Raw genomic sequence first — 72,089 nt, 5'->3', positions numbered from 1 at the left:
TGAGTAAAGCAAAATTGCAGTAACTCAAATGAAATGTGAGATGCACAAATTTAGACTCCAAATGTACATATGAACTATTTGTGCCCGACCTGCGTTTGAGACTTCTGAGTTCATATTGATCTGATCAGCCCCAGCAGAACACACTGTACCTTGATCCTGACATAATGATGTTATTTTGGTTCTCTTCGAGCATGGACAACATACCCCATTTACCATTTATTACTAAGTATATGCTTTATATTTATATGTCTACAATGTTGCTTATTATGATAGAATGTGTCTTGAGGGCAGGAATTATATCCTTAATGCCCAAAACAGACCCCAGCACATAGTAGGCATTTAATCAACTTCAGATTTATGAACTCATTATTTCATAGGCAGGGTTTTTTATTTAGGGATAGCTAGAATAAAATGTCTAAATTGAGAGACCTATTTTAATAAACTTTATAGGTGAGAAAACTGTGGCACATGAAGTATATTGATTTATCCAAATTTACTCAGTTAATATGAGCAAAAATTAAATCCTAGATCCTGGATATCTAACTTAAGGGAAGGGAACAAATATTTATATGTGTACAAAGCACTGTGGACATAATTGTATAAATGTACATAAATATTATCCTATTTGGTCCTCATAACTACCTTGTAAGGTATTAATTCTATTTTATCACTGAAGAAACAGAGGCAGACAGTGGTTAAGTAATTTGCCCAATGGTCACACAGCTAATAAGTTCCTGAGGTCAAATCTCCAACCCCAAGCCCAGAGCTCTATAGCTGTCTTAGTATCTTCCTGAGTTCACATTCAATTTCAGACACTTATAAGTAATGTGACCCTGGGTAAGTCACTTAATTCTGCTTACCTCAGTTTCCTCATCTGTAAAATGAGCTGGAGAAGGAAATGGCAAACCATTCTAGTATCTTTGCCAAGAAAATCACACGTAGCTTTACAAAGAGTCAGACACAACCAAAAAGACTAAACAACAAAGAACTAAACAAAGAACAATTATAGTCACCCATTTATGGAGTGTCTGAACTGAAATACAATTCAAACCTTTTCTGACTTGGATACAGTGCTTCCATATTCCAATCATGCTACTCCTAGGCTATATACATACCAACCACTTGATTCCAAGACATCATCAATTGAGGTTTATAGATGTGAAAACTTTTTTTAATCTAATGAATTAGCCAGAAGGTCTAATCATCTGCTTGTGATAAATCTTTTTAATTTCTGTGTGCTACCAAACCATCATGCTAGTATTCTCAGATAAATAATATAGGAAGCACAGGAAAGAACATTGGCTCTCATGTCAGAGGAACTGGATTCAAATTTAGATTCTATATTTTTTGTTCTGGTATATTCCTCTTCTCTCTTCCCAGTCTTAAACTCATTAAGATATAATAGGGACAGCTAGGTAGTGCAGTGGATAGAGCACCAGTCCTGAAGTCAAGAGGACCTGAGTTCAAATTTGATCTCAGACACTTAACACTTCTTAGTTGTGTGACCCTGGGCAAGTCACTTAATCTCAATTGCCTCAGGGGGGAAAAAAGACATAACTGAACCATTCCCAGGCCTTTTCTAATTGGATTCCCTCTAAGGATTCCCCCTGATAATATTAAAGGGACATGCAGTATTTCTCCATATTTGAATATATTTAGTCCTTTATAATCATTATGTTTCTCTTTACTTCTGTGTTTAAACATCATTGTTTCTATGTAGCTCTAGTCTTTTTATCAGGGAATGCTAAAAATTTTCTATTTCATTAAAGATCCATTTTCCCCTTATAGTATTATAATCTGTTTTGTAAGTGAGTTTTTCTTGACTATAATACAATATTTTTTGCCTTCTGGAATATCATATTTCAAGCTCTCGGCTTCTTTTTGGTGGTGTGTAATAAATCATGTATGATTCCAACTGTGGCTTCTTGGTACTTGAATTCTTTCTTTGGCTGCTTACACTATTTTTTTTCTTTGACCTGAAAACTTGAAATTTGTCTATGATGTTTCTGTTTTCATTTAGGGTTTTCTTTTAGGAAATTACTTTTGAATTTTTCCTAGTTCTATTTTGCTCTCTGAGTCTGAGAATATCAGGCAATATTCTCTTAAGATTTTTAAAAATAGAGGATGTATAGATTAATGTTATTTTTTGGTCAATGTTCAGATAGTCCAATATGTCTTATTTTTTCCTCTTTTGATCAATTTTCCAGATCTGTTTTTGCTGTGAGATACATTAGACTTTCTTCTGTTTTTTCAGTCTTTTGATTATGTTTTAATATTTCTTCTTATTTTATAGAGTCATTGACTTCTATTTGGTCCATTCTACTTTTGAGTGTTGGTTGTTTGGGCAAGATTTTATTTGTCTTGTGCTAACCTATTAATTTCCTTACCAATTCTTTCTTCCATAGCTCTCATTTCCTTTCCAATTTCTTTTTCAAATGCTTTCATTCTATTTACAAAATTGTATGCTTTTTAAAAACACTTAAAAAAAAAAAAAACCTCTTGCTTCTCTTCCAAAAATTCTCTTTGAGTTTGTGCCCAACCTATGTTTTCTTCTGAGGTTTTGGTTGTGGCTGTTTTGTCATTCTCTTCTCTTGGGTTTACATCTTGAATTTCCTTGCCCCCATAATAGTTCTTTATGGTGAAATCCTGTTTTTGTTTGCTCATTCTTCTTTCCTCCTTCCTGATATAAAACTTGGGGTTAGGGTTAGATTCTGTGGAATTTTTGGAAAGAGTCTGGGTTGATCCTGTAAGCTTTTAATGCTCCCAAAATAATCTGATGCAGGCCAAAGTCTGACTGCTGACCCCCTGGTCTGAGCTTTGTAAATTTCCAATTAAGATTTGGGTCTGTGTAAAAGTATACTGCTATTGGACTCCATCTCTGTCAACTAACTGGAAAACTATTGATCCACAATAGCACAAGTGGAGGCTTCTTTTTGGTCTTCAATTTCTACCCTGATAATTCCTTTGTAGGCTGGAGTGGATGCTAGAAATGATGTATTATAATATGCTTATGTTCTGGGTCACATGGCTGCTGTTATTGCTTCGGAATTTCTTCCTTTCTCTATATCCAACCTAGGACCCCCCCAATCCAGAAATGCTATTTCTGTGCACAGATCCCCTTCACATTCTACTCTAAATTGGTGACCCAGACCTGGGTAGTGAGTGACAGAGCTGACAAAGTTGCCAAGGATGACAAAGCACTTGTCCTCTTCTCTGCATATTAGTTTGAGTCTGGTACTTCAGCAAAGGTCTTTCCCTGGACATAGCTTCTTCCTTGTGTGTTCCAGTATTTATCATACAGCAAACTCCTGTTTGACCTATCTCTAAAGCTTGTGGACCTTCCTCCCTATCTGTCTCTTTGTGATAAAATGGGATGGATAGTATGACTTTTTCTAAATTTCCCCATTAGAAATCAACTTGACTTATTTTCTAGATCTGCTTAAGAGTAGCACTGCTTTTTATTACTCTGACAACTTGATTCTGCTTTCCTTTTCAAATCTAATGCTTACTATCTTTGATTCTAGAAAAATCATTTAATCTTCCTGGACCTGAATTTCCTGGTCTGTAAAATGAGGGAACTGGCTATCAAATTGGCAAAGATGACAGCAAAGGAAAATGACAATTTTTGGAGGGTTTGTGGGGAGAAATACATTGAAGTTCTGTTGGTGGAGTTAGGAATTAATCCAGTCATTCTAAAGCAATTTGGAACTTTGCCCCAAAAGTCACTAAACTATATATATTCTTTGGACCCAGTAATATTACTATTAGGCCTAAACCCTAAAGATATCAAATAAAGGTGAATCAGCTTCCATCAATAAATCAACAGGCATTTATTAAGTGCCTATGTATAAGGCATGCCAGTCTTGAGGGACTTAAGTGCAAAGAACTAAATAATCTCTCCTTGCAAAGAGCTTATATTCTAGTGATGAAGACAACAAATACATATATAAATGTGTATTTCATAGATATAAATAAATACAAATATATTCAAATTAAAAGTCCTAAATCTACATAGTTAAGGAACCTTTTTTTGTTGTTGTTGTAGCAAAGAATACACAAAGGGAAGTATTCATCAATTGAACAAATTATAATATCTGAATGCATTATTAAGTTGTTAAAATTGCTAAAAAGGAGGGTTTTAGAGAAACCTGAAAAGATTTGTATCAACTGATGCAGATGGATGTGAGAACCAAGAAAAACATTTATATAGTAATGACATTATAAAGAAAAACAAGTTTGAAAGACTTAAGAATTTTATCAATAAAATGATCAATCATAAGTTCAGATATAGGACAAATGGATTCTTAATGTAAAACATATATTTTCACATGGATTATCTAATCCCAGCTTTTGATTGGTATAGATAGATATCTTTGAAATTTGGTCCAATTCTTTCTAAAGAAAGTTAATCTTGAGAGGAACAGAAGGATGGTGGCCGGGTGTTTGCTCCTTCCTTTATCTGTATTCAAAAGTAACATCAGACTAGAATTATTTGTATCTGCTTCCTAAAATATTTCTGGTTCAAGAGTACAAGTCTAATTAGAAACAAAAGCTGTCTCATAGATTTTAAGGCAAAAGATAGTCCTAAATTTGTGCACTTTGGTCTGTTCCTTTTCACCAAAAGCTGGTTATATAGATGGTCGTCCAAATAGTAAATTAACAAGTAAATCCATTTACCTTTTTTTTAATTTATTTTTTTAACAAACAGAAAATTTTTTATTTCATTGACAATTCCACTGAAAAAGAAAATCTTTGTTACAAATATGTATAACCAAGGAAAACAAATTCCTTTATTAGCCATGTCCCAAAACTCTAAAGCTTATTCTATACTCTGAGTCTGTTCCCTCACTGTCAGGCATCATCCCGTTTCTAGATTCATAGTATTTATCTTTATTTCATTTATCTTAGGGCTTTCAAAACTGTTATTGTTTTTTACAGTATATTAATAAATAAATCTGTGGCTCTACTCACTTTACTCTTTATTATTTTATACAAGTCTTCCCAGGTTTTATTGAAATATCTCATTTCTTATGGCACAACAGTATTCTATTACATGAATAAACCCAATTGATAGTATTGGCTTAGTTTCTACTTCTTTTCTATTAATAAATTTCTTTAAAATAATTTCTATTAATAATTTTATTATTAATGTTTTAAACAATATTATTCTATAATATTTACATTATAATGTAATGTAATATTTATAGCAAAATATTTAATATGACTATTAATTTAATAAAATTCATTTATCTAATAAAAATATAAACAGAAATCTGAGAAGTCAAGATATAAGAATCAAATGACTTAACACATATAAAGTACTTTGAAAGCTTTAAAGTGTTATGTAAATGCTAGTTATCATTAATATTATTAGACTATACCAGAAAATACACAAGAGCAAATACTCTTGTATTCAGCTTTCAGCTGAAATCAAGCAAAAAGTCCTGATCTCACTCAAGAAGTTTTCCCTCTAAAGTCCCTGAGAGGCAAGCTGGAAATTAGGGATATACTGGCGAGTTGGCTTCTATTAAATGCCTATATCTTCCAAAGTCTTTCTTTTTCTCCATGTAGTTTTTCCAAAGTATCTTTTCCCTCAATCTGCTCTGGCATCAACCCCTCCTCCCCTCCCCTACACAGGTATGCAGCATCACTTTCACATTCTCCCTACTAATTAATTAGGAGTCACATTTCCCTCCATAAACATCATGCAGCATAAGGCTTCCCCTCTTCCACCCTCTTGAATGTGACTGGATTACAAAATGAAATGTGTTTTTAGACATGACAGAAGTATGGCTTTATTTTGCTTGTTAATTTGTTACAAGAATTCTGTTTTTCTTTTTCAATAGACGGGGGAGATGGGAGCTGTTAAATGTTACCAGGAAAGAAAAAAATAAGAGGATCACTGAAGCATTTTTTTAAAATTCACATATATGATCAGAAGGAAATGAAAATAAGGTCAGCTTTAAAGTAATAGTCTGAATTTAGCACATCCTCTTCCTTTTAAAAAAGCAAGCAATACATAAAATAAAATAAAATGAGAGATTTAGGTCAAATAGCCTGAAGTCCAATTCTAGATTTGACACCATAAATTAGTTATTGAAGCTGAATTTAATTCATTACAGAATAAAATTCAGTTCCTCTTCACACAGATTTTTAATCAGAGGGTTGGCTATTGGGAAATTTGGATGAATGTGTGTGCCCAGTCTTGATTTAAAGCAGGGTTCCACGAACCTGGTACATATGTGTGCATGTGTATATGGATATATTTAGATAGACAGACAGATATAAACTCAACTGTATATCAATATAATTGATTTCCACTGTCATATTATATTTTATTATACATATTTAAAAATATTATTCTGAGAAGAGATATTATAGGCTTCACCAGACTGCTAAAGAGGTTTATAACACACACACACAAAATTTTAACCCCTGGGTTTAGACAAGTCATAAATCCTAATCTTGATTTCCAGCTTTGTTCTCTACCACCTATAACAAAGTCAAATTCTTTCTGGGCCTCAGTTTCCTTCCCCTGAAAAATAATTTGTTTAGATTAGCAATAAGTTATTTGAGCCTTGTTTTTTTTTTTTTTTTAAATCTTTACTGAGCAAGATTTTTAAAAATTTATATATACACATATATATAGGAATGAAAAGGTTTAATTATCCAGTTTTTATTACAAAACTAAAACTCTGAAGATGTCTCCGGAGTTATGTCTTCTATTTTTCTCTCTCTTTTTAAAAAAATTTTCTCTTTAAATCTGTAATCTAACACGGATTATTTAAGGCCACAGTCCAGTATTTCTTACAAAGCAGAAAAATTAAAAACAGTAATGCAGTTTTAATTCTGCGAAATATGTTACAGTGCTTTCTGCCACGTGAGGTCATTTCTAGCTCTAAATCTCTGGATCTCGTGCTCTAAGGACCGAAATCTCAAATCCCTTGCAGTTTAAAATCCTATTACGCTGGAGAAGCTATTTCATCACTAGGGACCATGCACCTTCCCTTCTCTAAGACGAATTTCTTTCCTTTGCCCCTTTCTCCCCCCCTTTTTGGTTTTTCTTAGAGCAGCCTCCAACGCTATTCCCCGAAAGGGGCCCGAGAGTCCCCTCCCCACAAATGGGGGGAGGGGGTGATGCTGGCGGCTAACGTACCCAGCCCCTCCCCTAGAGACCTCAAATCCCGCGGACTCGGGAACTGAGGGAAGAAGGAGGGGTCGGTAATGGAGCGAGCCGGAAGGAGGCCAACGGCATGATGGAACGTTCCATTATGCCCGCATGTGGGGGGAATTCTGCCTTCCTTCCAAAATCATTCCGAAAGGATTCTATTTCTATCCCCAGTCGCTGAAAGCAGAAATTATAGGCTAAGTCTAGCACTAAATAGCTAAAAGAACCGAGGTGACTTTTTAAATTGCGGTTCGGTCTCTCTCTCTCTCTCTCTCTCCCCCCTCGCCTCGGGCCTATGGTTCAACCCGAGTCCTCGCCTGTTCCCTGCCTCTCTTCTCCGCCCCCACTCCTGCTCAGGGTGGAGATTTCGTCTCGGACCCAGAGCTTCTGAAGCAAGTAATTAGACCCCTGGCTTGGGCATAAAGCCCTCCATTCACTCAGGGCTTTTTGAGGAGACGCTAAATATGAGTCGGTGACTGGGACATTCGGTGATTCACAGCTCCCGGGCATCCTGGGGCCCAGAGAGGCCAAATAAAACATCATTTACTAAGAGCCTAAAATGATAGGTGGGTTTGGGGGAAGGTCCGTGTAGCCTAAACAACCCCGACGAGACAGGCGGGCAGGTTGGCACTGTCCGACCAGGGACAGACTGTTCCCTTTTCTCTACCCCTCCCCCACCCGCTGACGGGCTCCTAGGTTTATTTAAAGTTGTTTTTGAAATAGGAATCACTAGGGAGTGGAATAGAACAACCAAACAACATGTTTCTTAAGGCTGGCAAATAAAGAAGGCCATTAAAAAGAGGGCGGCAGGAAAGGCCCTTTTGGGGAGGCTGACTATATCCTCTTGCCAACCGTAAATTGGAACTAAAGCTAATTGAATTTTTAATTAAAAGCCATCTAGTTTGGATTCCCCATAAGTAAATAAACAAAACAAAAAATAGGACCCCCAAAAAGGTTAAATAACTTCCACCAGGGTGACTTAAGTCTTCAGTTTTTACAATGCCTCTCTGGCAAATACAGAGCTTCAAACATTACTTTATTCATACCATCCTACTCTTTTTTTTGTGGGGGGGAAGGGAACAAAAATATTAATCTATACCCCTAATTTATGTTTTGTTGCTCAGTGTTTGAATTTACTAATTGATTTGTAATGGAAAATAATAGGTGTTAATAGCTTCCTATCCAATTAATTTTTTGACTACCTCTAAAAATCCATCACTATTCTTCTCAGTAAAGAAAATTAAGAAATGTTGATGAAAATAACTTGTGTAATACCAAATAATACCAAATGATGTAACCCCATCAGGGCAATAACTTCTCTTGCCTAATTTATACTTAATACTTATTCTAACGTACTTATTAGTTATGTGACCCTGGGCAAGTCCCTTAACCTGTTTACCTCAGTTTTCTCATCTGTAAAATGAGATGAAGAAAGAAATGGCAAAACATTCCATTATTAACAGGGTTACCAAGAGTCGAATAGGACTAAAACAACTGAACGGTGTTCTCTCTCCTTAAATATGCTACTCTGAGCTATACTTTCTATTCTGGTTGCTTAATTTAATTCTCACCTCCAGTCACAATTACTAACTTGAAAATCTATTTTAAATTTTACAACATTCCTCTTGTCCTTTAAGTTTTTGTAAATAGCTGCAGTGGCACCTACAATGCTGAATGACATCTGGAAGCTAATTTCCAATTTTTCCATTTTGACAATAAATCCCCATAAACAGGCCTATTGCCCTTCTATTTTCTGAATCATTTACTGCTTTGCAGTAATCTTAATTCCAAATATTTTAATAGTTTGCATGCCCTCTCTACATAATGTCAATCCTTCTTTTGATTCCCTCAACATAATGGGGCATAATGTTGAAAGTGTTAGATTTGGAGTCAAACTTGTGCTCTGCCACTTTCAAGCTGTGAGACCCTGGATAAGATACTTAAGACATTTTGGCCTCAGTTTGGACTAGGTGGTCTCTAAGGTCCCTTCTAGCTCTATGTTCATGACTTTTAGAGTGCAATTAGTAATATTGTGGGGACGAGGTTTGGGGGGATTGTGAGGCATTTGGGATTAAGTGAGTTGTCCAGGATCACACAGCTAAGAAATGTCAAGTGTCTGAGCCCATATTTGAAATCAGGTCTTCCTGACTCCAGGGCCAGTGCTCCAACTACTTCAACATCTAGTTGCCCCCAGTTAGTAATATTGTTGTTACAAAAAGCCTCTCAAGACGACTGTCCAAAATATATATGTTAATTTTGGAATAAAAATGTTATTTTAGAAACAAAAAATCTAAACCTTGAATAAAAAATATGGTACTATGGACCACTTACATTTTCAACCAGGTTTACCATGATGTGAAATTTGGCTAACCTTTATTGCTTGAGGTGAATTCTTGTAAATCTATAAAACAAAACCACACACACACACACACACACACATACACACATCAAGATTAAAAATCTATCTGTAGCTGGAAACAGACTTTTCTGTTAACAGTACACTCCATGTTAATATGTGTAGTGTTTTTTTTTTTTGTTTTTTTTTTTTGGCTGTTAATATTTTTTGCTGAAGTAATTTTAGGAAGACCCCAAAGTACTTGGTCCAACTAGTAAATAGATAGACTAAAAAAACTAAAACTATATCTATAAAGAAGGTATGATATTAATTGAGGGAAAAGGAAAAAAGAACATGTCTTTCCAGCAGTGTTGAGTTTGAGGCAGTTTCCAAGATAGAAAAGATAGAGTTTCTTCCATGACAGGAATAATATAAAAAAAGACTGGAAAGCTAGAATAGTGTCAGGCTGTGGAGAGCCTTGGATGGTTAACTAAGGAATTTTAATTAGGAAACAAAATAAATCATTAATTTTGAACAATGTGAAATCGATTTATGAATTATTAAAATAAGTGTAGTATAGAATTGGAAAGGGAATGAAGTAGAAATGAGCCAAGCTATTAAAAGACTTACAAAAATATAAGTAGCTGGTAATGATGGGCCTCTGTTAATTTTAGATGTCAGTAACTACTTTAGAGCCTTTTAATTTAAGAAGAATGTCACCAGGTTATGTTTAGTAAAGTTCTAAGAAGAGACTGAGGGAACTGAAGAACTTTCTCTTGTTTTCTGTCTGGGACTCTGGGGTGTAGTGTTCTCGCTGCGCCAACTATTTATTTCCACTATTCCCAAGATAAATTTCACTTTTGTTTGGTAAGATTCACCCTTGTTTGGGATTAATTGTTGTGTGCACATTGAGAAAGTTTGGGTTTTAGCAGGTTGAGGGCATGACAACTCCTTAATCCTAACAAGAATAATTGATGATTTAGTAGATAAAGTGCTCATTTTCCCCAGTTCAGATCTGACTTCAATCACTCAACTGTGTTACCTTGGGTAACTGACTTAATTCTGTTTGCCTCAGTTTTCTCATCTGTAAAATGAATTGAAGAAGGAAATGGCAAACCCCTCCTTTGTCAAGAAAACCCCAAATGGGATCATGAAGAGTTGGACACCACTGAACACTATGTAATTTCTAACTAATCATGAAAAGGAACTTAGAGCTCATTGAGTCCTACTCCTACCTCTCATTTTATAGATGGAGAAATTGAAGCACTGAAATTAAATGACTTCCTCAGAGCCACACATCTAGTAAGTGTCTGAGGCATTATTTGAACCTAGGTCTTCCAAAATCCAAGTTTGGTGTTTTTCCCACTACACAAGACTGCCTCTTGAGAAGCTTGATTTAAAAAAAAAGTCCATTAAAAAGACATTCTTAAATATTTGTAGCCTGAAATTAGAATCCAGTTGAAAACCAGAACAATATTTTTGAGAAAAAATTAATGTAGGACATTGGTATCTCCCTAACTGAAGTTTCCTTTTTAAAAAGAAGCCTTTGGGAGTGCTGTTATTTTAAGTTCAGAATTTCTGACTACTAAGAATCCAGTAGTGGTTTCTAGTGACATTTCTGCTTTTGTTCATGCTTGTTTGTTTCAGGTAGTTATTGAGTGAGCAGGTAAAGTACCCCTTAGATTATGAGCTCCTTGAAAGTGAGGATTGTCTCTTGCCTTCTTTGTATCACAGTGCCCAGCATGTAGTTAAGTGTTTAATAAATGCTTATTGACTGAGATCACTTAAGGACATGTGATCTTGATTAAATTCTCCCAGGTAACATGTACTATTTCACCCCAATAGATTTAGTTTCAGGATTCTCTTTGGCTACAGAGAATAGGGTAGGGTGGATTCATAAAACCAAATTTTATCATGGTTTCTCAGTCTCAAAAGACATCCCAGTATTCTTAAATTGTGAAGTTATTCCAGGCAAACAGGATCAGCCAATAATCTTTTATATTCAACTGTGATCATTTATTCCAGGTTAATCAGAATTAAGACTAGTACTAAAATTAACTTTCATTTATCTACACTTATAGATAAGTGATACAATTAATCCCAAATAGTTAAGCATCCTAAAATAAGCTGTTTCTGTCTAGGAAAAGGATTATGATATTTCTTTATTTGTTTGCTGATTTACCTTTCTAATTATGTATTGCTGGGGCTAAAATAAAGATAAATTCATATGCCCTAAGCATTTAGCAACTAATAGTTAAGAGTAGTCATCTAAGACCCTATGCTATATGACAAAGAAAAGCTTAAAAACTAAAATTTTGCTGCTGAAAATTTGTAACATATATATGTGTGTGTATGTGTGTATGTTATATATGTGTTCTATACATAATATTTGATTATTAGCAATACTTTTTATTTAGTTTTGAGGTATATTTTTAAAATTACATGTATATTATTTATATGCATATGTATGTACAAAAATATAGTATGATAGAACTGAGTTTAGGATCAGGAAAAACTGGGTTCAAGTCCTGCCTGTACCGTATACTATGTGATCTTGGCAAAGTCATTTAATGTCTCAAAGGTACAAAGAGTTTCAGTTTCCTCACTTGTAAAGGGAAAATAAAAATCTCTGTCCTGGCTATCTCATAGAGTTTTGATGAGGAAAACAGGACAGAAGAAGTATAGTTTAATTAATAACCAAACCCCTTCTACAAAGATTTAGAAAATATACTGGATTAAATTCTGATTGAGAAATACAGGAAAAAGTCACAGTGAGTCATTTTCCCAGTCTACATAGGCTTGGAGAAACAAAGAGGTCTACTGAGTGAGGGTTGCAGAAATGCTCTGCACGTTCCATTGTCCAAGGACTGAAAGACAGGATACTAGAACAGTAAGTAGCAGAGCAGGAAGAGATCCCAGGAGGCCCCTGAATAGTACAGGGTGGAAGAAGGGTGCCATCTGGCAGTTCTGGGATGCTCTTCCCAGTTCCAGATCACAAATCCAGAGTGGACTGAGGAAGGAACCTGCAAGCAGGGGTGATGGAGAGGATAGATTGAAAAGGAATGGTGCTGTACTAGACCCCAGCTCTGTACTGAGTGAGGAACAAGTCCAAAAGCAAATAGTAGCAATGTGGCTCTGATCTTTGGAGCAAAACAAATACTAGCTTCCAGCTAGTCTGAAGTAGAATAATTACGGCAAGAGTTTCAGATCAAAATGGAGCCTTAAGTTCAGAATGTCTTAGCAGAGTAATAGTGACTGAGTTCAGCAGCAGTCTACTGAAATCCCCAACTAAGGTCAAGCTGACAAACACAGACCTAGGTCAGAAGCTTGCAGAACTCATATCAGGAGGGCACTGGGCAAAATTTATCATAGATCATGTTTCTTTGAGAACATTGAAAGCTTACACATTTCAGAGTAAGCTGTGAAAGCTACAGGACACAAGAGAACAGAAACTTAGACCAAAAGTTCTCTACAGAAGTGTGCAAACTCCACCACTAACATACAGCCCAAAGTCAAGTTAGTAGACAGGAAGAATGAACAAACAACAAAAGTGTCACCATAAAAAACTATTACAGCAATAGGGAAGCTCAAGACAGAAACAGAAGAAAATGACTTAAAAGTGTCTATGAATAGTGCCTCACAGAAAAGCTTGGCTTAGACACAAGTCTAAGCAGAATTTCTGGAAGAAATAAAACAAGAACTAAAAAACAAAATGAAACTAAAAATGATTTTTAAGGCCAAATGAGAATTATAGAAGAAAACATGGAAAAAAGAAAAAAAATTATAGAAGAAAAATATAAAAAATAATATACAGCTTGGAATAAGATACAAAACCTTATCTTAAAAATAGTATTCATGTCATAGAAGCTAATAATTCCATGAAACAAAAACCCCACTAAAACAAAGACAAAATTGAAAAAAATTGATTCAATCATAAGATAAAAAAGTGACCTGGAAAACCAATCAAGGGAAAATTTAAGAATCACTGAAATACTCTAAAGTCATGACAGAGAGAAAGAGAGAGAGAGAGAGCCTAGACATTATATGTCAAGAAATCATAAAAGAAAACTACCCAAATCTGTTAAGGCCAGAAAACAAAGTAGAAATTGGAAGAAACCCTAAAATGAAAATATTGCCAAAATCCAGAGCTCCTAGTCAAAGAAAAAAATACTTCAAGGAACCAGAAAGAATTTCAATACTAAAAAGACATATCAAAATCATACAAAATTTGCAAGCTGCTATCATAAACAGAGAATTTAGAATATGATACTCTGGAAATCAAAAGAGCTAGGTTTACAATAAAAAATAACACCCAGAAAAACTGAGTATAATTCTACAGGGAGGAAAATGGATCTTTAATGAAATAGAAGATTACTCATAATTTTTAGTTAAAAAAAACTAGAGCTGACATACAAATAATAGGAATCAAGAGAAGCATAAAAATGTAAACAGGCATGAGCAATTATAGAGGATTAGGCAAGATTAAAATGTTCACATTTTATATGGAAGTATATGTCCTCAGAATTCTATCATTGTCAGGAACTATGGAACCTAATTAGAAAGCCTGGGAATGATTGTTATATTTTAATGCTCTTAAAAAAATGGAAAGGGAGAGGAAGAAGAAAACTGGGGGAGAAAAGGAGAGGAATAATAGGAAAAAATTATCCCTTTAATTGACTGTACAAGGAGATATTTATATAGCAAGGATGAGGGAATTTGGGGAGGGGGGAGAGTGGGTGACATTTGAATTTCACTCTTCTCTAAACTAGCCTAAGAAGGGAACAATACACACACAAACTACAAAAATACATTTTAGTCAGTAGGCAAATAGGAGGGAAAGAGCTTAAGGAAAAAAGAATAATTGGGATGATAGAATAAAAGAGGTATTAGTCACAAGCAAAGCAAACTCCTAAAGATATGATAGACTTCCTGGAGAATACTGAATGGGAATAGAAAGAAGGATACTTTTTTCTCAGTAGTACATGGCACCTTCACAAAAATTGATCATTTTCTTAGGGCATAAAAAACCTCACAAATGCAGAAAAACAGAAATATGAAAGGTATCCTTTTCAGATCATAATGCAATAAAAATTACATTTAATAAAGAACCATGGAAGCATAGATTAAACATTAATTGGAAACCAAATCTAATTTTTCAAAATGAGAGAACCAGAGAAACAGCAATGCGACAGGATTCCAAAATGTGTGTTGCATCAAAAGCAACATTTAGGGGAAATTCTATATCTCCAAATGCATATATATCAATAGAGTAGATCAATGAATTGGGCAGGCAACCAAAAAGCTAGAAAAAGAAAAAAAAATCCCCAATTTAAATACAAAATGGAAATCCTGAAAATCAAAGTACAGGTGAATAAAACTTAAAAGTTTTTTAAAAATTAAAAATTTAAAAATTAAACTAACAAAAGGCTTTTTGAAAAACAAAAAACAAAATGAATAAGCCATTGGCTAATTTTTTTAAAAGAAGAAAACCAAATTACTAATATCAAAAATGAAAAGGAATGTGCCACCAATGAATATGAAATTAAAGTAATTACTAGGAGTTATTTTGACTAATTATACCCCAGTAAAACTGACAATCTAAGTGAAGAAAATGGATATCGACAAAAATATTAATCTTCCAGTTTAACAGAAGAGAAAGTAGAATACTTAAATAACCTTATCTGAGGAAAAGAAATTGAAGAAGCCATCAGTGAGATATCTAAAAAAAATCCCCATGGAAGATTGTGGGAAGATGGCAGAATAAATTAGAAAACTTTTAGCTGTCTAAATTTCCTCCACAAAAAAGAACTTTACTTCAGAGCAGCAAAAATAAACACCAGATAAAGAAATTGTCCTAAAACAATTTGGAAAGAACCCAGAAAAGACTGGATCTCTAGGAGGTGGTATGGTCTGAGTAAAGTGCAAACACCTCCAAGCCAGTTTTGCAGAATCAACAAACAGCTGAATTAAGCGGCAGCCTCGGCCTTAAAAACTTTCATTGGACAGTGCAGGGAGTTTGACATCTAAATTGTTGTTTGTCCTTCATTCTCTAAGACAATCATGACTTGGGGAGGTGATGCAGAGACTTAAATCCAAATGAGTTGGATTTAAGTGAGAGAGGGCTAGGCAAAGTTATCAGCCTCATTTATTCTCCAGAGTCACCTGGGTCTCAGTGAGAAGAAACAGAACAGGATGCTAGAGATGATGGCCTTGGATGCAGGACAGCTGAGGAAAAAAAAGTTCCTCCATTGTTGATGGATGTAAGCACAATTGTGCTGACCAGACATATTATGGCTACAGGAAAAGGGATCTAGAATATAATGGGTTGAGTGCAATGATGAGGGGCAAAGGGTCCTGTTGGCTGTGGGCACTTGCTGGAGAGCAGAGTCCCTGTTTTCAGTTCTGGAGCAGAGGGGACATTTGTCCTTTGCAGCCACTGGAGGGACCAAATGGAGCAAGATTATTTGTAGGACAATGTAGTTGGGGACTCCAGCTGTGGTTTACGAGTGGAGAGGAGAGAACAAGGTTGGGCTCAAAGACAGACATCAGAAAATAACAGAAAGAAGGACCTGAAGCTTGGGGCACCATTTCCCATATCTCAGAATTAACTGATAAAAACAAAATAAAAATGAGTAAGCAAAGGAGAAAAGAACCTCACCATAGATAGTTATGTGGTGAGAGAAAATCTGATTCATATTCAGAGGAAGCTTTTTAAAAAAACCCACTCCTTAAAAAAGAAGTGTTAAATAAATGTTAGCTATCTTTATTTAATGACTAAACAACTTGTATTAAAAGAAACTAGGTGGCATAAAGTGCTGGGTCTGGAGTCAGGAAGATCTGAGTTCAGATCTGGATTCAGATACTGGTTGTGTGACTCTAGGAAAGTTACTTAATCTCTGTTTGCCTCAATTCCTCATCTGTAAAATGGAGCAATAATAGCACTTACCTTCCAGGGTTGTTGAAGCCACTCCTTTTTCAATGCCTGTCAAATCGTCCCAAGCACAAAAAGAATTCTTTTTTCCCCCTAAAAGTATTTTATTTTTCTAAATACATACAAAGATTCGTTTTTGTAAGATTTTGCGTGCCAATTTTTTTCTCCCCTCTTCTCTTACCATCCCCTCCCCAGGTAGCAGGCAACTTGATAAAGGTTATATATGTACAATCCTTTTAAACATATATTAGTATTTGTCATATTGTGCAAGAAAAATCAGATCAAAAAGGAAAAGACTGTAAGAAAGAAAAAGCAAATGAACAAACAAAAAAATGAAATTACTTTTCTTTGATCCACTTTCAGTCTCCATAGTTGTCTCTCCATATACAAATGGCAATTTCCATCTGTTGCAATTGTCTTGGATTACCACTTTGCTTGAAAGAGTTAAATCTGTCATAGTTGATGGTCACATAATCTTGCTATTACTATGTACCATTTTCTCCTGGTTCTGCTCACTTTACTCAGCCTCCATTCATGTAAATTTTCCCAGGCTTTTCTGAAATCAGCCTACTCATCATTATTTATAGAACAATAATATTCCATTACCTTCATATACCATGTTATTCAGCTATTCCCCAATTGATGGGCAGCCACTCAATTTTCAGTTCCTTGCCACTACAAAAAAGAGATGCTATAAATATATGTAGAAAGAGTTCTTAGAAGAACTTTAAAAGTCAAATAAGAGAAATTGGGTGAAAATATAAGAGCAATCCAAGAAAATCAAGAAGATTATGAGAAGATAGTCAATCAACTGGATGTAGAGAATCAGAAATATAAGGAAGAAAATAATTCCTTGAAAAATAGATTCAGTCATGTGGAAGTTAATGTAGTTCTAAGACACAAAAAAACCCATAAATTTTTGAAAAATGGAGAAGAGAAAGTGAAACATCTCATCAGAAAATATTGGAAGCAACAAGAAAAAAAATTAAATATCATGGAGCTACAATAAGGATACCACAAGAACTAGCAGCTACTATTCTGAAAGACTTAGGTCTAAATACTATATTACATACAGTGAAAGAACTGGGGTTACAATCAAGGATATCTAACCCAGCAAAGTATAATCCTGCATGGAAAAAAATGGATATATATATAGATATATATATGTCACACAGCTAGGAAGTGTTAAGTGTGTGAGGTCACATTTGAACTCAGATCCTCCTGACTTCAGGCCTGGTGCTCTATCCACAGCGCCACCTAGCTGCCCCCAAAATGAATATTTAACTAACTCAAAAGACTTTCAGATTTTTGTGACAAAACCCCAGAATTTACAGGAAAAATCTTCTATCCAGGATTATAAGGGATTCAACAAGGTCAAATTATTTACTTCATATACATGAAAATATTAGCAGAATTCTTATGAGTGCCATCATTATTTGGATAGTTTGAAAGTAAGGCATGGGCTGAGCTGAGAATGATGGGGTGATTCTAAAAAAACCAAACAAAGCAAAAGTGTGTAGGAAAAAATAAAAAGAAGTATCTCATACAAATGAGTCATAAAAGGAAAAATTATACAGAAGAACTTAGTGAGGGGAGAGCAGGTAGTGCTGAAACTTTATTGTTATGGTAATGAATCTTCTAAATTCAGAAAGAAATAAAAGGGATAAAGTAGGAGACGAGGATAAGGGAGGGACTTAGAATGGTGGGTATATTAGGGAATGAAAGGGTAAGGTATGGAGTAAAAGTAAAGCAGAAGAATGAGGAGAGGTAAGGTAAAAAGAGGATGATAAGGAAAAATAGGAAGGAGGAAGACATATAAATAATTGTTAGTTAGAATGTGAATGGGATGGATTTACCCATGAAACAGAAATGGATAGGAGATTAAAATTCTGAATTAAACAATGTATTGCTTTCAGGAAACATAAAAATGAGAGATATACACACAAAGATAAAGAGCAGGAATAGAATTTATTATGTAGAAAAAACAGGAATAGTAATCATGATCTCAAAGTTAAACTTAAAATAGATTTAATTAAGAGTGAAAAATAAACTACACTGTGATAGCAATATTATTCAGGATTGTATTAGACTATTTAAAATACTTAGATGTATAAAATACTTGAGTTTATACAGAATCTATATGAATATAAGCACAAAACACTTTCTATACAAATAATCGTCTAAATAACTGAAGTAATATTCATTATTCATAGGTAGCTAAAGCCCCCATAATTTTAAAAATGACAATTTTTAGCTATTAATCTATTTATTCAAGGGAATCCCAACTAAATTATTAAAAAATATTGAGTTAGAAAAAAATAACAAAATTGTTAAACTTTATAGATTTTCATAGATAATCTCTCAAGTAGAGTGTGATTAGATTTGGAATATTGCTGTGGTATAGGAAATTATGAACTAATTAATTTAGAAAATCATGGGGAAAATTAGACGGTATAGTGGATAGAACACCTGGCCCTGGAGTCAGAAGGACCTGAGTTCAAATGTAACCTCAGTCATATAACACTTCCTAGCTGTGTGACCCTGGGCAAGTAAATTGCTTTGGGGCAAAACCCCAATTGTCTTGGGGGGAAAAAAGAAAAACATGGAAAGACTTGGACTTATGAAGGAAGATGCTATACACCTTTGGAGAATCAGATGAAATAAAGAAGAAATAAGCATAGGATGGTCTTACATATAGGTGTATTCGTGTATAATGTACAAATGCATAAATTTGTAGATCTCTCTACATATATTTATATGTGTATATACATACACATGTATACACACACACACACACACACACACACACTTAATTGTGTAAATGGGGGAGAGAGAAGAAAAAAATCAAATAAAAAGTACTTAGCAGAGAACAAAAGAAAACCAACAAGGAAGCAAAGAAAAGCCGAGCAGCTTTGAAAACTATGTGTAGTATATATTATATTTCTTGAAATAAAAATTTATTTTTTATCGATTCTGTTTTTATGGTCTTCTGTGTAAATAGCAATGTTTCTTTTTTTCTTTTCTTATTTTGTATTTAAGTTTAAAATAAAAATTTACCAAAAAAAAGTGAAAGAAAGAAATCCCAGAGTCAGATGGATTAACAAATGAATTCTACACATATTTAAGGAACAATTAATCCCAATACTATATAAACCATATTTTAAAAATAGGTGAAGAAGGACCCCTACCAGTTCCAATGAAATTGTGATGGAGAAAGCCATTTACACCCAGAGAGAGGACTGTGAGAACTGAGTGTGGATCACAACATAGCATTTTCACTTCTTTTGTTTTTGTTTGCTTGCATTTTATTTTCTTTCTCACTTTTTTCCTTTTTGATCTGATTTTTCTTGTGCAGCAAGATAATTGTATGAATTTGTATATTTGTATGGTTATATTGAATTTACATATATTTGTTACCATATTTAACATATATTGGATTATTTACCATCTAGAGGAAGGAGAGGTGGGAAGAGGAGGGGGAAAATTGGAACACAAGCTTTTGCAAGAGTCAATGTTGAAAAATTATCTTGCATATGTTTTGAAAATAAAAAGCTTCAATAAAAATTTTTTAAATACAAACTAAAAAAAGAGGAGCCCTAAAGTTCCTTTTATGACACAAATATGGTTTTAATACCTAACCAGAGAGAACAAAAACGGAGAAATAAAACTATTGACCAATTTCCTTGGTGAATATTGATGCAAAATTTTAAAATAAAATATTAGCAAGATTACAGGAATAGCTCACAAAGATCATATACTGTGACTAGATAGGATTTATACCAATAATGCAGGGCTGATTCAATATTAGGGAAATTATCAGTATAATTGATCACATCATTAACAATAACAACAATATAATTGTACTAATAGATGCAGAAAAAACCTTTGACAAAATATTATACACATTTTTGTTTTAAAATATTAGAGGCTAAGATGGCAGAGAAAAGGAAAGAACTCCCCTGAGTTCTCCCCCAAATCTTTCCAAAGATGTTTAAATAATGCCCTAAAACAAATGCTGGAGTAGAAGAATCCACAAATGGACAGGGTGAAACAATTTTCCAGCCCAAGATAATTTGTAAAGTTAGCAGGAAAGGTCCATTGCACTAAAGTGAGAGTGGAGCACAATGAAGCGCAGGTTGTAAGCTGTGCAAGTGACTGAATCAGCTTCTAGAACTCATCCTATAGATGGTGAAGGGGTTGGACAACTGGTAAGAAGGATATTATAGGGGGTCTCTTTTCTGGCACTGGGGGCAGGACTCTTGCTTTGTGCATACTCAGATCTGGGTGGCAGTCTCAAGGCAGAAAAGAGTATTTATGGTTGCTCATGGACCACAGCACTTGCCAGGATAGTAGTAAACACATCTCTCCTTAGGTCATACTGCCTTGGAAAACTGAAAACTTACAGATAACTAAAAGTATCTATGAAACTGAAAACTTACAGATAACTAAAAGTATCTATGAAACAGCTGTACAAAATCTTTTGAAGCTTGGGACAATGCATCCTCTGCCCTGGAAGCAGAGCCCTGTTTTTTTTTTTTTTGTTGTTGTTGTTGTTGTTGTTTGTTTTGTTTTGTTTTGTTTTTATTTTTTCAAAAAATTATTATAGCTTTTTATTTACAAAACATGGGTAATTTTTCAATATTAAACCTTGCAAAACCTTCTGTTCCAATTTTTTCCCTCCTTCCTCCCACCCCCTCCCCTAGAAGGCAGGTAGTCCAACATACGTTAAATATGTTAAAGAATATGTTAAATCCAATACATGTATACATATTTATATAGTTGTCTTGCTACACAAGAAAAATCGTATCTAGAAAGAAAAAAACCTGAAAAGGAAAACAAAAATGCAAGCAAACTATAACAGAAAAAGTGGAAATGCTATGTTGTGGTCCATACGCAGTTCCCTTAGTTCTTTCTTTGGGAGCAGATGGCTCTCTTCATCAGCACAAATGGAACTGGTTTGAATCGTTTTGTTGTTGAAGAGAGCCACATCCATCAGAATTGATCATCATGTAGGCTTGTTGGTGCCGTGTATAATGATCTCCTGCTTCTGCTTATTTCACCCAGCATCAGTTCATGTAAGTCTCAGGCCTTTCTGAAACCATCCTGCTGGTCATTTCTTACAGAACAATAATATTCCATAACATTCACATACCACAATTTATTCAGCCATTCTCCAATTGATGGACATCCACTCAGTTTCTAATTTCTGGCCATTACAAAAAGGGCTGCCACAAACATTTTTACACATGTGGGTCCCTTTCCCTCCTTTAAAATCTCTTCTGGATAAAATCCCAGTAGAAACACTGCTGGATCAAAGGGAATGCACAGTTTGGTAACTTTTTGAGCATAGTTCCAAACAGCTCTCCAGAATGGTTGGATCCATTCACAACTCCACCAACAATGTATCAGTGCTCCAGTTTTCACACATCCTCTCTAACATTTGTCATTATCTTTTTCTGTCATCTTAGCCAATTTGAGAGGTGTGTAGTGGTAGCACAGAGTTGTCTTAATTTGCATTTCTCTGATCAATAATGATTTGAAGCATCTTTTCATATGACTAGAAATAGTTTCAATTTCATCATCTGAAAATTATCTGTTCATATCCTTTGACCATTTATCAATTGGAGAATGGCTTGATTTCTTATAAATATAGTCAATTCTCTATATATTTTGGAAATGAGGCCTTTATCAGAACCTTAAACTGTAAAAACATTTTTCCTGTTTATTGTTTCCCTTCTAATCTTATCTGCATTAGTTTTGTTTGTACAAAAGCTTTATAATTTGATATAATCAAAAATTTCTATTTTGTGCTCAATAATGACCTCGAATTCTTCTTTGGTCACAAATTCCTTCCTCCTCCACAAGTCTGAGAGGTAAACTATCCTATGTTCTTCTAATTTATTTATAATCTCATTTTTTATGCCTAGATCATGAACCCATTTTGACCTTATCTTGGTGTACGGCGTGAAGTGTGGCTCCATGTCTAGTTTCTGCCATATTAATTTCCAATTTTCTCAGCAGTTTTTGTCAAATAGTGAATTCTTATCCCAAAAGTTGGGATCTTTGGGTTTGTCAAACACTAGATTATTAAAGTTATTGACTATTTTGTCCTATGAACTTAACCTATTCCACTGATCAATTAGTCTATTTCTTAGCCAATACCAAATGGTTTTGGTGACCACTGCTTTATGATATAGTTTTAGATCTGGTACAGCTAGGCCACCTTCATTTGGGTTTTTTAAATTAGTTCCCTTGAAATTCTTGACCTTTTGTTCTTCCAGATGAATTTTTTTCCCCCTAGATCTTGACCTATTGTTAGCCAGTCAATAAGAGCTACTGATTTGGGTTTAGGTCATAATCCTTAAGAAAGAATCTAGCTAGTAAATTCCAAGGCATCTTGAGAAGTTTCAGCAATCAAAAAAAAATATATTCCTTTGGTCAGAGCATGTGAAGATAAGGATATGATACCTTATGTGGAAAGAAAGGACCTATGATGAAAAATGCTATTAACTTCCAGAGAGAGAATTGATGAATTCTGAATGCAGATTGTAGCATACTTCTTTTTACTTTGTTTTTACTATTTAATTTTGTTTTTTTCTTTTGTAATAGGGACAATATGGAAATATGTTTTGTATGACCTCATGCTTACCTACTCTCAGAGGGGAAGACTAGGAAGGAAAGAAAGAATTAGAGACAAAAAATTTTTAAAGTGTTTATCAATTTTTATACATAATTAGGAAACATATAATGAAATAAATACAATTTTTTAAATAGACAAATATCACCACTATTTATTTGTTGAATGCTTCCACTTGCTTAATTGGATGTAGTGCAGGAAAACTAAATAGAACATTACAGAACATGTGCCCATGCTCTAGTTTTCTCCAAGATTATCAATATTTTCTCCTTCATAATCCTGTTAACTATGAACTTTTCTTTGGCAGGTTTTTTCAGCTACAGGTGTGATTAACATTTTGGACAATCTTGAACTGTATGTATATTTGTCCAGGTGCTTTTTTAGCAACTCATTTTCCACAACAGGTGGTTATTGGTGCCCTTGTCATATAGTCATTCAGTTGTATCCAACTCTTCTTTTTCTTGGGGTTTTCTTGGTAAAGATACTGGAGTGATTTGCCATTTCCTTTTCCAGTGGATTAAGACAAACAGAAGTTAAGTCACTTGTCCAGGGTTACACAACTAAGTGCCTGAGTTCAGATTTCAATTCAAAATTTCCAGATTCCAAATCCAGTGCCCGATCCACTGAGTCACGTAGCCATTACAGGTTAGTATCTGCTGCTCTTACTATTTCTCCCTCCTTAGCATTAGATCATGCTATTCCACATACTCTCTAGAAATCTATTTTATACTCAAACTTTGTTCGGCTGTATCTCACTTTAGGCAACAAATGTATTCCTAAAATATGTGCAAATCAGAAACTTGTACAAATTGAATCAGATTTTAAATATATGAAGAACTCTTGATATAGAACCTTCTTATGAATAATTTTGTATAGTGAAAATGACCATAAATTAGAGTAAATCATGCTAATTAAAAAATAAAGTATGATCCTTATTGCTTTTAGTTAGGGATCATCAAAGGGGAAGATTATAAGGAAGAATGGGAAGTGATGAAGACTCTGAGGGTGAGATGGGGTAGGAGCTAGAGATGACATATAAATTCTGACCTATAAGAAACAAATAATAGTGCATATCTTTTTATATTACAGTCTAATATAGCTATTAAAATGACCAATGCTATGGAATGCAAAGAATAGCCCTGGAGACAGCCTGAAAGGAAAATGCAGAACCTAAGACTGTACCGAAACTCTAGTTTTTGTAATGGTGAGGTTTAACGTATAAAATATCAATCATTATTGTAACTAGAGAAGGGTAGACCTATTTCAAAAGGGCAAAGAATAAACTCCTCCCAGATGCTATACAGGTTGATCCCTAACGGCTGTCAGCATTTTGTAAACAATCCTTCATATTACAATACACCGAATTGATATTTAATTTTTTCTTTTCAGTTTGGCAATTTTAGTTCTCTTAACAGAAGCTTTATAATTACAACTCCCCAGCACCCCCTGCTGTTGACATATATAATCTATCTGCAGTGGGATTCCTTTCAATTTTAACTAATAAAGGATTCTAGCATTAAAAAAAAACACAAACAGAAAAAATGTTTAAAAACACTGTTTTCCGCTAGCTTCGGCAATAAAAGTTGAGAAAGAGATTAAAAGAATTAGAATAGGTAATGAGGAAACCAAATTAGCACTCTTTGCTGATGATGTGATGGTATACTTAGAGAACCCCAGAGATTCTACTAAAAAGCTATCAGAAATAATCCACAACTTTAGCAAAATTGCAGGATACAAAATAAATCCACATAAATCCCCAGCATTTTTATACATCACCAATAAACTCCAACAGCAGGAGAAAGAAAGAGAAAATCCATTCAAAATAACTGTTGATAGCATAAAATATTTGGGAATCTATCTGCCAAAGGAAAGTCAGGAATTATATGAGCGAAACTATAAAACCCTTTCCACACAAATAAAGTCATATTTAAACAATTGGAAAAATATTAAGTGCTCTTGGATAGGCCAAGCGAATATAATAAAGATGACAATACTCCCTAAACTAATCTATTTATTTGGTGCTATACCAATCAGACTCCCAGGAAACTATTTTAATGACCTAGAAAAAAATAACAAAATTCATATGGAAGAACAAAAGATCAAGAATTTCAAGGGAACTAATTTTAAAAACTCAAATGAAGGTGGCCTAGCTGTACCAGATCTAAAACTATATCATAAAGCAGTGGTCACCAAAACCATTTGGTATTGGCTAAGAAATAGACTAATTGATCAGTGGAATAGGTTAGGTTCATAGGACAAAATAGTCAATAACTTTAATAATCTAGTGTTTGACAAACCCAAAGATCCCAACTTTTGGGATAAGAATTCACTATTTGACAAAAACTGCTGAGAAAATTGGAAATTAATATGGCAGAAACTAGACATGGAGCCACACTTCACACCGTACACCAAGATAAGGTCAAAATGGGTTCATGATCTAGGCATAAAGAATGAGATTATAAATAAATTAGAAGAACATAGGATAGTTTACCTTTCAGACTTGTGGAGGAGGAAGGAATTTGTGACCAAAGAAGAATTCGAGGTCATTATTGAGCACAAAATAGAAATTTTTGATTATATCAAATTATAAAGCTTTTGTACAAACAAAACTAATGCAGACAAGATTATAAGAGAAGCAATAAACTGGGAAAATATTTTTACAGTTTAAGGTTCTGATAAAGGCCTCATTTCCAAAATATATAGAGTATTGATTCTAATTTATAAGAAATCAAGCCATTCTCCAATTGATAAATGGTCAAAGGATATGAACAGATAATTTTCAGATGATGAAATTGAAACTATTTCTACTCATATGAAAGGGTGTTCCAAATCTACTACTGATCAGAGAAATGAAATTAAAACAACTCTGAGGTACCATTACACACCTGTCAGATTGGCTAAAATGACAGGAAAAGATAGTGACGAATGTTGGAGGGGATGTGGGAAAACTGGGACACTGATACATTGTTGATGGAACTGTGAACTGATCCAGCCATTCTGGAGAGCGATTTGGAACTATGCTCAAAAAGATATTAAACTGTGCAAACCCTATGATCTAACAGTGTTTCTACTAGGATTATATCCCGAAGAGATCTTAAAGGAGGGAAAGGGACCTGTATGTGCAAGAATGTTTGTGGCAGCCCTGTTTGTAGTGGCTAGAAACTGGAAATTGAGTGGATGCTCATCATTTGGATAATGGTTGGGTAAATTGTGGTATATGAATGTTATGGAATATTATTGTTCTGTAAGAAATGACCAGCAGGATGAATACAGAGAGGCTTGGAAAGACTGATGCTGAGTGAAATGAGCAGAACCAGGAAATCATTATACACTTCAACAACAATACTATATGAGGATATATTCTGATGGAAGTGGATATCTTCGACAAAGAGAAGATCCAATCCAGTTCCAATTGATGAACGATGGACAGAATTGGCTATACCCAGAGAAGGAACACTGAGAAATGAATGTGGACTACTTGCATTTTTGTTTTTCTTCCCAGGTTGTTTTTACCTTCTGAATCCAATTTTTCTTATGTAACAAAAGAACTATAGAGTTCTGCACACATTTATTGTATCTAGGATATACTATTACATATTTAACATGTATAAGACTGCCTGCCATCTGAGGGAGGGGGAGGGGTGGAGGGAGGGAAGGAAAAAGTTGGAACAGAAGTGAGTGCGAAGGATAATATTGTAAAAAATTACCCATGCATATGTTCTGTCAATAAAAAGCTATAAAAAAAAAACAGCAACACTGTTGCAATACTTCAATAGGAGTTAATGTTGGTAGTAGTAAACAGTAACAATTAGACAGTGGATAAGGATATCACTGGAGGATACATTGAATTGTTTTTTAGCTTTTTTCAAGCAGGATAGAAATCTATTAGTTTTGTGTATATATATATATATGCATTATATATATATATATGCATTATATATATGCATTGTATATTGGAAGAATACATTTTAACTAGTATTATTGATAGAACATAGGTATAATCCTATCTCCTTAGGTAGTAGATTCAGTTAAATAAGAGAAAAATATAAATCAACAATTTGCTTTAGAAATGTGAATTATATTGACCTTTAGGGTCCTATGAAGGAATCTCCCTTAGCTCCTTAGACTCAGCATTATGCTTTAAAGACCCATTCTGTTTAATTTGAGATTAGGAAATGAGTGGCAACATTAAATCTGAAAGATTGGTTATTTATTAATTATCAATTCATCAATACCTCAAAATGGTTAAGTATCTAAAATCTCAGAACCACTTAATCTAATTCTGATAGTGACTTAAAAGTATATAAATAGGAAGTACATTATTAGAGCTTGGAACAATTTGGTACTTTCACTGGAATCTGAACCCTGCTTTTCTTTTCTTTTCTTTTTTTTAATTAAAGATTTTTATTTACAAAATATATGCATGGGTAATTTTTCAACATTGACCTTTACAAAACTTTTTGTTCCAAAATTTCCCCTCCTTCCTCCCACTCTCTCCCCTTGCTGGCAGGTAATCCAATACATGTTAAATATGTTAAAATATGTTAAATCCAATATATGTATACATATTTATACAGTTATCTTTCTATACAAGAAAAATCAGCTCAAGAAGGAAGAAAAAGAAACTGAGAAAGAAAACAAAATGCAAGCAAATAACAACAGACAGAGTGAGAATGCTGTATTGTGTTCCACACTCTGTTCCCATGGATCTCTCTCTGGGTGTAGAAGGCTCTCTTCATCACAGTACAAATGGAACTGGTTTGAATCATCTCATTGCTGAAGAGAGCCATGTCCATCAGAATTGATTGATGTTGTCTTGTTGTTACCGTGTACAATGATCTCCTGGTTCTGCTCATTTCACTCAGCATCTGTTCATGTGAGTCTCTCCAAACTTCTCTGAAATCATCCTACTGGTCATTTCTTACAGAACAATAATATTCCATAACATTCATATACCACAATTTATTCAGCCATTCTCCAATTGTTGGGTATCCATTCAGTTTCTAGTTTTTGGCCACTACGAAAAAGGCTGCCACAAACATTTTTGCACATGGGATCCCTTTTCCTCCTTTAAGGTCTCTTCAGGATACAAGCCCAGTGGAGACACTGCTGGATCAAAGGATATGCAGAGTTTGATAAGCATAGTTCCAAATTGTTCTTCAGAATGGTTGAATCTATTCACAATTCCACCAACAATGTATCAGTGTCCCAGTTTTCCCACATCCTCTCCTACATTGATCATTATCTGAACCCTGCTTTTCTTAAGGAATTTTCCTTGCCAAAAAACTACATCAGTGGGATCAATGGGTCAGTTGCAAGATCCATTCCTATATCACCATCTTTCTAAAAATATTTGCTCTAGGTTTTTACCCGGTGCTGAAGGTCAAGGAGTAGAGCTCCTGTGATCCGAGGTAATGACCAAGAAGTAGTATATCCAGCTGGGTGGTTAATTATCTGTAACATTTCCTCTGCTAGCCTCTTTAGGGTTGTAGGTATTTTGTTTGGATTAGTTAGTCCTACATTCTCAGCTCTACAAAAACTACAAAAAAATACAAAGATAGCAGATCCACTTCTGAAGTGTGTTCAAAGTTCTTTGTGCAACATTTTGATCTTCTGAAGCTATCTCTTCACTACATGTTATTTATTGTTTTATATATTATCCTTCTGTAAGTATGCTGCCATACCTGGGCTTGAAGTTGGGATAAGTCCTTTCTGCATGGCTAGCATCATGAGGTTGTAAAGTGAAGGGTTTGTTAGGAAAATATGTGTTACATCTATCTGTTTTTTCTACAATGAATTTCCTCTCTTTTATTCAGAACACATTCTTGTTTATCCTTTGGTGCTCATGTACTTAAGAGAATTTTCTTTCACTGCTCAAATGAAAACATACCAAAATAAGTAGAGTGAGTTTTTTAGTTGCTTATGAGCATAGGACAGTTTAAATATGTTAAGAATATAAAGACTGAAGGTCATAGAAGGAAAGAGAAATTCTAATTCAGAGAAGGGTAGGTTAATTTCATCCTGGTTGTTTTTTTAAACAATATAATTTTCACAATGATGTTTTTAAATTGACAAGGAAGTTATATTTTAAGACTTATATTTTAAGAGCAATGAAAAAGTTATTATATAATTCTCTATAAGGGATTTTGAAAAGATCCATATGTAAATAGAAAGAGATAAGATGTTATGTTTTTTTATCTCATCAAGTTCTGGACATGAATCCCATAGATAAGTAATGGGCTTTTTTCCTCAAACATTTAAGATTTCCCAAAAGTCCTAGTTTTTATGAGCAGAATTATCTATATAGGGTATATAAGACATATCGCTTTGTGAGCAGGAAAAAATCTCCTCCCATAAAACATATAACATCTTTATAATTGGATTTTATTAAAATTACATATATATTAAAGGTTTTTTAGTTATAGATTAAATCAGGATCTAGGAAAAAATGGACATGTTCAATAAATTTTCTAGGATATACAAACTATTCACCAAAAGAAGTCAAGATTTTTTTTTCTCATCAAGTTAGACTCTGATATTATGCATCTTATTATTGAGGAAACAAACTCTGGAATTTTTGTATAGTGTAATGTGTATTATTAGCACATTATCCATGCAAGACTAAAGAATATAGTGAGACTGCAGTGGATATTGGGAAACATACAATATCTGCCTAGGATTTAGTGTCTTGGTGTTAAATCTCCATTTTTTCATTTTTCAGTACTTGAAGACTAACATTTGGCATGTAGTACACACACATATATGATTCTGAGATTCTTTGAAAATTAAATAAAACATCTTGTCATAATGCCTTCTTGATGATCTGTATCCTTGAACAATTAACAAGATCCTTTTGACTTAAATTCCTAAATTCCTTTGGGATGGTATTTACCCTAAGATCTACCTTATATTAATTTCTGCTTTATAGCAAATATAATTACAAAAATCTTCCTGTGTGTGCATGTAGACACAGGAATTTAATAATTAATATTAATTATATTAATAATAGGTTTTAGAAATAACAAACATAATTCTTGTTCATGAAATAAAGTGTTAATGATAAGAAAACAGCTTATATCTATTCTACTTTTTATTTCCTTTCATTATTTTAATGAATCTTAGGAAGTGCTGCAGAAAACTTTACAGATAACTTACTTCTGGTCATTACAAATTATCTCTCTTCTCAAGTTACTAATTTATCTTCTGATTCAAGGAACAAACAGAAATGTACTGCTCAGATGACAGCATAAAAAGTAATAGAGAAACTCAGATCTCCTCTACACATACTCCAGCAAAGATCTAAATTAAGGGTACCAAACAAATATGTAAGAAAAATAACAACATATCCCCGCTTCAAGTCAGTACTTCATAGAAAATAGCCCTGAGGTCTACAGGCAGGTAGTTCCATCTGGGGAAATGGAATTCTCAGTGAAAACCTGAATTCTGTAGGCTTTCTGAGCAGGTATACACTAAAGGAGTTGTGTTTTTTTTTTTTTTTAAGTCCAAGTTTTGTTAATTGGACCCTGAGAGCTCAAACTTCCAATTTTGGAACAGCAACAAGGGACAAAGGGGATCCTCATAGCTTGTTGAACAAGGAAACAAGATGTGATAGAACATTTTGGAGTGTCAGAAGAGATCAGCTCAGCAAGGCGGTAAATGGAGTGGGGGAGTAGGACTCTTGCAGTAGGCCTGAGATCACAAGAATCTCCAGCATTCTCTTGGGGCTTATCAGAGCCATATCAAGATACAAAACAAATCCATTATTGGAGGTGGGCAAGAATTAATGAACGGAGGCCAACACCTACATTGGAGTATTTGGAGACTGAATTAGAAGTATAGGATTGCAGCAGAGTGGGACCTAGTACCAGTTACCTCATACAGAGGGAACAGCAATTCTATTCATCCCATCCAAAAATATGAGGAAATGGAACCTGGTCCTAATACAAAATTCCAATCCAGAAACAGAGTAGAAAAGTAACAGAAGAAAACACAAAACCTGGTGAAGAAATACTATAGTTCAAGGAAAGCCCAGGACATTTATCCAGAAAAAAGAGTAATTCCACAGCAAGTTCAGGCAGAATCTCAAATTAAAGAATTAAAGAAATCAAGTTGGCCCTAAGGAATCCAAAAGTGGCATGGAAAAAAAAATCAAGATAATTAAAAAATGAAATCAGATAGGAAATGAAAGCTTGTTAAGGGTGAAAAATGAAAGAATAGTTTATAAACTAAAGCAAAAAATCCTTACCAAAATAGTAGATTTCCTAAAAACCTAAAAAATGATTCCTTCAGATATAAATAGATACAGTTAAGAGACTGAATAAATTAGAACATGTAAAGTTGTATCAAAAAATGACTGACCTGAAAAACAGTTGAAGAGAGCACTTTTTTTATAATAATTTTTTATTGATAGAACCCATGCCAGGGTAATTTTTTACAACATTATCCCTTGCACTCACTTCTGTTCCGATTTTTCCCCTCCCTTTCTTCACCCCCTCCCCCAGTTGGCAAGCAGTCCTATATATGTTAAATATATCACAGTATATCCTAGATACAATATATGTGTGCAGAACTGAACAGTTCTCTTATTGCACAGGAAGAATTGGATTCAGAAGGTAGAAATAACCCGGGAAGAAAAACAAAATGCAAACAGTTTACATTCATTTCCCAGTGTTCTTTCTTTGGGTGTAGTTGCTTCTGTCCATCATTGATCAGTTGGAACTGAGTTAGATCTGATCTCTTTGTCAAAGAAATCCACTTCCATCAGAATACATCCTCATACAATATCGTTGTTGAAGTATATAATGATCTCCTGGTTCTGCTCATTTCACTTAGCATTAGTTCATATAAGTCTCTCCAAGCCTCTCTGTATTCATCCTGCTGGTCATTTCTTACAGAATAATAATATTCCATAACATTCATATGCCACAGTTTACCCAGCCATTCTCCAATTGATGGGCATCCATTCAGTTTCCAGTTTCTGGCCACTACAAACAGGGCTGCCACAAACATTTTGGCATACAGGTCCCTTTCCCTTCTTTAGTATCTCTTTGGGGTATAAGCCTGGTAGTAGCACTGCTGGATCAAAGGGTATGCACAGTTTGATAACTTTTTGAGTATAATTCCAGACTGTAAGATAGCACTTTTTAAAGACTCATCAGCTACCCGAAAAACCTGACCAAACAAAATTCCTGGATACTGTACTTAAAAAAAAAAATCATAATACTTCCTAGATCTAATTAGACGTAGAAGACAAAATAAAAATAGAATCTATCAGTTACTATTGAATGGAGCTAGAGAAAAATATGAAAATGTACTAATTAATTGAAACTACTACAAATTTTTGTTACATAGTCTCATATTGATCTTCATCCAAATTATGCCCACTAACTGTGAGTGTTCATCAAAGAACTGTCCTTGGTCCTCTTTTTTCTTCTCCTATACTATCTTGCTTGATAATTCATCAACTCCCATGGATTCAATTATTCTCTCTATGCAGATGATTCTCAGAACATTAAACCTGGAGGCAGAAGGACCTGAGTTCAAATTTGACCTCAGGCACTTATTGGCTAGATAATCCAGGACATATCACTTAACCATGATTGCCTCAATTTGCTCATCTGTAAAATGAACTGGAAAAGGAAATGGCAAACCACTCTAGTATCTCTGCCAAGAAAACCTCAATGGGGTCAGGGAGAGTCAGATATGACTGAAAAAATTCGACATCTCCAACAAAAAGGAAAAAAAAAACAAATATCCTTTCATAATTCCATGATCATATAGTGTTACTGAGAGAGTATAAGATAAACACAAAGTCTTGGTGTGGTTTTGTTTCATTTTGCTTATTTTAAAAAGGTATTGAAAAGAGTGGTTAAAAAGAATATATTAGGACAAAAATCAGATAAAAGGAAGAGAAACTTACTATTTTTCATAATCATGGTGTGCAAGAAGAAAAATATATAAACCAGCTGTTAAGGTTGAATCATGAAAGATAGGGAGAGGAAGGGGGAAAAAGTTTAAGAACTAGTCAATAGCCTGGGGTAGTTGAAGAGAGGAGGAGCAGTAGAATGGGAACAGACCACTTTATTATAGATTACTAATGTTGATTACACCCATTATTTTTCACCATTTTCTTTTTGTAAAAAGGGAGGTGGAAGGGGAGTAAAGGGAAGGAAAAGTATAAAAGCATATAATGGAGGGAAATATATGATTAGTAATCATAACTATGAATTTGAATGGGATAAGCTTACCTATAAAATGGAGAAGGTTTAGAACACAGGTTAGAAAATAAAATCCAATGATACATTATTTATAAGAAACACATTTCTAAAACATATATGTTCTCAAAAAATTAAAATTATGAGTGAATTTAATTAGGTGAATCTTAAGAAACAAAGATAGCAATCACAATTTCAAAGGACCAGTAAAAATATATTTAAAGGAAGTAATCAGGGAAACTTCATCATGTTTAAAGGTTCCAAAGAGCCTTTAATAATTTAATAATTAATATATAATTATTAAATAAATTGATTAATAATATTGCTATTGTAATTAAATTATTAATGATTTAATAATAGTGGTACTTTATATATGCATCAAGTGACATAGTATCTAAGTGCTCAAAGGACAAATTAATCAAATGAAAAAGAGAAACAGAAAACTCATAATAGTTGGAGGCTTTAAATGAGCTTCTGCTCATTTCAGAACTAGACAAATTTCATCCCAAAAAAGTAAGGTTATGGGAGGGCAGCTAGGTGGTGCAGTGGATAGAGCACCAGCCCTGAAGTCAGGAAGACCTAAGTTCAAATTAGGCCTCAGACACTAAACACTTCCTAGCTGTATGACCCTGGGCAAGTCACTTAACTCCAATTGCCTCTGCAAAAAAAAAAAAAAAAAAAGTTGTGAATAAAATTTTAGAAAACAAAAATGATCCATCACTAGTGATTAATCAATAGAAATATAAAGGTATATATTTCTCAACTTTACATATCTTTACAAAAGTTGATCATGTGCTGGGTCATAAAAACCTCATAAACAAATGTAAAAAAAGCAGAACTATTAAGCACATCTGTTACAGACAAGACTCTAAAAATTATAATAAAGGTTCTTTGAGAAAAGGATTCAAATAAATGGAAACTAAATAATCCTTTTAAAAAATATGATCCAAAGAACAAATCAGAGAAAGTAGATAATTTTTTCAAAGAAAATAATAGAGATACAAAATATCAAACTTTTGTAATGCAGCCAACATAGAACTTAGGAAAAAAATGTGTATCTCTAAATATTTTCATTAAGAAAAGAGAGAAAAATAGATCCATTAAATGGGTATGCAACTAAAAAACTAGAAAAACAACACTACAACTTGTAAAGTTCTCTGTTTCAGTTTACTTGGGGTCTCTGGGAGCAGCCTTCCTTTCAGTTCAGAGTACTCACCACAAGTGCAGCCAAGAACTAAAGTCCAAATCCTTTATTGTCTCTTTCCAAGTCTTGTCTCCTTTGCTGCGGCCGGATTAGCTTTCTTATAGTCCAGATCTTTTATTATCTCTTTCCTGGGGCTGGACAGCTTTCTGGAAAGCCAGCTTTCAGTCTGGCCTTGGTCTTAGTGGGAGAAGTGCTAGAGTCCAGGCCAGCCACCAAGAAAATCAAAGATCGAATTGAATTTCTCCCCTTGGTTCTTAGTGACTGACTTAGTACCTTGTAAGAATCTTTTGTTTCAAGTTCAGAGTTCTGGCCCATAACAACAACTAAACAGTAAAATAGAAATTCTAAAAATAATATTAACAACACTGAAAATATTGAATTGATAGATACAATTAACTGTTCTTTTTAAAAATAGTAAAATTAACATAAAAATAATAATTTTAAAGGTAATAATGAAACAAGTGGGAAGGAAAGGAATCTTATCAGTATCAGAGCTCAAACTGTACTACAAAGTAATAATCATTAAAATGATTTGGTACTGGTTTTAAAAGAGGTATCAATCAGCAGAACAGATTAGATACAGAAGATATAGATGCAAACACAAAACCATAGAATTTTATGTACCCAAAGACTTCAATTTGTACGAAAAGACTATTAGACAAAAACTGCTGGAAAAAGTGGAAAGTTGTTTCTTAGAAATTAAATTTAGACTAATATTTTATACCTCTACCAAGATAAACTCCAAGTAGATATGTGACTTCTTTATTAAAAAGTCATATGTCATTACAAATTAGAGAAACAAAAAATTACCTTATGAATTTATGGATAGAGAAAAAGTTCATGACTAAATAAGTGAGAAGATTGTATGTTCCCTTACTCTTCTTCTCTTTCCCTTGCCCAAAAGCTAATAACTGATTCTTCTCCTTTCTTTTTTTCCTTTTAAACCTCTCTTCAATAATTACACATTTTAAACCTATATCGGATTGCTTGCTGACTTGGGGGAGTGGGGAGGGAGGAAGAGAGAGAGAAAAATTTGGAACACAAAGGTTTGTAAAGGTGAATGTTGAAAATTATCTTTGTATGTATTTGGAAAAATAAAATACTATTAAAAATTATTTTAAACTCTCTTTAAGATCTATCCTCCATCATTAGAGTTTGTTTTTCTTGGAATAAATCCTTCTTTTATTCTACTCTCTCTTTTATTTGTCCATCACTATTCTTTTTCCTCCTGTTTCTTTGTTAAGTGAAATGTATTTCTACACCCTGTACACAACCATGTGTGTGCATTCTTCCATCCTTTGACCAGATCAAATGAAAGTGACATTTGTGTTGCCTGCTTCCTCCAGTTCCTTCCTCATTGCTTTCATAGTTTTCTACTTGCTAATCCAAATTATGTGAAATAATTTCCACCAGTCCTTCTCTCTTTTCCCCTTCTTACATATTCCTTTTCCCCACTCTCTCCTTTCTTCTTTTAAGATCATAAAATTCTTTTTAAAATCCATTTTCAGGCCTATTATCTTATTAAACTTTTTCTATAATCCCTGATGATAATGATAATTGCTTTCACTAACATTCTCAATTAATTTCCAAAATAATTTTTTAAAGCTCTATTTAAACCCTTGCTTCATCTCTTCCAGGAATTCTAGTTGAACTTGTACCCAGGTGTGTTTGGCTTTTAGGCTTTTCTTATAGTTATTTTGAATCATTTTCTTTTTCTAGGTCTATATCATTATCATCTTTATCCCCAGGATAGTTTTTTTGTTATTGTTTGTTCATTCTTCCAGTCTTACTTCCTGACTCTGGAATTTGCGTTAAGGCCAGGGTTTGAGTCAGAGCCAAACAGCTGCTCCTTGTCTCTGTACTTACTCATCTCTCAGTACACAGCCTAGGGCAGAAGCACCTGCTTCTTTCCCAAAACGGCTGCCCTTGGGTGTAGTCCCTTCATCAGTCCTCCCTAGATCTGTGACCCAGAACTGAGTAGTGATCAGCAGAGCTGCCAGTAGGCACCTGTTCCTGCTCCCTACACAAGATCAGTCTCTGAAATGCCAGATTTCACACCTGTTCTTGCCCTGGTGCCCTGCCCCTGGCAGGCCCTCCTTCAAACTCCCACTGGAATACTCACTCATTTCTGGATCCTCAGATCTCTTTGTTTCCCTGTGCTGACTAGGTTGGGAAAATGACTCAGTGTGATTTTTTTTTCTTGGATTTTCCAATCAGGATTCATACTAGTACATTTTCTAGATTTTGTGAAGTAGTTGATGGGGACAGATCAACTATTAATATTATATAAAAATCAAATCTTACTCATAAGGATTATTATAAAATGATGGTATTCTTTATAAGATATATAGCTCAATAAGATATGTATCACATAGCTTATATTCTATAATTATGATAATATATATAGTATTTATCTTCTTTATATTCTACATATTCTATAATATTATGAAAATACATATCAATTGTTTTCTATATATTTTATATATTCTATAATATTTATGATAATATATATTATTTGTCTTCTATATAAAATTAGATCTTATTCTCATTATACTGCTTAAATAGCAAGACTCCCTTAGGGACAGAGAGAAGGCAAATAAAACTTCCAGCACCTGGAATCTTCCCTCATATCTTGATTAAGAAAGCCCAGGATCCTGAGCCAAGAGCCTTGGGAAGAGCAATTTTTTGCTTTATTTTTAATTTTTTTTTTGCTTATTATTTCAACTGAGGACTACAACTATTGTCCTGTGGAGCAACCCCTGTGGGGATACAGTCTTGCAGCCACTCCTGCAAGCCCCAAAAAGAATGTTTTGTACCAAAGTCCTCATGGTTCAACATCAGATATGGATATTATTTTATTCATGGAAGCAACATTAAAGCAGGGGCGTTACTATTTGCTTTGTTGCAATACCCTAAGATATGCGACTTTTCTATCTGATTGTTAGCTAAAACCTTTCCCAGAGGTTACTCATAAGATTGTGAGCTCTTTGAGACAAATGAGTCTTTCTCTTATTGTATCTTTCTAGTGCTTAGCACAGTTCAGTTGTATATAGTTAAACCCTTTAAAATGCTTATTAGACACTTATTAAATGCTTATTATGTGCCAGGAATTGGGTTGGGTATGCAAAGGTAAAAAAAAAAAAGTCCCTGTTCTCAAAAAGATCACAAGGATAAATAACATGCAAACAATCGTGTATGAACAAAATACATACATGATTAACTGGAGATAATTTCAAAGGGAAAAGTTCTAGTGAATTAAGGGACTTTGAGAAAGGCTTCTTTCAGAAGATGGGATTTTATCTGAGACTTGAAGGAAGCTAGAAAGTAGAGATGAGAAGGGGGTGAATTCCAGATATGGGAGACAGAAAATGAAAATGCAGAATTGGGAGAGTATGGCAAAAAGCCCAGAGTCCCTGGATGATAGAGTAGTGCAGGGGAGGAAGGTGTAAGCGGCTTGGAAGGTAAAAGCAAGTTGTGAAGGGCTTGGAAAGCCAGAGTTCTTTATCTTGGAATGGGAAACTACTGGTGTTTGTTGAAGAGTCAGTGCACTTGAACATGATCAGTTTGACAGCAGAATGTTGGATATGAGAGGAGATGGCATAGGTAGGTTAACCAGCAGACATTTATAATAATCCAGGTGAGATATTATGAGGCCTTCATCAGTGATGGCAGTGTCAGAGGGAGAAAGGAGTATGTACAATAACAGTGACAAAGGCAGAATTGACAGGATTTAGCAACTTATTAGAAACAGAGGTAAGAGGGAGTGAGGAGTTAAGTATGATACATAGTATATCATGAATCTAGGAGACTGGCAGGTGGTGATGATAATGTCTATGCCATGTGTCCATTTGGAGTTTATTCTGATTTATGAAGTGAGATGTTGCTCTGTATCCCATCTTATTTTCCACTCTAATGGATATGAATTAGACACTCAGAATTACTTTATATTTCTATACATTTTTTTCATATGACTATAGATAGCCTAGATTTCTTCTCTTAAGAGCTGCCTGTTTAATGTCTTTAGACTATTTATTAATTTTGGAATGGCCCTTATTCTTTTTAAAAATATCTTTTTTCTTTTTTTAGATTATATATGTATATTCTTTTTAAAAAACATTTCTATATGAGCCATATTGGGAGAGAAAAATTAGAACAAAAATGAAAAACCATAAGAAAAACAAAAACAGAAGGGAAAAAAGTATGCACTGATCCACATTCAGTCTCCATAGTTCTCCCTCTGGATGCATTTTCCATCCAAAGTTTATTGGAATTGCCTTGGATCACTGAACTGCTGAGAAGAATCAAGTTGATCATCATATTATCTTGTTGTTGCCATGTACAATGTTTTCCTGATTCTGCTTGCTTCACTCAGTGTCAGTTAATAATGTAAATCTTTCCAGGCTTTTCTAAAATCAGCTTTTCATCATTTTTAATAAAACAATATATTCATATACCATAACTTATTCAGCCATTCCCCAATTGATGGGCATTCACTCATTTTCCAATTCTTTATGGCTCTTATTTTTACTTCTCGGCAATTAGACCTTTATTAGAGAAACTTGCTTTAAACTTTGGGGTTTTTCCCTCCAATTTTACTTTTAGTCTTAGTTTAATTGATTTGTTTGTACTAAACCTTTTTAACTTTGTGTAATCAAGATTATCCATTTTCTCCTCTGTGATACTCTGTATTTCTAGTCTGGTCATGAACTTTTCTTTTGTCCATAGATCTGAAAGGTAATTTTTTATATGCTTCTTTAATTTGCTTATGATCTAAACTTTTATATCTGACACATATCCATTTGGAGCTTATCTAAGGCATCTCATGTAAATCAAATTTTTTTCATATAGATGACCAATTTTCCCACTAGTTTATAATCAAATAGTGAGTCCTTAACCCAGTTGCTTGACACTAAAGGGATGCCCATCAGTTGAAGGATGGCTGAACAAATAGTTATATATGTATTGTATTATATTATTGTATTATAAAAATAATAGATGATTTCAAGGAAATACTTATATGAGCTAATGCAGAATGAAAAAAAAAACAAAAGAATTGCTATATCAATATTAAAAAAAAACAATGTTGGAGACTTTTTGAATTGATAAATTAAATGACCTGAACCAGGAGAACAATTTATATCATAGCAATAACATTGTAAAGACAAACAACTATGGAAACTGTAAAAACCATGATCAATACAGTAACCAACCATGATTCTAGACTACCAATGCTGAAACATACTATTTACCTTCTTACAGAGAGGTAGTGGATTTGAGATGCAAACTCATACACATACATACATACACATAACCATATATGTGTGTATGTATGTATATAATCAATGGGGAAATTTGTTTTGCTTAACTGTGTATATTTATTACAGTATTTTACTTGCTGATCATGGCTTCCTTCTTGAAACTCTCCTTTCTTGGCTTCTATTACTCTTCATTTTCATGGTTTTCCTTCTGCCTCTCTTACCCCCTTTACTATTTCCTTTTCTGACTCCATTTTCTTATCCCTAAATATAGGCATTCCCCAGGTCCCAGTTTTGGTTTCTTGTTCTTCTTGTATTATTTCTTTTGGTTAACTGATACTTTCTCATAGCTTCAATGATCACTTTTGCTTAAATGATCCTCCAAAATGTTGACACAGGTGAAATGGTACTGGCTATTCCTCATACTTTGAATTTATTCTATCATCTCTACCTCAGAGTCCTCCCTTTCCTTCAAGATGCTACTTAAGCATTACCTTTTGCATGAAATCTTTCATAATCCTTCCAAGTGCTAATGTCCTCCTCAAATTTCCTTGCATTTAATTTTTATTTCTATGGATTTATTCTCCCTGTGTTTATTCTGTATATACTTGTGTACATCTTTGTTGCCTTTCCAGTTAGAATGTAAATTCCTCCTGAGTAGGGATTGTTTCATTTATTGCATATGTATTCCCAGTATCTAGACCAGTGCCTGGCATATGGTGGGCATATAATAAATGCTTATTGTTTGATTCATTTCTTCATTTTTGCATTCTTTGTGCTGTAAAGAGAATGTCAAAATGTGTTGGCTGTTCCATATATAGAGGAACTGAGGCAAAAATAAATAAACCCATAACTGGGGTGCAGCAACCAGAGTTTTGACCTAATCCATCAAATTTAAAGAGCTTCCAAATTAGAGACTACTGACTGTATTTAGTCTTTCCATCAGGATAGTACTCAGCAAGAATGATTATTTAAAAGAAGTAGGCTGGGTTGAGCTCCTCCCCTAGGACACTCCATCCTTCCCCCCATCCCAGTCCTTTGAGAGCCCCACTTACCCTGGATATAGTTTGTGGTATTTTTCATATATCTATAATTACACAAAAATAAATTGGCTGACAGTTACATCATCAATGGAACTAGCTGAAGTCCTAGAAGGAGACTTCCTGGGTAAGACAGATAGAAAAATAAGTAGAGTATTTCCTCCCGGGAAGACTGAGAAAGTGTTCTTTCTTATATTTCAACAGGACCATTAACTCAGTTCTCCATTTTCAGCTGGAACACAGAGTCCACATTTATTTAGACTATTTATCTTGTCTGGCAAGTAGTGCTATCTTCGTTTGCTTTGGAAAAAAGGCTAATTAGATTGGTGTTTTTTTTTTTCTTTCTTTCCCAAGGCAATCTTAATAAATGTGAGGAAAAAATGATTAGATATTGAAGATGTTTAGACTCAGAGGCATGACCTATAGTAACTTCCATTTTCTTTTTTTCATTAAATTATGTTTGCAATCAGAAACTACCTTAATTATGTGCCTATTAGGACTGGGAGAAGTGTGTGCCAACTGTAATTGTTGCCCTTTTTATTTCCCCTTATGTGTTAAGGCTGTTTCAGTTTTAAAATATGTTGTAAAAATGAATCATTTTTGCTGACATTATGCTACAACATATTAACCCAAAGGATAAAGTGGAATATGTCCAGGGTTGTTTCTGACTTGTCTCAGGTGCTCTTTTTCAGAGTACTGGAGGGGAGAGGTAAGTAGTCCCATATAAGGATTATCTTGGGATATTGACTAAACATGGCTTGGGCCATCTGGAATAAATAAGAAAAACCTCTAAGTGAAAGTTCTCTTCTTTTATGTGCTCACTTTTCTTTCAAAAGTTCCAGAGTTAAATAGACATAACACAGCAATACAGGATAGCCCTGGAACCAGAAGCTCAGGCATCTGTGAGGGGTAGAGGGAAGGTGTTGTGAAAGGAATTATGATGTTCATATTAATTGATAAGGCATGTGTAATGAATATACTAATAATTTAGATTTTTCAGAGCTACCATTTTCCCAACAGATTCTGATTTGGGAGTCAGTCTCACAATGCAGCTTGAAATGATTACTCAATTCCTGACAATGCTCTCCTATGTATGTCAAGTGGAGTGAATCAGATTGCAGAACTTGTTCCTGTCACAAAATTTTGGTCCTGTGCACCAAGTAATGGCCCTGAGATTTTGAAACAATCACTTAAGAACTGTTCCCACAGAACTCAAGAACACCCATACTGTCCTGCACTTATGGGCTATAGGAAACCACTTTGGCCCTGCAAAATTATTGTATGTGGATTATAAAAATCCACCTTCCCACTCATTATTTATGTATATAAAGTGTGCCTTCATCCAGTAGGAGGAGCTCTCCCCAGAAGAACTTCAGAAGGTCTGCAGAATAATTTCCCATACTGAAAGTAATTCGTTAAATGCTTCCTGTTTCTGGGCACTCCTGTCTCTGGCCTCTAGCTATTCTCAATTAGCGACTGGTCTTGTCGGAACTATGTTTAAAATTCTATTAACAGTGTCTATTACCTTCATTTGTTATCTACTTCGATATCAATTAATGAGGGGAATATAAGTATAGTAATAGAAGTATAGAATAATAATAATAAGGTATAGAATAATAATGAGGGGAATAAAAGCATAGATAATAGTCAATAATATTGAATAATCTGAGCTTTGCACAGTTTTTTTTAACTTTGTTAACAAATACTACAAACGTACAAATATAAAATCACCCAACTCTCCCATTACTGATCTCTCTTCCTCTTTTCTCCATGCTCATCCGGGATCCAAATCCAGACTTCGCCCCACTGCCGACAGAAGTTAAGAGAATCACAACTCTAACTTCAGAGGGCAGACCTGAAAACACTGAGTAGAAATTATAGAAGCAGTTTTAGGTTCTACATAAAGAAACACTTTCCAACAGCTCAAACTCTCTAAAAATGGGATGGAATGCCTTATGTGAACTTCCTCCTCTCTATTAAGGTTCCAACTTGGGCCTATTGGATTGTCTGACCACTAAGGTCCCTCCTAACTTTTAGAATCTTTGCCAAATGAGTTACTTGATTAATGCTACATGTATTCTCCACATGCTTTTGCTGCCTCTGAAGTCATATTTATATTGCTTATTTTCCTACAGCAAAAAAGGAAAAGAAAAAGAAAAGAAAAATACTTAAGGAAACAGATTGCAGGTCTCATCCAGGTAGATATGAAGAAAGGACCCCGAAACTCTAAATTCCTTGAAGGAGAAAATCTCCCTCAACTCTGCCTCAGTGAGGGACTCAACCCGAGGGAAAGAAAACAAGACAGTTTCTTTCTGTTATCTAGCAAAAGGAATTCTAATCCTACTGAATTGAAGAAACTCATTGAATTCAAATTCAGCTCAAGCTGAAACCCAGCTAGAGCTGAGCCAATTTGTGCTGTCCCAACCCCCACCAAGATAATCAATATAATAAGCTTCCATCAACTAAAGTCCTTTGCAGATGGACCTGACAGCTCTCTTTGCTGCCAGGACTTTCTGTCTACTGAGAACTATGTTCTCAGTGCAAAACTCCATTTTCCATAGACCTGCCTGCTGGAATAATAGTCTTTTCCAGTGTTATCCTCTCTTCACCCTCACCTATTTCCCTGACGAGACTTTATGCCTCTCTAGAAGGATTTCTAACCTTACTTCCCAATCTCTATAATTAAACCTCTTTTATCAATCTAGGTTTTCAGGTCTGTAAATTCCTTTATAGAGAACCTCCACGCCGCCAGAAGGGAGTTCCCCAAAACTCCCTATTCTTGCTCTGAGTCCCAAAAGGGTATAATGGAGCCAAACCTCTCCCTTTGGCTCCCTGAACCCCAAACATGCCACTAGACTTTATCATTTAACTCCCTGATAACCAGAACCCCTAATCTCATTTTGGTTCCCTAAATCTAGACCTTATCAGATCTATAGAGCTTTTATGCAATTGTATTTCACAGCATCAAGAAAGAAGGCCCTGGATGAGTTGGCCAAACCTATTACCTTTTTTTATAGTGTATATAAGTGTACATACACAAAAAGAACCACACAGGTTTGTAGACAGTATAGCATAAGATTCACATTCCAATAAAATCATTTTATTGTCTAGAAGAAAGCAAATTATTTCCATGGCCACATGCTGTCTAGTGCTAAGGAAATGGTCGGGAAGGACACAAGGGCAGGAGTTGCTATTCTTCAGCACTCTGACTGTTGAGATAGTCGTGGAGAAGGGCCTGCACCTCTGCCCGCCGGCTAAGTTTGGTAGCCTTGCCCTGAAAGCGGCCTTTCTTCCCAGCTCCTTTACCTTGCAGCAATTCAGCTACCCTGAAAACCAATGGATAATATCAGAGATAACAAGTCCATTCAGGGAGAATGCAGTTCTTGAGTCCCCCCTTTACTACTTAGGAGGAATCTCATAATTGTATTTATAACTGTTCTCTCTCTCTCTCTTTTATAATCAAATGCCTGGAAAAAGTCTGCACTCACTGCTTCTACTTCTTCAGCCGTGAGAGCCTAAGGTGGGGCCTATTCCTCAGCAGTGTCAGATGTTCCCTCCATCCTGGAGCTTCCCCCAAACCTGCACCCCACTCTGAGCCTCAAGACCATGCCCATTTCTCCACAGTCGAGAGGTCAGGGACATGGCTAACTGCATTACTTCAGCACATGGGGCATTATCAATCAGACCCTACTGGCAAAGACACTGGGAGAGCACTGGGCCTTGCCACATGCCCTGATGCTTCCCTCTAAGCACTGCTGCCCTGAAGCCCATGTGTCCTAGATGGGGGGTCTCCTCTAAGGAGAATGAAAATGAAGCTCCTCAGAAGTGCTGCCTCCCTTTTCCATTGGTACTCTCATCACTTAGCACAATGTTGGCTCATGGTAAGTATATTAAGTTCTTTTTCACTCATTCCTTCACTTTTCTACTCCTTGCAATCAGTACAATTTATGATCCCATTATTCAACTGAAATTGTTCTTTCCAAAGTAATTAATGATCTCCTATTGGCTGAGTCCAGTGGCCTTTTCCCCAGTTGTCTTTCTTCTTGATGTCTCTTCACCACCTGAGCTGTTGACTGCTGTGTCTTCCTAAGTATTCCCTGTTTCCCAGGTTTTCATGACCCCACTTTCTCCAGATTCTCCTACCTGCCTGACCTTTCCTTCTCCTCTGCTCAGTCACCTTCTATTCCTGCCCATTAGCCAAGTGTACCCCATGGTTCTGTCCTAGGTCTAATACTCTTCTGGGTATAACCTCTCTCCTGGTGAGCTCCCAATTAGGATCTCTATTCGAGTAGCTTTAAAAATCTCTTTATAGCCAGGCCTTGCCTTTTCCTGAACTTCCCTTGTAACTAACTTTGCCAAACATCATCTCAGTATCTCATGAGTTAAACTCCATAAGTCCAAAATGGAAGCTAAGGTCTCTCCTTCCACCCAACCCCCCACCCCCACCTCTACTTCCCACCCTTACAATTGGCCATCCAGGTTCACAACCTGGAGGCACCCTGCACTCCTCTTTCTCCTTCACTCTTTCTATACTGTCTTTTCTATTTCCATGCCTCTAAATCAGCTTTTTATTTCTCTAGAATGATTTTCAGCTCCAGCTTTGAGTGGCTTCTTTTCACCCCCCCAAAGCACTTCCTAAGATTTCTATTTGCTGATCTGTACATATGCTGCCTCCCTTCAGTAGAATGTAAGCATCTTGAAGTCAGAGATTGTTCTGTTTCTGTCTCTTAACCTGTCCCCAGTGCCTAGTATTCTTACATGTTCAATAAATGTTTGTCGACCAGAATGGAAGACTTTCTTATGGTCTTACCTGGGTCCCAGCATATCCACTGCCTCAACTGGCCCTGCAAGTAAGAAGAGACCAGCACCTTTCTCATCCCCCACAGTTAAGAAAAGAAGGGTATCCTAGAAAAAAGATGGAAGAATGAATAAGTCCTACATACCTTGCAATACAAAAATCTATCTATTCCCAAAACTATTCCTCCTACCAAGGGTGGATATTTCCTAAAGTTTTAGAATCAAACTCCCTGAGCAAAGAAGAAAGATCTTCATCTGTCCATAATGCATAATACAGGAAGAAATGGTCTGAAAGCAGCTGGAAGACATGGAGGGCCACATGAGCTTAGAGCCACTTAACAAATGACTAAGAGTGACACTGTAACTTCATTCCATAAGAGTCACCTGAAACAGAAGTGGGAAGGACGAAAGGCCTGGCTATGACTCAAAAACTGGGTTCCACAGAAAAAAATAGAAGTGTCCCTTCTAGGCTTCTGCTCTGAAATGATATGCAGACCCAGAAATAGCAAATGCCAGAGGTCCAGAAAGACATCATGTCACAGTCTGATCTTGGAAGAAGCTAACAGGTTGTGTTTAGACTAGAGAGCCAAATATAAGGAGAGAAGGTCCCTGGGGTGGGGGGAAGAGGGTAAAGAGGGGTATCTCATATAGTCTCACCTCTATTCCAATTTCATTGGCAATGATGTTCATAAACTCAGAGTCGCCATCTTTCCTACAACAAAAAACCATTTAGATTTAGAGGCAGATGGGACCACCGAGATGTCTAGAACATTTTACAGATAAGGAGGCCTAGAGTGGCTAAATGACTTTCCCAAAGGGTAAGGTGAAGACACAGGATCTGAATTGAGGTCCTCAGACTTCAGATCCAGCATTATCTTTACCATATGTCATATCCAAAGTTTGCTTATATAGCGCATTAGAGCAAGGTTGGGGTCAGAGACCAGGGAGAGCAGGCTGTTCAGAGCTATCTGCTCCCCAAGGGTAACTGTCCATGGCACACAAAACCTCAGACTCCCCCAAGAAGGAAACGAATACTAGAGGCAAGAAAGAGAGCATGTGGTCGCTCCCTAACCTCAGCAGATAAAACTTTGGGCCCCAGTTTTCCTGGGACAACTGGGGTTTTCTGGATGGTAGCATTGATTATGGGACTATGAAGAGAGGGAAGAAGATTCCAGAGACAAGCTCATCACCCTGTCCAAATGAAGTCAGGCATCTGACACTTCTCCTCCTTCTCTTAGGTTTTATAATATCATAAAGAACTCAAATATTGAAGTCCAGATTTGTCTTTCCAGTGTCTTCAGGCTGCTGCCCATAGCAGCAATGCGGGGCACCAGTCTGTCTCCCGTCTCCGGCCCTCCTCCTCATCGCTGCTGCCAGTTTCTGAATCCTCACCTGTGTAATACAATCACTCCTTCCCTATCTGAGTTGTTCCTAAGGCTGTGGGCGGTGAGAACGGCCAGGTCTCTGAGCAGATTCAGATTGTTCTGAAAATGATACTATAAGTTAGCAAGGTCGGTGCAGGGAGTAACATAGAGGAAAGGAGATAACACACAGTAAGTCCCCACCCCCCACTTCCTCCAGTTCCCTTACCTCTGGCCACCAATCCATATACCTAGGGACTCAACCCTGTGAGACAGCTGCAAAAATCAGGGCCAGGCCTAGATATTACTTATACTCTCCCAACCCAGGCCCAAGGGAAAGCCACTGTAGGACAGAATCTATCTCCACTGCAGCCTCCCCTTCTTAGGGCTCTAGGGTAAGTCACCTTCTGGAGCAGCTTGGCTGAGTTCTGCAGTTTCTGAACAGCCTCAGCATGTTCTTCCACTCCGCACCTTGAGAGACACAGAAATCTAGAGACCCATGCTCTAACTCCCCACCCCAATTCCTAGAGGATGAGCTGCTGGGACCCAGTGATATCTGGCTTCAAATAATAGTTCCTCCTCCCAAGACTGAGGACCACAGATTATTGTTGAGCATAGCAGAGAGACACCAGCAACAGGAATAAAGTTGGGGGTGGAAGGTCACTTATTCACAAAATAACTGGAGGCAAGGACTGGCCATTTGCATGATGCATTAAGATTTGCCAAGAACTTTGCATTCACTTTCTCATTTGATTCTTCTAACAATTCTCTAAAGTAGATGCTATTACTATTGGAAACTCAGGTCTAGAGAGGTTATGTCATTTGTCCAGGGCCACATAGCTGTTAAGTGTCTGAGGCAGGTGGTCATGACTCTAAGCCCAGCACTCCTTCCACCAGGCTGTTCTGCCAAGAAGCCCACCTTCAAGAGCACTCCCATTGTCACCAGCTCATCTGATCTTTATACTGAGAAAGCAAAGGGGAATATTCCTCATGTTGCTGATGGGGAAACCTCCCTCCCTAACATCACTCAACAAATCCACAAGAAGGAAGACAGGCACCTACTTGAGTAATGTGGTCAGGGCCTTTTCTGCTCCATGACTTCTCTCCATCCACTTTAGTACCCGGTTTCCTGCTAGAAATACCAGGTTGGTCTTGTTCTTTTTCCCCTTCTCGGTACCAAGAATCTTAATGACCTGGATAAAGTTTGGAAGATATATGTGAAGTGGGTTCAAAGAGCAAGTTAGGCTTATATTGCCTCTCCAGAATAAGTGAATGGGAGCGGGGGGAGTTAAGGGTCTTACAAAGAATCCTTTTATGGGACTTACTCCATGCACTTTGCCTACAGACTTCTCCAATAGAAGTGGCGAGACAGATACTGGGCTTCTTTGCCAAAAGAATTTCAAGATTTTTGAGTCTCTACTCTCTCCTGCCTCCATCTCAGGCCTATCTTGCACCTCTGGCCTTTTCTGGAACCCCAACTTTCCCTTCCCCCCCACTCACCTGCAGATCACTGAGGTTTTTCACGTGAGTTCCACAGCACATATTGGAGTCAACACCCTCAATGGTGATGACACGGATAGGTCCTACATGGTCATCTGGCAAACCCCGGCCTCTTACCTGGAATGGACAGGTATGTCTGAGCTTTTAAAAGGTTTTTTAAAAGAACCCTTTAGATACCCTGAAGTTATTGACTACCTCTTCCGAACAGATTTTACCTTTTCCACCTCAGGATCATCCGGGCTCAGTTCCTTCACAGTCACAGGTAGCCGATTTCGGATCTTCTCATTGACACTCTGCTCGATAGCAACTATCTGTTCTGGTAAGACCATGGGGCTATCCAGCTCTATTGTGCTCCGAAAGCGTCCTAACTCCCTAACCAGAGAAAGTGGGGTTCATGGGATGAGAATAAAATATATGAGATTGGCAGCTTTTAGGACTAGAGCTTGAGGAGTTCTTAATCTCTCTTCCATCACCAGTTTCACTTTGGCAGTCTGGTGAAGCCTAGAGATACCATTGCAGAATAATGTTTTTAAATACATATGCTTGCAAAGGAATCCAATTATGGTGAAATGCAACTATCACAACACTGAAGAAAAAAAAAATTACAGATGCCCTGAAAGACTGAAAGAGCCATCAGACTCAAATAACTGGATTAGAAAAATTCTCTTCCTGTCTAGTCTGACACAGAGATTTTACTTTATCCTATCTTCTGAGCTAACAGAAGAGGACTGAGCAAATGATAAGCAATATCATTCCTTTCTCTTGCCCCTATCTCTCTAGGTATCTGTTAAGAGAAAGCTAGAGAAGTCAATGATCTGTATCACATAAACTATTATAAAATTAAAAAAAAAAAAAAAGAACAATAAGATGAAATATATACTAAAAATATACTTTTTTAACCTATAATTTCAGCAGTGTGATAGAACTCTGAGTGAGAAAACTCTCTCCACCAATGCAGACTGGGAACTGTTCTGAGAATGAGGATGTTAGATATCTGACCGGGACAATGAGAAGTAAACTGACTTTCCCAACGTCATAGAGATAATATATGTCAGAGACAGGGCATGAATCCAGATCATCCTGACTCCAAGAATAGCCCTCTGGCAACTATCCCAGGAGGCATCTCTAATTAGGGATAGGGACTAGACAAGTGGAATAGATGACTTAAGGATGAGAAAATTCCTTCTATCAACAGAGAGTGGCACCTTTTTTTGTAACTGAGTCCTTGAAGAATTGCTAATAGTACTGAATGGTTTGGAGAATTGTCCAGCCAGTTTCATATAACCTTTATCCTACTCTTCCTCAAATTTTTTTCCCCCTTTTTAAAAAAAAAATTTATTTAGAAAAATAAGAAAAAGTCTTGCTCAATTAGAAGCTCTCTCTAATCAATATATCATGATTTCTGTAAAAATGACTAAAGAAGAACAAAAATGAATGGGGAACAATGGCAAAAGAACTCTGACAAGCATTCCTTTGTAATAGGAACTGAATGAAAAATATTAAGGCATTTTATGTGTTGAAATTAATTTAAATGTAAACACTGGCTAAGCTGGTTTAGTTGATTGTACTAATGTTCAAAGTTATGGTTTTAATATAACTTTAAAATTTTTAGTAGTTAGTCCAATTTTTTACTCACCATGATGTTGTCTTCAACCCAAACAGGTGATCAGCCACAGCTGTGATGAGATGCTGTCCTGGATATCAAGACAGAGATAAGGAGAAAGGGGAATAAGAGAACACTGACATACAAAAGCTCTCAGATTCAGGCACAGGTCTCTCTACATAAATGCTTGGCTATAAGGATAGCCAAGGTGATACTATCATCCATACACAATTCCCAGCAATGAGGCTACATTTTTTTCTCCACTTCTATTCCCTACATACCTGAATGCTGCTGCATGTGATCAAACCTCCGCTCCCAGTCCAGCTGCACTTGGACCTGGCTCCCAGGTGCCAGGGGAGTAAGCAAGAAATGCTCAGCTTCAGGTCCCCGGCGGGTCACTCTAAGTACTGGGATGTTGTCAATAGAACCTCGGTCATCGGGCTGGGGGGAAAAGGTTTCTACTATGGATTTAGGAAAGGAAGGATAAAGCAGTAATTCATATTTAAGAAGCAATTTAGGAATTAAAAAGTACACATTGACTTGAAAAGTAGGATTTGTCTGGAAACAAGAAGTACAGGAATGAACACTGCTAGCTCTACTGTCAGAGGACCTGAGTTTGAATGCTCTCTCTGCCACATACTGGTATGAAATTACTTCTGACATTACTCTCAATTCTAATCTCTGATTCTTTGAAACTTAGTATGGTTTGTTTTTTTTGGGGGGAAGGGGAGAAGAGAGATGTGAAATAATGCTATAATCTGAAGTTCCCAAGAGTCAGATATTAAATATAGAGGTTGTAATGGATCTAATAGACTCAGGCTATTCTGTTTTAAGCTGATTCTGATAGTTGGGGAAGAGGGAGAGGATTTCTTCTTTTCCTTCTTACAGCTTACTTTTTTTTTTATTTTAAAAATTGATTTTAATACACATTGCTTTACAAATCATGTTAGGAGAGAAAAATCAGAGCAAAAAGGAAAAACTATGGGAGAAATAAAAGAGCAGAAAAAAGTGAACATAGCAGTATGAAAGACTCGGTTCTTCTCAGTGGTTCCGTGATCCAAAGCAATCCCAATAGACTTTGGACAGAAAATGCCATCTACAGCCAGAACAAGAACTAAAGAAATGGAATGTAAATCAACACATGCTATGTTCACTTTTTAGCAAATTAGCAAAACTATATCTACATTATGAAATTAAAAACGTCATTTCCACAAGGGCTCTACCGGCTTCATCACATGGCCACAAGAGTCCAACACACCAAAAAGGTTAAGGACCCCTCTCCCCCCTCCAAGCCTAACCTCTCCTTTTGATCCAAGGCAGGGAGAGGAGGGCATCTGTTAGTCTTGAGCATTTCCCAGTACTTGGGAATGAGACAGGACCTGAAGGAGGCTAGAAGAGCCAGGCGTTTAAAGCCCGAGGACTTGACTTCTAAGTCTTGGCTCTGCTACCTATGGGATATGTCTCTGGGAAAGTCACTTCCTCCGCTATTAAAAAGAGGGATCTAAAGTCCCACACAGTACACTGAGGTCTCTCTTCTGCCCTCTAGGGGTAGAACCCAAAGAGAAGCTAAAGTGAAGCACCGGGGTGGGCACAGGGGCAGATTGGGGCCAACAGAAGGGCGTGGCCTACGTAAAGGGCGGGATTCCAGGGAGGAGTGGCTTAAAAGGGAGGCGGGGCCTAGTATAGCGGTAGGGTGGTTGACGAGGTGGGGGCAGGGCTGGAGAACTAGGGCGGGGCCTCGCACCTGGCCCCCGCCCTCAGGGAAGAGCAGGGTATCTTCCAAGACCACGTGGTAGCCGCTTAACTTCTCCTTGTTCTTGCTATTGCCTGTCCCTTCCGTCTGCAGCTCCGCGGGGCGGCAAGAAAGCACTGTGGTGCTGAACTGCGGAGCAAGGGGAGGGCCGTAAGGCGGGGCCTGCCGGCCGAGTCCCCGCGCTCCTCCCCTCCCAGCCCCCTAGATCTCGAATTCCTAGCCTCGGGTCTCACCTCTCGAGCGTAGCTGTCCCGCTGGCACCGGAACGTCATGGTTGCTGACTCCCCGAAGGTTGGGAATGCTAAAGTGAAGGACCCGATAAAAACGGAGCTCAAGCCCTAGACAGGACCTGTGTTTCTTTCCTCTGCGGCGGTAGAGTGTTTGGAAAGGGATTTCGGACGGTAGGCGGCGTGGGCCAGAATTAACGAAAACGGAAATCGGAGATTCTTCCCCCCGGTCGTTTAGTAACCTTTGGCGTAGCTCTCGGAAACCGGAAGTGAAGTTCGGACACCGGAAATCATGGAGCCGGGCAAGATGGCGTCCCCCAAGAGCACGCCAAAAGATGCCCAAGTGATGGCTCAAATTTTAAAGGATATGGGCATTACAGAGTACGAACCAAGGGTCATCAACCAGATGCTGGAGTTCGCCTTCCGCTACGTCACCACGATTTTGGACGACGCCAAGATTTACTCGAGCCACGCCAAGAAACCGGCGGTGGATGCGGACGATGTGCGGCTGGCCATCCAGTGCCGGGCCGACCAATCATTCACGGCGCCGCCGCCGAGAGATTTCCTGTTAGATATTGCCCGGCAGAAGAACCAGACCCCGCTGCCTCTGATCAAACCCTACTCGGGTCCCCGGCTACCGCCGGACCGCTATTGCTTAACAGCGCCCAACTATCGGCTGAAGTCCCTGCCCAAAAAGATGCCGGCCCAGGCGGGAAGAATCACGGTGCCCCGGCTGAGCGTGGGTGCAGTCAGCAGCAGGCCCGGCACCCCAACCTTGGGCGCTCCCTCGTCCGCGCCCACAGTAGCCGTGGCTGCAGACGTTGCGACCCCGCTGTCTCTGGCTGGCCAGAGGTTCACGGTGCAGATCCCGGCGTCGCAAAGCCCAGCGGTGAAGGCCACGATGCCCGCGACGCCCGCCGTGCAGAACGTCCTAATCAACCCCTCCCTCATCGGGTCCAAGAATATCCTCATCACGACCAATATGGTGTCCTCGTCGTCATCTTCGTCATCGTCTTCATCTTCCTCGTCCTCCTCCTCGCAGAGCACCCCCGCCGAGTCCTCAAATCCATTGAAAAGAAAACACGAAGAGGATGACGACTATGACAATTTGTAAAGGCCTGCTCTGATGATGTCAGAGGTAAGACTGCGCTTCATGGTGGGGTATCAGTCTCGGGTTGTGACCAGTGTCCCAAAAGTCCTAGTGCAGTAAATAAAACTGGAAGTCTCACACTGCATAAGGCATCCTGAGCAAATCAGCTATTATTAGAGCCTAAAATATGAACAGGGAACACCATGTATCTTAAATAGTAATGGCATTTATATAGGACTTTAAGGTCTGCAGAGCACTTCCTCCCACAACCGTAGGAGGTGGGTACTATTTTCCCTGTTTTATAGATAGGAATGTTGAAGCAGACATGTTAAATGATTTGCCCAAAGTCAGGCAGCAAGGCTGAATTTGAACTCCAGCTCTTGCTGACCTCAGGTCTCAGGATTCTGTCCATCGTATCACTTAGCTGCCTCTATTATTAAAAAAAAAAAACAAAAAACAAAAGATGAAGAAAAGGATGGTAGAGCAGCAGTATATTTCACTGGAAGTATAATTGTTGGATTTTCTTTATTAAGTTCAAGAATTTTTTTTTTGTTAAGACTGTATTTAGAAAATATAAAGTAAGAAAGTAAAGTAAAAAGACAGTATCTAGCCCTTGTGTCCCTTGGGACCAGTATTCTGCAAAGAGCTATTCTTAGCTCAAGTTCATAGCATTTTAGAATTTGGAGCTTGAAGAGACTTTAGAAGCAATCTGGTACCCACTTTTTTTTAAGATGAAAAGGGGCAGGATCAGTACTGGTTCTACTTAATAATTAGCAGGTAATAAAATAGATGAGTTAAATTTGAACCCAGCTCTCTCCCAGTATAATTTACCAAGTGGTGCCAAAGTTTTACAAGCCTTAACATAGCTTTTTAAAGAAATTAAAGTTGACCAAGGCCAAATGACTTGCTTGAGGTCATACCTAGTTAAGTGTTAGGCAGGATTTGCATTTTGGTCTCCTATCTTTATATATTTACAACACCTAGGGGCCTCACTTAAAGGGGAGCTTCTCTCAGTGGCCATCTAGTCTAAATTGTACCCAAAAAGGAACCTCCACTATAATATATCAAAAAAGGGGTTATCCAGTCTCTTGTTGAGGACACACTCCTGGGATCCTCCACTCTGTAACTTCCATCTGGTATTTCTGATTCTGGCTTCTTGGGCTAAACAAAAAATCTAATCTTTTATGTGACAGCTCTTCCAAAATTTGAATCCAGCCATCATATATCATTCTCCTCCTCCCATTTCTTTTTTTTATCTCCTCCAGGCTAAACATCCTCAGTTCATTCAACTATCCTCATATGACATGGACTCTTCACTGTCATTCTAATTTGGACAATATCCTGCTTACCAGTGCCCTTCCTGAACTGTGGTGTCTTGGTGAAATCCAGCTTCTGCCAAGATTCTTGATATTATTGACGCTTCCTGAAAGTATTTCCTTTGAAAAAAAGTATCCAATTTCTTTGGCTCTTTTCCTACCCTTCACATTTTCTCATTTGAAAAAATATTCCTTTTCTCAGAAGTAGATCACCATCTGACTATGGCCAAAGTTATGAACATCATTCAAATGAATTTCTACAAATGCTTCTCACTGTCAACCACATCATGTTCTGGGTTCAGTGAAATTAACATGAAACCTAAGCAGAAACCACAGCAACCCACTTTTGAAAGAAATGTTGGTGGTGATATAGAGGTGATCCTTTTTTTTTTCTTTTTTTTTTTTTTTCTTAAAGCAATGAGTAAACATTCTGGCAGATCTGGGAAGGTTTCAAGTATGTCCCCAGAAATAAACTTTACCTGCTGTCTGAGGACTAGCCCAGCTAAATGCAAAAGAGGATCATCACAAAAATATGACACTCAGTCCTAAACAGTAAATGTGCTATACATGTGTAATGATGGGAAAGGGATACTTTTAAGACTCGGTTCCTAGACTGTTGAGACAATTCAAGCCTGCAGTTTTTGTTTACCGATCAATAATACTGGAAGAATTGAAATATCCATGGGCACATTGTTATTACAAGTGTAAGCCAGAAGACAAAATTATTGATTAAATAAATGAAGACTGGTTCCCAGCTTCCCAGGTGGGGTTTGTTTTGTCATAAACCCAAAGGCAACAAGGAAAGTCATTCTGTGAATGTGGCCTTAGAACTGTTGTTCTTCTCCCCCAACTAGGGAGAGGAAAAATTACTTCAGGTTGAGAACCTGAATTTTAGGCATTAAAGAGAAATGGATTGTTAAAAGCAGAGTTCTAAAATGGCACATATCTCTCCTTTGGGGAATATACCCCAAGGAAATAATTTTTTTAAAAGTTATTTTATAAAAATTGTCATAGTGTTGGTTATAAAATTGGAAACAGTCTCAATAGCCAACAATAGGGGAATGATTCAATAGACTATGGACACAAATATACTAGTAGTTTGCATTTAGATAGCACTTTATAGGGCACTTTCTTCAGTCTAGTGACACAGGAAATGTATTGTTACCCCATTTTACAGATGACCAAACAGGTTTATAGATGTTGAGTGAGTTGCCTTTGGTCATCCTGCTAGTTAATGTTAGATCTGGGACTTCAAGATCTTTTGGTTTTAAACTCAGTGTTCGGTCCCCTATATGATAATTATGTATTGTATATTGAAACATGCAAATAGTATATGTGAAATCATGTTAAGTTAAAAAAATACATGATACAATTATTCAAAAATGTACATAGGGTTACAAAGAAAATAGGGAGGGAAGATGACAGCATGTTCATTCTCTTCTGTAATGTTGCTTATGTTCCTAATTAAAAAAAAAAATTACAAAAGTTTAGTTAAGTCTACTTGCTCTTTGCCTTTTCCCTTGTCATATACACAAACATGAGAACTCTTATGACAGGCCAAAATCCAGAAATTAAAAACTGATAATAGGAAGTCACCAAAGGCCCATTTCAGAAACGGTAGCCAAAATCACATCCTTAGTGGACAACGTAAGAGAGAAAAGGCTTGCTGGGAGGATAAAAGTCAAAGGTAGAAGTAAACCCAAGGCCCAGAATTGTTTTACCATAGGCCCATAATACAGCCAAAGAGAAGATCCAAAACTTTTAAAGGTAATGGTTTCTAGATCCCTACTTGTCTTTTTCACAAGAGAAATTACCTGTTGTGTCTTCACCACTGGACTCATCCTAGAAAAGAACAGAAGCTAATGTTGAGTCAGGGAAGAGAAAGGGCATTTGTATTTATATACCCAATGGGACAGGAAGGGGCATATTCATAGAAACAAAGAGAAAACCCATTCAATCAGCTTTCTCTTTACTGTTTGGAAAGAAATTGGAACTAGAGAAAGCAGGCTTCACAGGGGAACATAGCATCATGTGCAATAATTAGAAAATAACCAGTTTCACTGACCAGAGTCTCATAAATTAGTCTTATCTGTTCCACTTACGTCCAGGTCATCCATGGCAGGGGGAGGTCCCTTTGCACTGGCTTTCTTTAAGAGCTGGAAAGGAGATGGAGAAAATCACAGGAAGAACGGATGTCATTGATCAAAGAGACCAAGCAAAATCCTATATGACAGCAAACCAATCAGAACTTATGCAGAGTAAATGACAGGAAAAGAGAAACTCAGGGACATAAAATTGGCATCTCTCACCTCTGCATAATGTTCCACCTGAGCTAGCTCCACCTCTTCATCCCCTTCCCAGTCTCTCCAATTATCAAAGTCCACAGATAGCCACACTGGCTACAAGAGGAAAAAAATACTGAAAGTCACTGAATAAGCATTTATTAAGAACTACTAGGTGGGAGGCAACCTGTAAGGTCTTGGGGATACCAAAAAAATCCAAAATTGTACAAAGAATTTATATTCCACCATAAGAAATAACAAAGTAAATACAATGAGGAATATCAGGGAAGGTCTCATACAGGAGGAAGTGCCTCTTGAGCTGAGTTTTTGAAGATGCAAAGATTTTAAGAAACAAAGGTGAGAAAGTTCTATATATGGGGATCAGGAGCAGCCAGTACAACAAAGTTGACAGCTGGGAGAATATCATAAGAATAACATTTACCATTGCAGGCTAAAAAAAAAGATTTGAGGATGGATGGGAGAAAATTTGGAACTCAAAATTATTAAAAATGAATAAAAAGATTTTACATATACTTGGAAAATATGATAAATAAAATAATTTTTTTTTTTTTAGTGTTGAAACTGTCTTAAATATTTAATTAATCCAGGGGAATAAGCTCAAACCACTGAGGTAGGTGGCTGATGACTTAAATTTAAATTAAATTGAAAATAAAAAAGAATTGAGTGTTCCTTTCTCAAATACAATATTGGATATGCCACTATGGCAAATGTGTACTTAGGGAACCTGCACTCAAAACTGAGTCAAAATAGCATCCTTGCTGACTATTCTTGCCATACTATGGCTAAATAAACTTTTTCATAACTGTCAGATGAATTACAAATATCTCTTTTCATTCCAATATGAATGTGAATCACCAGGCCAATTCAGTCCAGACAAAGGCTGGGGAGAGGTCAAGAGTGAGAGGACTGAGAAACGACCATTGGATTTATCAATAAATGACTGGTGACTGGAGAACCCTGATGAGGCCAAACTCAAATTACAAGACTAATTAAGAAGATGTGCTGAAAGAACATGAGTTCAGGGAAGCATGGAAAGACATGAACTGATGGAAAACATTATATACAATGACTACATGACTGTAAATGAAAAAAATAGCCACAAAAGAATCTTTCAAGATTATAAAGAACAAGGGTGGTCTCAAAGATTTATGAGAAGATACCTCTCTATGGTGGAGGGAAAGGAGAGTTTGAGGGGCCTGAGAGTACAGTGATTGTGAAACATTGCATAGGATATCATATTTTTTCCCATGTATTGATGAATTTTGCTTATTTCTTGTTTTTAATTCTTTGTTAGAAGGAATAGATCTCTGAGAGGGAGCAGTGGGAATAGTACAATGATTAGCACATAGTAGACACTTAATGATAGAAAAAAGCTTTAATCACTATGGCCTCTAAGATAAAGGGCCTTATCTTAGCCTTTCAAGCCCTTCATTGTCTGTTTGAAATGTGCCTTTCCAGGCTTTCTCTTCACACTGCATTCCAACCAAGTTACTCTTCTCAGACAGCCCCTTTCATACTGCCTCTCTAGGTTAATCCCACTTTACCACCTCCAAATGCTATTCCTTCTTATTTCTTTCTCTTCCTTTCCCTCTCCCTCTTCCTCTCTCTCTCCCCGCCCTCTTCCTCCCATCCTCAGCTCAAATGGTTCCCTCCATCTAAAACCCTGATCGCCTCAATTGTTAGCGCCTTCCTCCCTAACACATCCCTTTGTCTTTACCGTATTTTTCTTTTACTTGTTTATCTGGGCCTCGATACTGAAAGATGCGAGTTCAGGACCCGCCTCTCACACAAAGCGGCTCCTCTCAGCGCCTGGTGTAGGTGCCTTAAATTGTAGTCCTTCGATTTCTTAGTTAAAAGCTTCTGGAACGAACTTAAGGCCGACACCTTTTCTGCCCCAGACCCACTCACCTTTATATCTTCTTTGGTGAGCCGAGGCCAAGCTACTTTCTCCTTCCATTTTCTCACGAAGCAAGTGATCGAACGGCTTGATCTTTTATCCTGAGAGTCCTAGGGGCAAGCAGACTCACTCAAGTAGTTGGAGGGGGAGGGCTCCTCTTTGTTCTAAAAAGAAGGCTTCCCCCACCCCCACCCCCGTCTGTCATTCACCATGCCCCCCAGCTCCCTTACCTTGGAGTTCACCTTGGCATAAAACTCAATCTCATTGTACATCTCCACACCCTCAGCATTCCTGCAGCTGGCAAGATAAAGGGCAGGGAGAGGGAATGGAGAAGAAAGACCGTGTAGGAGAGACCCTGTCCCAAAGTGGGGGGGGGGGGAGGAGGGAAGGGAGGGATTACCTGAAAACAACCCGGTGGTCCTCCAGGAGCACTTGGACGTCAGTGCTGTCCTCTACACAAAACTCCATGAACACATACTTGGGGCGGTCATACCACAAAGTCCGGGCGTGCTGTCTGAAGAGGAAGAGGGAATGGGACAGGCATGATGAGGGAGTGTGAGGGAGATCTCAAGCTCCTCGCCCGGAAAGGAGAACAAACGGGAGAGGGAAATTTGTGGGAACCCCAGAAGGCAGAGCTTTCAAGGAGATTTTCTGCTTCTCTCTCCCCCTCCAGCCTCCACAGTGCGATCTCGGGAATCTTGGGCTCACTGAGACTAAAGCATTTAGAGGTGCCGAGTCCTAGCGTTCTGGGCTGGGACACCAGAGACCTTGCCGGAGACAAGAATCTAAAGAGAACCCGGCCGAATGACCCAAGGGCACTTACCGTGTCATGGCGCTTCTGGCGGCGTGTTTCGGATTGCTGAGTACAGCTCCTTTCCCCTCTCCCCAGCTATCTTTAGAGCCAGGTGCCGCCCCCGACAGCTGGTGCTCCTTATATGGCCCTGGGAAGGGCAGACAAGAGACCCCAGGGGCCAGACGCCTGTGGGGTAGGGGTTTCAGATAGGGGTGGAGGGAGGAGAGAAAAACCCTTTTGCTCTTTCTAAAGGCAGTCCTACCACCACGGGGGGAACAAAGATAGAGCATAAGCACCGACCCCTCCCATGCAGTACCATCCGAAATTCACCAAGCATCTTTTTTTTATTAAAGCTTTTTATTTTTCATAATATATGCATAGACAATTAACATTAGCCCTTACAAAACCTTGTGTTCTAATTTTCCCTCCCTTCCCCCACGCCCTCCCCTAGATGGCAAGTATATTGGATAATATACAAACATCTATTTTCTAAAATAAAACTTTTGTTGATATATTTTGTTTTAACATCGCTTACATTTCCCATGGTATCTTTCTTTTCCCAGAGAGCAATTCTTAGTTATAGAAAGGGAAAAAAAGTTCCATAATGTTAACGTGTATCAAAAAAGTTTCAAGTTATATGCAATATCATTATATACATTCACAGACTCCACTTCTGCAAAGAATGAGGCAGGGGGTGGCAGATATCTTTTTATGTGTGGCTATTTGAAGTGGCTAAAGGATAGTGTGAACTCGGTAGTGCTAAAGGAAGAGAAGATGCTAAGAAAGCCCTCGAATGGCTCACAGCTCAACTTAGTGGGAAGGCGGACCTTGGTTCTCCGAGTCTGGAAAGAACGCCCAATCTCGATGACGCCACACGGTCCCGCCCACCACCACCCCGGCTCTTGCGCGCGGCGTTGCCATGGCAGCGAGGGGGCGCGGTTGACTGGACGCGCTTCCGGGAAGATGGCTGCAGTAGAGGGGATGTCAGCGACCGCGGTGGCCGGAGCCGTGGCTTCGGAGCCCAAAGCGGAGGCCGAAGGGGAGGAGGCGGAGGCGACGCCGCCTCCGTGCGAGGCGATCCGGTGGGCGCCGGTGGGCGCGGTGGCCGAGGCGCAGGCGGCGCTGTGTGAGGAGGAGGACGGCTCCGAGGGGTGCGCGGGCTCCGGCCTCTCCTCGCCCCCCGAATCCCCGGGCCGGGCTCTGCGACGGCTGCGAGCCGAACGGCGGCGGCTGGACTCGGCGCTGCTCGCGCTGTCCTCGCACTTCGCGCAGGTTCAGTTCCGCCTGCGGCAGGTGGTGCGGGGACCCCCTACGGAACAGCAGCGCCTGCTGCGCGAACTCGAGGACTTCGCTTTCCGCGGCTGCCCGCACGTGCTGGGCTGGGGCGCCCCCGGGAACCCGACCTCCGGGGAGGCAGATGGAGACAGGCCGCGCGAGGGCCCGCAGGGATTGCGGCCCAACGAGCCGGTGAGGCCCGCCCGCGGGCTTGGGTCTGGGGGCGGTTCTGGGAACTGATGGAGAGAGAGGGACCGGAACACTCGGAGGTGGCCCTAGCCTAGAGAAAGGCCTGGCAGTGGGACAGTGTGGGGAACGGGTGGAGAAAGAGCTCAGGACAAGCAGCAGAAGGATGCCCCCCTTCCCCAATAGAGACTTAGGGTGGCAGGGCGAGTAAACACTTCTGATAGGGGACAAAGATAGAGGGGAACAGGAACCTTGGAGCCTGAAGGTGACCCTGGCAGAGAGGTCAGATTCAGCAGCGATAGATCTATATTCCAGTCCTCTCTGCTGACCCTAGGAATCCCTTAGGATCCAGCTTTACATCTGGAAGCACCCTTAGATTCCATCTGGTCCAACCCCCTCACTTTACAGATAAGGAAACTGAGGCTCAGGAAGGGTGAGAAAGGGACTTGCCCAAAGAGATGTGAACCCTTGTGCCCCTGACTCCAGCAGGGACCCATTGTGCCCTTCTGTGCTTCAGGCAACTTCCTTCACTTGCCTAGTGAGTCATAGGCAAGTGAGTTTGCTTTAGTGCCAGGAATCCCTACACCTGCAGTTCCCCAGGCTGATGAAACCTGCAGGGAACATTATCATCTCCAAAGGCCTTCCTGGGCCTCTCTGACTGTGAGTGGCTCCATGACTTATTGGGATAATGTGCCTGCTGTTGCCCTCCCTCCCAGGCCAGTCCAACTTTGACTTGATACAAGAACGAAATGGATAAAGGCTTGGGATTAACCATCCAAAGAATCTGGATGAAGCCTATGACTTCCTCGAAAGATCTGGAAGACATTTAATCTTAAATCCTGTCTGTCTGGTTTAAGATTTTATGTAAATGGGCCTGACTACTAAAACTCAAATCTTGATTGATTTAGGCATTTTAATTTTCCCCCTTCTCTTTTTCCCTTCCCCCCTCTCTTCTCTCCTCCCCCCCCCCCCCCATCGCACACAATCAATTGTAGATTGAGCTCCCTTTGGTTAGTGATAAGCCAATTCATGGAATAATCTAACATTGTGCTCTTTACCACAAAATTTCCTTTCAGGGATAGCCCAAGGTATACACAGCTTGATATACTGAGGGTTCTGTATCCCTAGACATTGTTTAAGTTTGCTGTTAAGTCACATACACACTCCCACATGTGGTTTTTTTCTCACCTGAAAGTGTGAGAAAGAACCTGGAAGCTTCTTATCAGCAAAGAATGTTGACCAACTTCTTTTAATCTGAAATCTGCCAAGTTGAATTTGCTCTCCTACTCTCCTCTCCCCCTCCCCATAGCCTCTGGGGGGAAAATGAAAAAAATTTTGAGAGGGAGCCATTCCCTCCCCTCACCCAAGCTTGTTGGGCCCTGATTGACACACAGATTCTAAGAAAGCCTCCCTTTCTGAACACAAGGGCAATAAATTGATCAGACCTTGTTCCAGGAGCATCAGCATCAAATGGGCCATCTGCATCTGATACAATTTTTGTACTTATTTTTATCTGCTTTAGGAAATGAGTGTAGAATTGTTTTTTAAATTTCAAAACTCTGTCATTACCATTCACTTTCTCAAGTCCTTTTTCAAATGACTGAACTTGTATACAGGGAAGCTTTAAAATGCAGTGGAAAGACCAGTGGACAGAGCCACTTAGGTACCTTCATATCTCTGGGCCTGAGTTTCCTCAAAAGTAAAATGGGCCAGAGGCCCCTGAGTTCCTTTCCAGTTTTAAATATGTCATCATGGTACCCTGTGGTGGAGGATGTAATTGACTGCTTTACTAGATATTATTTAGAATGCTTTTTATCCTGATTTTCTACATCTTCATACTGGGTGGAGGGGGGACAGGGGCAGGAAGGAGATGGGAGGAGGCAGGGCAGAAAGGGAATATGGACATTGTTTTCTACTTGACACATTTTTTAGTGTTAGTTATAACTTACTCTGTGGTAACTTGTTATATTTGCCTCTATTCCAGTAAATACCATATTATTTTTGCCCTGTAGGAGACAGTTTTCTGCAGATACTCTCATTGCATACTTGTTTTCTTTTATCTGCAGAGTTAGGACACATTAAAAAAGAAACTTCCCCCTTCTCCCCTGTGACTGGTTAGACAACTTTTCATGGCCAGAGTTCAAGACTAACAGGAATCTGTGGTCAGATTCATAGTTGACACGGTTGTGATTTCACTAGGCTATATTCATTATTTCTAAAGAAGAGATTGTGGGATTTTTATTTAGAGCAAACCAAAAACAATAAAGTGTTTATAAGATATCATGACATTAATGTTTTTACCTTTGTTCTTTCTCATGCCTTGCAACTTCAGGGATTGGTAAGTGCCACTTTAAGGCTATATTCTATACTCTTGTGGACAAACTAAAAATAAAGGCTTAGAATTTCCTGTGGTTTTCGTCTTTTTTTTTTTTTTTAAGTATGGTTTTCTGATAGCTTTATGCTTTATAATAAATTAGAAGTCTTAATTATAGATTAAAAAAACAATTTTATTTAAAAAAAACCAGGAAAATGAAATAAAACAGAATATTGTCTTGTACCCAGCAAAACATCAGGTAGGATTCAAAAATGCATAACAATGTGTTACAGTTCAAGAAAGTATATATAATAGTAGAAGTTATATTCTTGAGTGTCCATCTTTTCTCTACTTTCTTCTGTTTTTCTTTTGTTCTTCACTGTGAACTTTTTTTTACTTTATTCTTTTTTTCTCCTTTTTCCCTCCCCTCCATCTTCCTCAAAAAAGGTAATAGTTCAGTAAGAATATATTTATATATACATATACGCATACACACACACACACATACACACATCTTTCCTATCTTTGCTAACATTTTGCTTTAATTCTACTCTTTAACTTGCCTTGGTATTACTTAGCCTTCCTCCATCTGTGGATCCCTTCCTTGTATTCTCCCACCCTTTGCTTTTTTCTCCATTCATCCCTCTCCTTTATTTTCTTATAGATTTTGGAGGATGCTATTCCCAGTCATAATATCCATGTAGTGTTGCCTATTTAACCCATTCCCAATGTGAGTAGGTTTTCAGAACTTTGAGCCTTCAGCCCTTTCTAATGCCTGTCTATTCTTCCTCTGAACCGCCTTTTTTTTTTTTTTTCCTGAAGCAACTGGAGTTAAGTGACTTGCCCAGGGTCACACACAGCCAGGAAGTGTTAAGTGTCTGAGATTACATTTGAACTCAGGTCCTTCTGACTTCAGACTGGTGCTCTATCCACTGCACCACTTTGCTGCCTCTGAACCTCATTTAAAAAAATAATAATAATACTTAAACCTTAATTTTGCCCCAATCTTTCTTTTGAGCTACCCTATTGCAGATGTTAGTCTTAAACATATAGTATACATTTCCATGTAAAAAACATAAATAATTTGTCCATGTTAAGTTCCTTGAAATTGATTTTTGATATTGGTTCTTATATGTTATATTTTCTGTTGAGTTTGGGTTTAGTTGAAAGAAAGTCCTGAAAATCTGCAAGTTTGTTGAATGTTCTTTTTTTTTTTCATTAAATATTATAAATAATTTTGCTGGATCTGACATTTTTGCTGCAGCTCAATTCTTTTGATTCCCAGTATATGTGATTCTAGGACCTGCAGTCTTTTATTATGGCTGCTAAGTCTGTATAATTTTAATTGTTGTAGCTCCAGCATATTTGCATACTTAAATTATTTTTTCTTTGTATCTTGCAAGATTTTCTCTTTGATCTGGGGATTTTGAAGTTTGGCAGTAATATTCTTATATGTTTTCCCTAAAGTATCTCTTTGAGGAGATGATCAGTGGATTTTTTCTATTTCTATTTTCCCTATATGTTCTATAACTCTAGGACAATTTTCTTGGATTATCTCTTGCATTATTGTGTCAAAGTTCTTTTTTTTGTGACAGTTTTTAGGTAGTTTTTCTTGATCTGTTCTCTAGAAATGTTGTTTTTCTTATGTTTCACATTCACTTTTTTCATTCTTTATATTCTGTTTTGTTATTTCTTGGTTTCATAGCTTCACTGGCTTCCACTTGTCCAGTTCTAATTTTCAAAGTTAAGATTTAATTATGGATTTAAAAAATAATTCTATGCATAAACTGGAAGCTGAAAATTGGGTGTGGGAAGTGCCAAGGAAAGGTGTTTGAAGCCTAGAGATTGTTAATTAGCCGTTTACTCTGTGCTGCCTTAACCCTCATTTATTAGTATTTGGCTCTACAACTCCTGTCAGTGCACTGAATGCCAGTGAATGGAAGAAGAGATCACTGTTCATTTCTTACTTTGATATGATGGTCAATAAACATTTATTAGGCACTTACTATATGCCATGTGCTAGAGTAAAAGGTAATCCTTAATCTCAAAATGCTCACTGTCTAATGGAGTAGACAATATGTAAAGAGCTATGTAAAACTAACTATAGGTGGATGGATAGATATTCTATAAACTGGAGAAAATCTTGGAAGGAAGGCACTAAAATTAAAGAGGACTAGGAATAGCTTCTAGCAAAAAGGGAATTCAAAAAAAGCTGCTGGGTTTGCAAGAATGGAAGAGAGAGTGGCACAATCTCTCTGTATCTGTTGGTACATGTTTTTCTCTTACGATTTTCCTTAGAGAAGTACAAACATTTCATTCTTAATCTAGGATGGGCTGTTAGTACCCTAACTATGTATTGCCACACTTGACAGTGAATGGATAAGAATGACAATGGCATTACATCTTTTCCTCCTTCCCAAGTTGCTGGGAGTTAGAGTGGGAACATTTCAGAAACTAAGCAAGGGGGATATTACGTGATGTGATCCCAGACAAGGTTTTTTGAAGGAGGGAGAAGAAAGAAGTAATGGGACACCTCAGACTTATGCCAGTCATTCAGTGACTGACTAGATTATAATTTCATTGAGATGAGATATCTAGGCTTTATAACCTTTCTCTCTCTCTCTCTCTCATTTTTTTTTTTTTTTGTATTTTTGTTTTATTTCCTCTTATTATCTAGAAATGTTCTTTTCAAAATGCTGAAACTTTAGCTAGGTTGAATAAGGGACAAAGCAGTGGTTCATTCTCTTCCCTAGACAGCTAGGAGTAGAAAGAATACCTTCTAGAAACTAAACATGGTGGCAGCCATGGGGAGAGTCCATTAGAGGGGTGATAAGGAATCAAATTTGAATGATTTTCTCTATTTGCCTAGTACTGGGTTGTTGTTTTTTTTCTTTTTCCCAAGACTCCTGGAGAGGTGGGTATGAGCTAGAAAGTCCAAAAGTGGCAATGTTGGCTGAAGGAAGTATGGGCTTTTCTGCTGGGGAGGTTGCTTGTACCTGAGATCCAGTAAGCTTTGTTGGCAGAGATATCAAACAGTTGGTGCAGCCCTGACAGACCAGTTTGGATGAAGCAACTAGAATAAAAGGCTCCTGCCAGGTAGAGAAGAACGAACAGTGTCCCTTGCACTAGTCCTTTTCATGTTCAACATAAGAATTCTATTTCCTTATTTTATAGAGTGAACAGGAAAAACAGGAGCTTGTAGAAGCCCAGAGAGAGAAGCAGCGAGAACTCATTGTTCAGCTCAAGACTCAATTAGATGACCTGGAAACCTTTGCCTACCAAGAGGGCAATTATGACTCTCTACCACAGTCCATGGTCTTGGAAAGACAGCGGGTAAGCAAATCCTGGAGGTTCCTCTGGTGGTCTGTGTTGGACATGTGCAGCCACTTCCCCTCCACTCCCATCCCCCACCCCAGGCTGTTAGGACTTGACCTTTGCTGGAGTTGTTTCAACTGACTCTTCCTAGTCCTCTCTTTGGGTTACCTCCTTCTCCTACTAGTCAGTTTTTTAGGAATTAGAAACAGTTTTTATTATAGCATGATAGACATAGTAAATTTACTATATTCTTTATATACATATACATGTCTATAGAACTGTAGTTCAAATTATATATGAATATGTACCTATCTTCCTTTATTGTTAAGTTTATCTTCCTACCTGTGTCTTTAAGATAATATTATTTAAAATTATTTTGCAAGATTATATGCACATACAGCGGGAGAACTGTTCGGTTCTGCAAATATGTATTGTATCTAGGATATACTGCAACATATTTAACATATATAGGACTGCTTGCCATCTTGGGGGGAGGGGGTGGAGGGAGGGAGGGGAAAAAAACGAAACATAAGCGAGTGCAAGGGATAATGTTGTAAAAAATTACCCTGGCATGGATTCTGTCAATACAAAGTTATTATTAAATAAAATAAAATTTAAAAAAAAAAGATTATATGCACATATATTTGCATAATTGGAAACAATTATTTTCCCTTTCCTTCCTGCTCCAAAAAGGTCATATGACAGCCAGAGTTCTAGAAACGTAGAATAAATTTCCAGCAGGTTCTCTTTATTGGCCTGCTTATTTTTCTCTAAAATTTGCCATATAGTCCTATTAACTGATTTTTTTTCCTCTAATCACCTGGAATTCTTGGTGACCAGAAATTTGAAGAAATCAGAATAAGCTTATGCTGAGACATTTGGAATATCCTGTCTCTGATTTTACAAAAATATGTTACCAAAAAAACACAAAGAGGCAGATAATTTAGTGATTTTCCAAATGAGGGTGGAGAATATGTGACTTTATGGTGGTATTTACATCATTCTTGAGCATTCATAGTGATATTGTGAAACCTCATTAATAGCCTCTGTAGGCTGTGCCGTGCTTATAGAGTGGCTTTATATGACAGACTACAAATGAGACAGGAAGGTCTGGAGACTTTGTTAATCAATGGTCTGGTATGTCTCCCCCTTGTGGAACTCCATTTCAAATTGTGAGTGAGGGAACTGTCCTTACTTTTGGTCTCATGCAGGTGATCATAGACGAACTAATCAAGAAGTTGGACATGAATCTGAATGAAGACATCAGTTCACTGTCTCCTGAAGAACTCCGGCAACGTGTGGATGCAGCTGTAGCTCAGATAGTCAACCCTGCCCGTGTGAAGGAGCAGTTGGTAGAACAGCTGAAAACCCAGATCCGAGACTTGGAAATGTTCATTAATTTCATCCAAGGTCAGTGGCTTGAGACAGAAGGTGAAGGCATCTCAGAATCGCAATTCCACATCCATGTGAGCATGGAGCACCATGACTGGCCCACTGTCATTTAATGATCACAATAAAAAACTATACAGCCCCATTCCTCAGAAAGGCTAGTAAGTCACTGTCTTCTCCTTGTGACTTTATATTACAGATGAAGTGGGAAGTCCCCTGCAGACAGGAGGTGAACACTGTGACTGCAGAACGTCTGGAAAGCCCGGAAATGGCCCCTCTAGGGTCGGTACTCGGCTGCCTCCTGGCAATAAAAAAGGTGAGTGTGACCTAATCCTCAGCAGCTCTTCATTGTATCTGGGGGAAGGGAAGGGTGTCTTCATTGTGGAAAATGCCACTGACGGGTGGTTGTTTCTTTCCTCAGTGAACACCGAAGAGGCAAGGAAGATCCGAGAGACAGGGCTGCACTTGATGCGGCGAGCACTGGCCGTGCTCCAGATCTTTGCAGTGAGTCAGTTTGGCTGCACTGCCGGCCAGATTCCCCGGACCCTATGGCAGAGGGACCAGGCCGATAGGGACTACTCTCCTCTGCTGAAAAGGCTTGAGGCCTCAGTGGACAGAGTGAGACAGCTAGCTCTGCGCAACCAAATGAGCGATCATGTCATCAGCAGTAGCAGTCTTCAGGACATCCCCCTTGGGGGTAAAGATGAGTTAACGGTGGCAGTGCGAAAAGAGCTGACCATTGCCATGCGAGACTTGCTGGCCCACGGATTGTATGCCCCTTCGCCTGGAATGAGTCTTGTGATGGCACCCATTGCTTGCTTGCTCCCGTCCCTCTCCTCCGCTCCTCAGACCATGCACCCCTGGGAGCTCTTTGTGAAATACTACAACACCAAGAATGGTCGAGCTTTTGTGGAATCCCCAGCTCGAAAGCTGTCCCAGTCCTTTGGGCTGCCTGTGACAGGGGGTACTGTGGTGACGCCCAAACAAAGCTTGCTGACTGCTATCCATGTGGTGCTGACCGAACATGACCCTTTTAAGCGCAGTGCAGACTCAGAATTGAAGGCTTTGGTGTGCATGGCTCTGAACGAGCAGCGTTTGGTGTCTTGGGTCAACCTGATCTGCAAATCCGGAGCGCTCATTGAGCCACATTACCAGCCGTGGAGTTACATGGCGCACACAGGCTTTGAAAGTGCCCTCAATCTGCTCAGCCGCTTGAGCAGTCTCAAATTCAGCCTCCCTGTGGACCTGGCTGTCCGGCAACTCAAGAACATCAAAGATGCCTTTTGACGAGCAGGCCCTTGCCCCGTCTAGTGCCTCTCTCTAGGGATGAGTTACCACTTTACTACATGAGGCTGAGGGAGTTGGAGGAAGAAGCAGCTGGCTGACAGGTTCTCCCTAGGCTTTACATAGGTGGCCAGTCCCAGTGCCTCTTAAATCTGTCACCCACACTTAGCACCTTATAAATTCACATTTGAAAGCCCTTTGTTGGAAATGTCCTACCCTCATACATGACCAACTGCCTGTGTTTGGGTGCACATGTGGGCGTGCACTTCCAAGGCAATTTTGCCTTCCCAGCTGCTCTATTAACCCACAGATATCATCAGAAACTTAGCAAACCCAGGAGTACATTCATCCTGTGGCAATGACAATAAAGGTTGGCAAAGATGTATTCCTGCTTATGTGGGGAGAAATTAAGCCCAACATTTTGCTGCTCAAATGAGAGACTTTTTTATTTTGGACTTGACCAACTTCCAATAAGATGAACACTACCATATACACAGTTGAACAGAAAAAAGATAATTCTGTCTGAAACTGTAGCTCTGTATACATATAGCTCTCTTTTCCTTTTAATTTTTTTCTCTCCTCACCCATGTCCCCCTTTTGGGGGGTAAGCAGGGGACAGTTGGGTAGACATAATAGAGGACTGCATTGGAAGTCAGGAAGACTTGAATTCAAATCCTCCCATTTACTTGCTGTGTGACTGAACAAGTCACTTAACCTCTCTGCCTCAATTTTCTCTTCTGTAAAAATAGGGATAACAGCACTTATCTTCCTGGGTTGTTATGAGGGTTAAATGAGATATTTGTGAAGCTCTTTGCCAAACTAAAGCACCATAGGAATGCTAGATATTTTATCATGTTTTTTTTTTTCTTAAAGTAGGTTTGAGTGGCTTTGGCCAGGCTCCCTTGTGACCATTATTTCTCCTTTGTATCCAAAGAGGGATGCCAGAGTTTCTGTATCTTTTCTCTGTTCTAAGCCTATGAATGCAATAAGAAATTCAGGCAGGGCTGTCAGGAAGTTAACCATGTTTTGTATTTCTTTGTTTTTATTTTAAATGAAGCCGCTTGGAAGCATCTTTTTTTGTAGAAATCAAACCCTAAATCTGAGAGGGCAAAAATGTTTTGCCAATTTGTGTGCCATGATAGATACTCTCTTGCCTTTTGTGTTTTCTTCTATCTTCCATCCTTTTTTAGCAAGACTCTTGGATCCCTAGGGATTTGAACCTGATTTTTCAAAGGCACACCTGTTTTTGAACTATCCTGTCAGGAACCTCCATGCCAGGGCAGACTTATATGTATAAAAATACATGTGCATATAATTACCTAGAAAAATAAAGACCTAGTTTTCTTCTCCCTTCAGGGAAGCTTTTAAATCTCAGATATGTTGACAACCAGCCTCTCCCTTTGTGGGTGCTGATGCTTGTCTACTAGTGATTGTTCCCAAGAGTGAAGTGGGAAGAACTTAATAGTTAATTCTAGAACAGCCCTATTTAAGATTTATTATCACTTTTGTGTATTTTTATTCCACTTTTTTTTTTCCCAATAAGGTTGTGGTGAATACCAGTACATAACTGTTCAAAGTTGTGGAATGTTCAATTTTCTGGACAAGCCTTTGAAATTTAAAAACTCTTGAAAAAGCTTTGTCTTTAGTTACATATGTGCAATTGTGGGATGATCTTGTATCTGCTGGGCTTTATGGTGCATTTTAACTTAATTTTATTTTTTCAGGAAATGTTACTTATTTAAAATTGTGTTGATTTTGATCCTAATTTATCCACTATGTGTGACAGAATAAATATAAATGTTGTGGACATTAACCTCTCCTTGTTGCTAACAAAGTCAAATACTTTGTGTAAATTTTCATAATCTTTAATGGTTTAAGTGTTTTCCTAAAAGCTGGCGTTCCCATCTCAGATTCAAAGAATGTCTCGTCTCCTAGGTCTTCTGATTTTTTAACTGAAAAGAATTAGGCATTCTAGTATCTCTAGCAAGCTGCTCCATTCTTTATCATAAGCTCTGCCTTTTGTAGATGGGGCTATCCCAAAGAATAAGGCCAGGCTGTACACTGGAGTTATGTTGGTTAAAAATAAATTGTCTTGTAGCTTCCCAAAAAAGCCCCAAAGAATAAGTGCCTGCAAAGGGTTCCTACTCTGGCTGCCCATGTTAGTTTTTTGCCAACATCACCAAAAAAGAAGGATACTACAGCATTTCACAGATTCCTTTTCTCCAGAAGGACCTACACAGAAGTAAACTATAGAGGATATAAATACATAATCATTCAACAAACATGTTAAGCATTTGTTGGTACAGTGTACTATCCGCAACATGCACAGATAAAGCTAGATGCAGGCACCTGCCTTGTCTTTGTCTATATGTTAAATGGTAATATAACTACTATAGACATCTCAAATTCAAAACAAAATTCATTTTTTTTGGGAGGGAGAGAATCTTGGGTTTTTTTTTTAATTATAGCTTTTTATTTACAAAACATATGCATGGGTAATTTTTCAGCATTGACCCTTGCAAAATCTTCTACTCCAACTTTTCCCCCTCCTTTTCCCCTCCTCTAGGTGGCAGGTAGTCCAATAGATGTTGAATATGTTAAAGTATATGTTAAATCCAACATATATATACATATTTATACAGTTATCTTGCTGCACAAGAAAAAGTGGCTCTAGAAACAAACAAACAAAAAACCTGAGAAGGAAAACAAAAATGCAAGCAAACAATAACAGAAAGAGTGGAAATGCTATATTGTCCACACTCATTTTCCATAGTTCTCTGGGTATAGCTGACTCTCTTCATTACTAAACAATTGGAACTGATTTGGATCCTCTCACTATTGAAGAGAGCCATGTCCGTCAAAATTGATCCTTGTATAGTCTTGTTGCCATGTATGGTGATCT

The 72,089-nt window shown here is 37.7% G+C and overlaps 3 protein-coding genes across 5 annotated transcripts; 2 read left to right on the top strand and 1 right to left on the bottom strand.

Moving 5' to 3' along the window:
* Positions 1–43,862: 43,862 nt before the first annotated feature.
* Positions 43,863–59,541, bottom strand: LOC127560087 (alanyl-tRNA editing protein Aarsd1-like). 3 transcript variants are annotated; one of them, XM_051994368.1, is made up of 17 exons: positions 59,455–59,541; positions 59,032–59,145; positions 58,862–58,928; positions 58,643–58,741; positions 56,741–56,830; positions 56,534–56,587; positions 51,790–51,927; positions 50,327–50,486; positions 50,079–50,136; positions 48,658–48,814; positions 48,443–48,559; positions 48,005–48,135; positions 47,347–47,413; positions 46,974–47,065; positions 46,239–46,293; positions 45,595–45,689; positions 43,863–44,110 (listed from the first exon to the last, which is right to left on the bottom strand). In XM_051994368.1, exons 1-17 carry the CDS (start codon positions 59,460–59,462, stop codon positions 43,975–43,977), a joined length of 1,638 nt encoding a protein of 545 aa, XP_051850328.1. In that variant the 5' UTR covers positions 59,463–59,541; the 3' UTR covers positions 43,863–43,974. The 3 variants fall into 3 exon arrangements, with proteins under 3 accessions (XP_051850328.1, XP_051850324.1, XP_051850327.1); XM_051994364.1 differs by lacking the exons at positions 56,534–56,587; positions 56,741–56,830; positions 58,643–58,741; ... (1 more) ...; positions 59,032–59,145; positions 59,455–59,541 and adding an exon at positions 52,032–52,124; XM_051994367.1 differs by lacking the exons at positions 43,863–44,110; positions 45,595–45,689; positions 46,239–46,293; ... (7 more) ...; positions 51,790–51,927; positions 59,455–59,541 and adding exons at positions 53,322–53,545; positions 56,246–56,273 and having other exon boundaries at positions 59,032–59,426.
* Positions 52,318–55,921, top strand: TAF9 (TATA-box binding protein associated factor 9). The gene is made up of 2 exons (XM_051994369.1): positions 52,318–53,163; positions 54,381–55,921. Exon 1 carries the CDS (start codon positions 52,318–52,320, stop codon positions 53,137–53,139), a length of 822 nt encoding a protein of 273 aa, XP_051850329.1. The 3' UTR covers positions 53,140–53,163; positions 54,381–55,921.
* A 493-nt stretch (positions 59,542–60,034) lies between the features above and the next one.
* RUNDC1 (RUN domain containing 1) lies at positions 60,035–71,000 on the top strand. The gene is made up of 5 exons (XM_051994363.1): positions 60,035–60,891; positions 66,374–66,532; positions 67,726–67,924; positions 68,103–68,219; positions 68,325–71,000. Exons 1-5 carry the CDS (start codon positions 60,136–60,138, stop codon positions 69,188–69,190), a joined length of 2,097 nt encoding a protein of 698 aa, XP_051850323.1. The 5' UTR covers positions 60,035–60,135; the 3' UTR covers positions 69,191–71,000.
* Positions 71,001–72,089: the final 1,089 nt, after the last annotated feature.

Source organism: Antechinus flavipes, chromosome 4 (assembly GCF_016432865.1).
Source record: "Antechinus flavipes isolate AdamAnt ecotype Samford, QLD, Australia chromosome 4, AdamAnt_v2, whole genome shotgun sequence".
Taxonomy (NCBI): domain Eukaryota; kingdom Metazoa; phylum Chordata; class Mammalia; order Dasyuromorphia; family Dasyuridae; genus Antechinus; species Antechinus flavipes.
Note: the sequence above shows the minus strand (reverse complement) of the source record. Positions and strands in the feature narration are given on the sequence as shown.

What these genes read in the sequence shown, in the direction of transcription:
- TAF9 (XM_051994369.1), top strand. Translation starts at nt 52,318, where the DNA reads ATGGAGCCGGGCAAGATGGCGTCCCCCAAGAGCACGCCAAAAGATGCC.
- RUNDC1 (XM_051994363.1), top strand. Translation starts at nt 60,136, where the DNA reads ATGTGTGGCTATTTGAAGTGGCTAAAGGATAGTGTGAACTCGGTAGTG. An exon ending in TGGTCTTGGAAAGACAGCGG is followed by an intron (nt 66,533 to 67,725) that starts GTAAGCAAATCC and finishes GGTCTCATGCAG; the next exon opens with GTGATCATAGACGAACTAAT. An exon ending in GCCTCCTGGCAATAAAAAAG is followed by an intron (nt 68,220 to 68,324) that starts GTGAGTGTGACC and finishes TTCTTTCCTCAG; the next exon opens with TGAACACCGAAGAGGCAAGG.
- LOC127560087 (XM_051994368.1), bottom strand. An exon ending in TCCCTGAGGGCGGGGGCCAG is followed by an intron (nt 50,487 to 51,789) that starts GTGCGAGGCCCC and finishes TTTTCCCCCCAG; the next exon opens with CCCGATGACCGAGGTTCTAT. An exon ending in CCAATGAAATTGGAATAGAG is followed by an intron (nt 45,690 to 46,238) that starts GTGAGACTATAT and finishes TCTTTTTTCTAG; the next exon opens with GATACCCTTCTTTTCTTAAC.